Source organism: Nycticebus coucang, chromosome X, assembly GCF_027406575.1.
Source record: "Nycticebus coucang isolate mNycCou1 chromosome X, mNycCou1.pri, whole genome shotgun sequence".
Lineage (NCBI taxonomy): Eukaryota > Metazoa > Chordata > Mammalia > Primates > Lorisidae > Nycticebus > Nycticebus coucang.
In genome coordinates, this window is record NC_069804.1 from 43868318 (window position 1) to 43940406 (window position 72089).

Here is a 72089-nt window from a genome sequence, read left to right on the forward strand (position 1 = left end):
GCCTGTAGTCCCAGCTACTTGGGAGGCAGAGGCAGGAAAATCTCTTGAGCCCAGGAGTTGGAGGTTGCTGTGAGCTGTGATGCCACGGCACTCTACCCAGGGTGACAGCTTGAGGCTCTGTCTCAAAAAAAAAAAAAACAAAAAGAAAGAAAGAAAAAGAAATTTGGACTTTGAATCAGAGAGAGAGCACAGGAGAAGTGCTGGCCCTGGGTTATTGATGACCACAGCTTTCCCCACTTTTCCTAGATAAGGCATTATCTTTAATTAAGTACAAAGACCTTTCCAACAGTCACCTAGAAATCATTTCACTCAACCCTCTGTCTGGCCACCAGTCTCTTGTCTCTCTCTTCAGCAATGGAGAGGCAGATACTTTTTCCTTGGGGAAGAGAAATTCTTGCTTTGTTACCTTTGCCAATTACAAAAATGTTGTAGATCCAGGTGGCAAAACTGTTGCCCCTGGCATCTTTCACATGAACCACCTTGAAGGGGCCAAGACGTTCCCTCTGATGATCACACCATTTCTTCCCAGGTTAGCATCCTACACCAATGTTTTTCAACCTTTCTTATCTCACGGCATACTTGAACCTATAGTTAAACTTTCACGGCACATTTATGTTGATCAAAAAAGAGAGAGAGAGTAAAAAAAAGAATATACTTCCCGTGCTTTGAACTTCTTTTTAAAATAATTTAATTAATAATCTTTACAAATTTTTGCAGCACACCTAAGATCCTCTCACAGCACACTAGTGAAAATCACTGGCCTGCACTATCAGAAGCACTTTTCTAATAACATACTATGAAATGATCCCCGAAAGTATAGTAGTCCCCCATTATCTATAATTTCTCTTTCCATGGTTTCAGTTATCGAAGGTCAACTGCAGTCCTAAAATAGGTGAGCAGAGTATAGTAAGATATTTAGAAAGAGAGAGCCCACATTTACTTAACTTTTACTCTAGTATATTGTTAAAATTGTCTTATTATTATTGTTAGTCTCTTATAATAGGTGTGTATATATAGGAAAAAACATGTTCTATGTATGGTTCAATTCTATCTTTGGTTTCAGTCATCTGCTAGGGATCTTGGAGTGTATCCTCTGTGGCTAAGGGAGAGACTACCATTTAGTATTTAACTACAGCTCTTTAGGGGGAAATTCAATGAATGCCTTTTCCCGAGGGTCATAAAACTGCCCTAGACCAACCTCTTCGGGTCAGCTAACATTTTCTTTGACTCTTTGTGAGATAGGTTAAGAATTTTTCTACTAAAATTCTACCTTTTTTGGTGGTTGTTCATTTTGTCAAAGTTGGTCTCAGCTGCTTAAAAGTAAGAACACTTTAATTAATAGAGACCTTCACAAAGTAAAGCATTCGATGGAGGCTGGACTGGCTTGTGTGAAGGGAACTTTGGTTCCAGATTTCTCTCTGTCCGACTCATTTGGTGTGACTGTGAATAAGGCACAGGAATTTTCTGAATCTTGATTTCCTGCCGCGCCCACGGCACCACAGCCGTAGTGAGGCGGCGCTGTCCGCGTTCTAGAACGACGGGAAGGTGGATTGTGCTCCACGGAGCTTAGCCCCCAGCGCCCCCAGTATGCACAGCATCAGAAATGTTGCCTAGCATGCTCAGTTACCCGCTTAAGTTTAAAGATTGTGGCATCTATTCATGTGTTTGTCATTCTGTACCAGAAGTCTGTTTGTTCTGATAAACTATCAATATGTACTTTCTTAAGAATGAACACAATACACTGTTGATCCAAATATAACACCACCTCATGAGCTTGCTAGACTCAGTGGCACTACTAATGAACACACAAAGAGGTTTTTCCCACCATAAATATCAGTGGGGACAGAAAAAACAGAATGAATGCATAAGCAGAACTTTTACAAGACATGACCTCCCACAATAAGGATTTGTTCAAACATCTTGCTTCACTAATTTTCATATGTAATACAAATCAATAGAGTAGTTTAATGTTTAACAAACAATCAATTATGAATCAAAGTATAGTTACTAATAAGAGTAAAAATATATAGAAAATATATATAAAAATAGTCAAGCATTATACATAAAAGAATATGTCCAGCTGTTTTAAAAATAAGATCATAAGAAACTGAAAAGAGTTACAGGACTGAGAAGAGTTGTAAGCCTTGATATTCCTAAAGAGGGAGTAAGCAGGTGTTACTGATAAACCACCTCCCTCCGGAGAGCAAAACCTTGAAAACATGTAATGCATGATAAGCCGCATATGCAGACACAAAGATAATTTACAAGCATAAGCAGAATGAAGATTGCATTGTTTGAACCTTGGAAAGAAAATGTATAAATACCAACATATACTCTCAATAAAATTTGCAGCTGCATACTTTAACCCGTAGTGTGCCAGACTGTCATTCCTGCGCCGACCTCTCAACTTTCCTCGTTCCTTCTTCCTGCTTTCCCTCGGACTGGAGCCCACCGACAGGGTGGTCCGCGGCAATTTCCTGTAGAGCAATGGACACCAAGCTTGCAAAGCACAATTGCTGGTTCTTATCATATTAAAAAGAAAGGTTGAGAACAGGACAGTCTCCTGGCAAGCCTAGAGACATTTTGTGACTTAGGGGCAATCCCCCAAGTAACTCAGTGTTCTGGAATGAGATAAGATCAGTCACGTGTTAGTAAGCATGTGTTAAACGTTGATGCTTGGTACTTCATGGGAGTTGTGGGGAAAGAACACGTGAGGAAAGAACACATGAGGAAATAGCATGTGGCAGTTCTTATGCATGCAGCCCTCATAGGTAATTACCTTAAATCTCCACATCTGTTGTGTATGTCATTACCTTAACTCTCCACACTTGTGTATAACCTTAATAAATAGCCTTTGCAGAGGGGGCTCTGGGTTACCCTGCACTTAAGGTTATCCCACTTCCCGAAAGCTTAGACTTCTAAACCACGCCTGGTTCCTTCGTGCAGTGACCGAAGGACAATTTCCTATACTGGGTTGTTGCTGACACTTCCTATCATAATAAAAGCAAGTGGACCAGAAAAGCTTTATGGTGAGGTAGTTTTAGCAAGTGGCTCCAAAACTCTTTGACATCCTTCCATTGAGAGCTGTGGCTTTGCTTCCTCTTCTTGGATCTGGGTAGGCTTGTGACTGCTTTGATCAATAGGGGATGCCATCAAAGCAGTCACAAGCCTACTCTGAATTGATCTGAATTCAGATCAAGATTCAGAAAATTCTATTGATCAAAGCAGTCACAAGCCTACTCTGTGACTTCTGAGCCTAAGTCCCATTAGGCAATGCAGCTTCTGCCTTGTTTTCTGGGCCTCTTGTGCTGGAGCTCTAAATCACTTATGTGAGAAGTTTGGCTACACTATGGTGCCCTTAATATGATGAAGCCCAAGCTATATCCAAGGGCCACATGTAGGTGTTAGAGTTGAGTCTCAGCTGAGCTCCTTGCCAATGGCCAGTATCAACTGTCAACTATGTGAAAGGGTCCCTTGGATGTCTGTCCCAGCCTAACCTTCGGATGAGTGCAACTCCAGCTAACATCTGCCTAAAACCACATGACAGACTGCAAAGTGAGAAGTGTCCAGACAAGCCTTTCCAAAATTCTTGACCTGAATGCTCCTTCTATATTCCTGTGAACCTAACAAAGTTATTTTATGCCAATAAATTTGGGGATTGTTTCCTACACAGTCAGAATAATGGAAACTGTTACCCTCTGATCTTGACAATCCTTCACACCTCCCTCCATTCTTCTGTCTGTCCTTTCAGCCAGCATTTTTATTTATTTTTTTTTTTGGAGACAGAGTCTGTCTCTTGCCCTGGACTAGAGTGTAGTGACTTCATCATATCTCATTGTAATCTCAAACTCCTGATCTCAAGCAATCCCCTCACCTGGGCCTGTCTTAGTGCTAGGATTATAGGTGTGAACAACCGCACCTGTCCCCTCAGCCAGCATTTTTAAAGGTCTGACTCTATATGGCATGGGAGCCTTAAAGATGAACCAATTAGAGCAGGACCTGTGGCTCAAAAGGGCAGGGCACCGGCCCCATATGCCAGAGGTGGCAGGTTCAAACGCAGCCCAGGCCAAAAACTGCAAAAAAAAAAAAAAAAAAAAAAGAACCAATCACTGTTCATGGTCTTTCAGAGTTTCTAGAACATTTGGGGAGGGGAGAATCAGCACGAATAAAACCAGATCAAACCACAGGGTATATTACAAAAGAGTGGCAAGAAGGCATGGGCAGCAAGCTTTGGAAACTCTGCATTAAAAATGGTTAAATCTGACTGGTAAGCAAGATTCCTAAGGTCCTGGATCTCACGAGGGGATATCCTAATGGAGGAGACAAGCAATAAGGGAATAAATGACTAAACAAGGGCAATGAGGAGTATGAAATGGGGCAAGTGAGGCTGGAGCATGGGAGACCAATTATGAGACTGAGGGAAAGTTCAGGCAAAAGGAGAAGAGATAAGGACAGGGTGAGGGAAATGGAAGGAAGGCTGTCAGGAGAGCCATACAGCAATAGGCACTAGTCTACTAGGGGCAATTAATTAAAGTAGCTGGTCTGGGTTGGCTACCTCACATCAAGTCTAGGCTCTTCCACTCTCTTGGTTGGAGGGCCTTGAACTCTCCTCACAAACTCCTCACAAGTCCTTGTCAAAACTTGCCTTTGGGAAAGATTCTGACAACTTCATTCACGTGAAGGTGTCAATGACCGATGATATGGTATCTTTTCCTGTGACATTAGTAGTCTAACATGTTAAACTAAAAGAACGATGTCCTAAGTATAAGAATATCTGGAATTGACAAGAGGAGAGTTGGATGTAATTCAAGTCAGCCTAAGTCAGAAGGAGGTGAACACAGCAGGGCTACATAAGTCACATCCAAATCCCTTCCCCTTTCTCCTCTGACTTTTTGTTTCTTCTCTCTTATTCTCTCTGTGACCACACTGTTCTGTCTTACTGATTGAATAGGGTTTTCAGCCTCTCTGAATACATGGGCCAAACATGGCAGCCCTAAATGGTATCCTCATCCCAAGTCTGCATTGCCTAACAAGTCTATCACCTTTAGTTAACTACTGACTTCAGTGAATCCCACTTCCAAATTTTGGGCAAAAGACAATAGGCCAACTTAGATCCAAGTCTTTCCTAGTACACTGAACTATAGGAAGGCTTTGGGGACTCTCTTGCCAATCAGGAAGAGAGTGTGTGGTAGATTCTTTCTGAGCTGAGCCTTTTATGAGGAGACAATGGTCACCTCTGCTGTACTAGAAGGAATTTGGGGGTGGAGAGCACTGCAGGATGCAGATTCTATCTGATATCTGATTACTCATAAGGCATAATCTCTCCTCAGTAACCGTTCTGGAAACTACTGGCAGCTATTGCTAGAAACATCCTCTCCTTAGCTACTCTGTTCAGAAAAGACATGAAAAAGATCAGTGACAGCTGAGGGATTGTTTTAATTCTTTTAAGTCTCAGATGACTGTTAATTAGCCTCCTGGAAAACCCTCCTTTACTTTGTTTCCTGTGATGGAATAATGGGGGTTTAAACCTAGACATAGTGGCAGCTTCACAGCAATTTTGCTTGCCCTGTTTTCCCCCAAAGTTAAGGTGGATGCATCCCCTGTAGACTCAGTTACTACAATAATGAAGAGTGTTGGAAAAGATGGCTGACTGAAGTCAGCTTTCCACAGAGGCTCCTGTTGAGAAGGAGAGTTAAAGGACAGAAATTTAGCAAGTAACCTGGTGGATTAGAGCTGCACCAAGACAGAAGGTTGAAGAACGCACATCAATGCCACTGAGGCAAGCTGGGACCCCAAGGATACAAACAAAAGGTACAAAATCCATCACCAAGCAGACAGGAGTCCCCACCCCCATGAGAACGGCTCAGAGTGCCCCACAAACAAACGAGCAGAGTTCAAAGGTCCTCCCACTATACTCCACGAAACACACCCTCTAAAAACTGGACCTACCTCCCCTACTAGGGGGCCATGTCGCTCTCCTGCCAGGCACAAAACTGTATATATTCTCTACCTGCAATTCTGAGCTCCCAGCACTGCCCTCCACTCTCACTCTGAGGTCTGGAGGTCTGTCGCCCAGGAGTCCAGATTCCTGGGTGATTTCTCAAGTGTGTGGACAGGGCCTGGACTGCAGCTGGTCAGTGCTGATTCTGCAGCATGAGAGTGAGGAGAGGATGGTCAGTTGAGAGGGAACCATGCCAGAGCAGTGGTGCCCCGAGGCACAGAGCAGCAGCCGTTTTTGGCAACAATAGGGCTCACCCCCAGATATTCTGAAGTCACAGCCTCTGTCTCTCTGGGCGACCAGAGAAGGTCAGGCATCTTCTCAGGTGGCAACCACCATGGAACAGATCTGGGATGGAAATGCAGGCCCTGTGAGTAAAGGGTTTGCCTGAGGCGGTACCAGCCTGGGTGGAGCGCAGGGACTAGAAAATGCACGCACAAAGCCAGGAGATTCACAGGGTGGGGCTGACACAGAAGACCGCTTTACTGAGCTTAAGATGCACCCGGCCCCCAGGGGACCATCAGCTTAAGCAAAAGAGGGCAGGCAGAGGCTGGATCTGACAGGTAACTGTGCTGCAAATACAAACAGCGGAGACCGTACAGCAGCACAAACAGAGACTGAGGCACAGGTTCTGAGAACTCAAAACAGCTTCTCTTCTGCAGGGGAATTTAGCAGGGACAAAAACAAATTCCCGCAAAGTTGTTCTGTTCTGTCAGTAACATCAGTCAGGGGCGGGGCTAGAACAGAGTGAACACCCTCCAGCCTCCATCAAGCTCCCAAGGCTGTAAGGCCTCACCTCCCCCTGCTGCATAGAGGCAGAGCGCAGTGGCCTGGCTGAGCAGACATAGATTTCCTTGTGATTCAGGCAGGTGCAAACCCCTGGAGTATCTGTTCACTAGAGGCAACTGGGTCACAGCCTTGCGGGGTTATCAGTGACTGGGTGTGACAGAGGTGCAAGGTGGGGATTGAGGCATCAACTTTCCCAGACTATTCTATTTGCTGGGTGGATCCTCCTGACTTCACGAAGCACCGGAGCAAGTCATATTTGAGTTGTCAGCAGACTCCTGTGATCTAGTTGTCAGAGACCTTTTAAACTCTCCCACCTGAGACAGGTGCTGACTGAGACAATTGATTTGGACCTTTTGAACCGAGCCAATCGCCCGAGGACTATTCAAGTGGTGCCCTGGGTGTGTGGTTGTATGAAGGTTTAATTTTCCTTTTCCAATTGTTACCTGTGGGGGTCGAGGTGAATATTGCTGGTATTTCTCCACAGCTGAGACTTCAACCCAGAGTAACTGTTTTACTAGGGTCAGACAGAGACCAACTGAAAATAACACAGAACCACTTAGCCCGACCACACCAAACAAGTCCCCAGTTTCTCAGGCCGTAGCACTGTACGGGTCCTCAACAAACCTCCAGGGGAAAAGCAAACAGTGTAAAATAATCATAGGGTGGAATCAGTGGAAAAACTCTGGTAACATGAATAACCAGAATAGATCTACCCCCCCCCAAGTAAAGATATTTCAGATGTAACTGAAGATCCCATTCATAAACAGCTGGCCGAGATGTCAGAAATCAAGTTCAGAATTTGGATATAGCAAATAAGATTAATGGAATGGAGGAAAATTTGGAATTAGAAATTCAAGGAGCAATTCAAAAGTTGTCTCAAGAATTCAACAAATTTAAAGACAAAACCACCAAAGATTTTGACATACTGAAGCAAGAATTTGTAGCCTTCAAAGATCTGAAAAATACAGTAGAATCCCTCAGTAACAGAGTGGAGCAAGGAGAAGAAAGGATTTCTGACATTGAAGACAAAGCTTTTGAATGTTCTCAAACTCTCAAAGAGGAAGAGAAATGGAGAGCAAAAAGGAATCATTCTCTCAGAGAGATGTGGGATAATTTGAAGAAGGCTAATATCCACCTCATTAGAATCCCTGAAAGTGACGAAGTGGCCTTTGCAAGGCACAGAGGCCCTTCTCCATGAAATTATGAAAGACAATTTTTCCAGACATGCCAGGAGATTCTGAAATTCAGATAGCAGACTGTTTTAGAACCCCAGCACAACTAAACCCAAATAAGACACCCCCCAGGCACATCATAATTAACTTCACTAAAGTTAATATGAAGGAGAAATTTCTGAAAGCAGCCAGAAGTAAGAAATCCATTACCTACAAAAGGAAAAATATTAGAATGACTGCAGATCTCTCTGTTGAAACTTTTCAAGCCAGAAGAGGGTGGTCATCGACTTTTTTTTTTTGCAGTTTTTGGCCGGGGCTGGGTTTGAACCCACCACCTCCGGCATATGGGGCCAGTGCCCTACTCCTTTGAGCCACAGGTGCTGCCCTGGTCATCAACTTTTAATCTCCTAAAACAAAATAACATTCAACCCCAAATCATGTATCCAGCTAAACTGAGTTTCATTTCTGATGGCGAAATTCAATACTTTAAGGACATTCACTTGTTAAAGAAATTTGCCATAAACAAAACAGCTCTTCAGGATATTCTCAGACCTATCCTCCACAACAACCAGCCCAATCCGCCACTACAGAAGTAAACTCACTCACAAACTTTTGATCAAACTCCAACTTCCAGAGTGGCAAAAGGATTAAAAAAGTCCACTGGATATTTGAAAAACTTGATACTCAAAATTTTACCAGACTTATCAATATTCTCCATTAAAGTGAACGGCTTAAACTGTCCTCTAAAGAGGCACGGGTTAGCTGAATGGATACAAAAACACAGGCCAGATATTTGCTGCATACAAGAATCACACTGTACCTTCAAAGATAAATATAGACTCAAGGTGAAAGGATGGTCGTCCATATTTCAGGTAAATGGTAATCAGAAAAAAGCAGGTGTTGCAATTCTATTTGCAGACACAATAGGCTTTAAACCAAGAAAAGTAAGGAAGGCTAAGAATGGCCACTTCATATTTGTTAAGGGTAATACTCAATATGATGAGATTTCAATTATGAATATTTATGCACCCAACCAGAATGCACCTCAATTTATAAGAGAAACTATAATAGACATGAGCAACTTGATTTCCTCTAGCTCCACAAGTGTCGGAGATTTCGACACTCCTTTGGCAGTGTTGGATAGATCCTCCAATAAGAAGCTGAGCAAAGAAATTTTAGATTTAAACCTAATCATCCAACATTTGGATTTAGCAGACATCTACAGAACATTTCATCCCAACAAAACTGAATACACATACTTCTCATCAGCCCACGGAACATACTCCAAAATCAATCACATCTTAGGTCACAAGTCTAACCTCAGTAAATTTAAAGGAATAGAAATTATTCCTTGCTTCTTCTCGGACCACCATGGAATAAAACTTGAACTCAGTAACAACAGGAATCTGCATACTCATACAAAAACATGGAAGTTAAATAACCTTATGCTGAATGATACCTGGGTCAGAGATGAGATTAAGAAGGAAATTGCCAAATTTTTGGAACAGAACGACAATGAAGACACGAATTATCAGAACCTCTGTGATACCACAAAGGCAGTTCTAAGAGGGAAATTTATAGCACTACAAGCCTTCCTCAAGAGAACGGAAAGAGAGGAAGTTAACAACTTAATGGGACATCTCAAGCAACTGGAAAAGGCAGAACATTCCAACCCCAAACCCAGTAGAAGAAAAGAAATAACCAAAATTAGAGCAGAATTAAATGAAATTGAAAACAAAAAAATAATACAACAGATCAATAAATCAAAAAGTTGGTTTTTTGAAAAGGTTGATAAAATAGATAAACCTTTGGCTAACCTAACCAGGAAAAAAAGAGTAAAATCTGCAATCTCATCAATCAGAAATGACAAAGACAAAATAACAACAGACTCATCAGAAATCCAAAAAATCCTTAATGAATATTACAAGAAATTTTATTCTCAGAAATATGAACATCTGAAGGAAATTGACCAATACTTGGAAGCATGTCACCTTCCAAGACTTAGCCAAAATCAAGTGTAAATGTTGGCCCATATCAAGTTCAGAAATAGCATCAACCATACAAAACCTCCCTAAAAGGAAAAGCACAGGACCAGATGGCTTCACGTCAGAATTCTACCAAACCTTTAAAGAAGAATTAGTACCTATATTACTCAACCTGTTCCAAAATGTAGAAAAAGAAGGAAGACTACCTAACACGTTCTATGAAGCAAACGTCACCCTGATCCCCAAACCAGGAAAAGACCCAACAAGAAAACAAAATTATAGACCAATATCACTAATGAATATAGATGCAAAAATATTCAACAAGATCCTAACAAACAGAATCCAGCAACACATCGAACAAATTGTACATCATGACCAAGTCAGTTTTATCCCAGGGTCTCAAGGCTGGTTCAATATCCATAAATCTATAAGTATAATTCAGCACATAAACAAATTAAAAAATAAAGACCATAGGATTCTCTCAATTGATGCAGAAAAAAGCTTTTGATAATATCCAGCATCCCTTCATGATCAGAACACTTAATAAAATTGGTATAGAAGGGACATTTCTTAAACTGATAGAGGCCATCTACAGCAAACCCATAGCCAATATCATATTGAATGGAGTTAAATCGAAATCATTTCCACTCAGATCAGGAACCAGGCAAGGCTGCCCATTGTCTCCACTGCTCTTTAAGATTGTAATGGAAGTTTTAGCCATCGCAATTAGGGAAGAAAAGGCAATCAAGGGTATCCATATAGGGTCAGAAGAGATCAAACTTTCGCTCTTCGTAGATGATATGATTGTATATCTGGACAACACCAGGGATTCTACTACAAAACTCTTAGAAGTGATCAAGGAATACAGTAGCATCTCAGGTTACAAAATCAACATTCATAAATCAGTAGGCTTTATATATACCAACAGCAGTCAAGTTGAAAAAACAGTTAAGGACTCTATCCCATTCACAGTAGTGCCAAAGAAGATGAAATATTTGGGAGTTTATCTAACAAAGGATGTGAAAAATCTCTATAAAGAGAACTATGAAACTCTAAGAAAACAAATAGCTGAAAATGTTAACAAATGGAAATACATATCAAGCTCATGGCTGGGAAGAATTGACATTGTTAAAATGTCCATACTACCCAAAGCAATATACAATTTTAATGCAATCCCTATTAAAGCTCCACTGTCATACTTTAAAGATCTTGAAAAAATACTTCGTTTTATATGGAATCAGAAAAAACCTCGAATAGCCAAGACATTACTCAGAAATAAAAACAAACAGGAGGAATCACGCTACCGGACCTCAGACTATACTATAAGTTGATTTTGATCAAAACAGCATGGTACTGGCACAAAAAAGTAGATGTCTGGAACAGAATAGAGAACCAAGAGATGAACCTGCTACTTACCGTTATTTGATCTTTGACAAGCCAATTAAAAACATTCAGTGGGGAAAAGATTTCCTATTTAACAAATGGTCCTGGGTGAACTGGCTGGCAACCTGTAGAAGACTGAAACTGGACCCACACCTTTCACCATTAACGAAGATAGACTCTCACTGGATTAAAGATTTAAACGTAAGACAGGAAACTATAAAAATACTAGAAGAGAGTGCAGGGAAAACCCTTGAAGAAATCAGTTTGGGTGAGTATTTTATGAGGAGGACCCCCCGGGCAATTGAAGCAGCTTCAAAAATACACTACTGGGATCTGATCAAACTAAAAAGCTTCTGCACAGCCAAGAACACAGTAAGTAAAGCAAGCTAATGGCCCTCAGAATGGAAGAAGATATTTGCAGGTTATGTCTCCAATAAAGGTTTAATAACTAGAATGCACAGAGAACACAACGTATAAGCAAGAAAAGAACAAGTGATCCCGTTGCAGGCTGGGCAAGGGACTTGAAGAGAACCTTCTATGAAGAAGATAGGCACATGGCCTACAGACATATGAAAAAATGTTCATCATCCTTAATATCAGAGAAATGCAAATCAAAACTACTTTGAGATATCATCTAACTCTAGTAAGGTTAATCCATATCACAAAATCCCAAGACCAGAGATGTTGGCATGGATGTGGAGGAAAGGGAACACTTCTACACTGCTGGTGAGAATGCAAATTAATACATTCCTTTTGGAATGATATTTGGAGAACACTTAGAGATCTAAAAATAGATCTGCCATTCAATCCTAAAATTCCTCTACTAGGTATATACCCAGAAGACCAAAAATCACATTATAACAGAGATGTTTGTACCAGAATGTTTATTGCAGCCCAATTCATAATTTCTAAGTCATGGAAAAAGCCCATGTGCCCATCGATCCAAGAATGGATTAATAAATTGTGGTATTTGTACACCATGGAATATTATGCAGCCTTAAAGAAAGATGGAGACTTTACCTCTTTCATGTTTACATGGATGGAGCTGGAACATATTCTTAGTAAAGTATCTCAAGAATAGAAGAAAATGTATCCAATGTACTCAGCCCTACTATGAAACTAATTTATGGCTTTTATATGAAAGCTATAACCCAGTTACAACCTAAGAATATGGGGAATGGGAAGAGGGAGAGGAGGGAGGGAGGATGTGGATGGAGGGAGGGTGATTGGTGGGACTACACCTGCGGTGCATCTTACAAGGGTACATGTGAAACTTAGTAAATGTAGAATATAAATGTCTTAACACAATAACTAAGAAAATGCCAGGAAGGCTATGTTAACCCGTGTGATGAAAATGTGTTAAACAGTCTATAAAACCAGTGTATGGTGCCCCATGATCGCATTAATGTACACCGCTATGATTTAATTAAAAAATAATAATAATAATGAAGTGTGTCTGATGATTCTGAGAAAATCCTGCCCACTCATACCTTAGGGGACAATAGGGCAGGACACTAGCAGCCGTTGAATTCTTACAATGTGCCGGGCACTATGCCAAGAACACTCCCCTCAAACTCTTCCATTGATCTCATAGCAAAGATATTGGTACTCAGCTAATAGAAGTCCCATGTGATGGGTGATTTGTAAGCACATAGCTTCTTATGTAGATATTTCCTTTTTGTCTATACAGGGAAATCATTATGGTTGTCCTTATTTCTTGGAATAAGATGTGAAATTACAGGATTATTTGATAGCTTATTTATAATAACACAGCAGAACTTTATTAGAAAAGAATCCCTCGAATCTCTTGGTACTTCTAAGCAGAAATGGTGTGTTTGTCTGGGGAATTTACTATGGGGGGTGTCTTTTTATGAACATAAGAGAGCCACCAAAGAGGAACCTCAAATGGAAGGTCTAAAATTCCTTCATTTGAACTTAGTTTTTCTTCTAACAAAGCTTTAACTTTTTATTAATAGAATCTTGCCTCCTAGAATGGAAGAATTCATTTAGTAGACTTCAAACAACAAATTGCATAGTAGTGTGCACCTCCTCAGGTTGACCAAAATTGTTTAGTGGCTATAATGGGATTTCTGGCCACTTTAGATCCTTCCATTATTCATCCCCAATTTCCTACACTGGGGAGACTTTCAGGAGAAAGGAGAGCAGGTAGTTCCAATGTTGGTATTTAACTCAAAAGCTGTAAATTCTGTAGCCATAATAATAGATTGCTGAAATCTTTTAAACACATCAATCACACAAGGCACCTTATATTTTTCACAGTTATCCTAATGGTAAGCCATATTATTCTAGTTTCAGAAAGAATGGAACTCTAGGTTCAGAAGTTAAGTGACTTGCTCTGGAAGAAGCATAAGAAGGCAGAGCTTAAGAGACATAGATTCAAATCCTGGCTTATCATTTGTTGAGTGTGGGTTCTTAGCCTCAGTTTTCTCATCTGTAAAATAGTCATGACCAAAGTTACCTATTTCATAGGATTTGGATGAGGATGAAATAAGATCTCGTATGCTTGGCTCCTGCTCTGACTACTCCACAAGTCCATGCAGTTCATAAGAGGCCAGCTTTGAACTTGAACCCAGGTCTGTAGGATTTATACTGCCTTCCTTGGGGAGATTTTGATTCCAAAATAAAGACAGACTAAGTTAAGGAAAAAGTCTGGGGCTCAGTCAGCTCTTAAATTTAACTGATGAATGACAGCCCCTCTTTCCTATACATACACACACATATTTATCTTTAGGAACATGTATGTGTGTGTGAGTTTAAGGAGAATCCTATAAGGATAGAGAAGAGAAATTATACCATGATGTACAGACCCATTTTATATTTGATAAGTGTTGACAAATGTATTCGTTTGTGAAACTGAGTGATGAAGGAATTTCATCATCCCAGAAAGTTCTCTCATGCCTCTTTGTAGTCAATCTGCCCACCCCAGTCCCCAGGTTACCACTAATCTTTCTATCACCCCAATTCTATCTGCCTGAATTCCACAGAAATGAAATCATACAGGATGTATGCTTTTGTTTCTGGTTTCTTTAACTTAGCATAATGTCTGAGATTCATCCATGCTCTTTTGTTCATCAGTAGTTTATCCCTTTTTATTTCTCTGTAGAATTTCATTGTATGGATATACACAGTGTTAATGCATCATTCCGACTGGCATTCATTCAGCAAGGGTTAGGGCCAATGGCACCTCGGACCCAACAACTGGGACTCCTTCCTGGGCCCTGTGTGTCAGATGACCTCACTCTGGCCCTCTTCCAGACATGTCCTTCCCCACAAGGTGAGATGTCTGTGGGGCCAAGAGAACATAACCACTTCAAACCCTTACCTGAGTACTCAGTACTGGAGAATCCCCTGTTCAAATCCCTGAGCCTGCTGCCAGGGACCCTCAGGTCTTTCTGGATCAGTCCTCTTGAAGGTACACAGCAATATATTCCCCAAGCTTGAGGGATGTGGTCGGCTGAGGGGAGGGGAAGTATGAGGGGCTGGTGATATAGGGCAAGTACACAGACCTTGGACATGCAACTTGAGCTGCCCCTGTTTATGCATGCAAGGCTCCTCATGGGAAGAGAAGAGGGACCTTTTACAGGCTTGGGCCTTTATATTTATATTCATTCCCCAGCCCACAAGTGGTCAGGCATATTGCCATAAGAGTAGGAATAGAAGGTAGGAAGAAACTCCTAGAAAGAAAATTATAAAGAGATAGAAAAGCAATTTTAGAGGTCACAGAACAGAGGGTTTTAAAATTGGAAGTGACTTTAAATTTCATGTTTTTTCATACTTTAATTTCACAGATGAGAAAGCTGAGGTGCAGAGAGGTTAAGTGACTTCTCTAAGGTCACACAGCTACTCAGTGGCAGAACTAAGATAAGAAGTGAGATTTTCTTTTTTTTTTTAAGAAGTGAGATTTTCTAATCCTAAATCAGAAGTTCTTTAAAGATACACAGGAGTGGTAGTCTTCAAACTTTGTGTGTGCATATCCCCTAAAATATTTTGTCATACTTCCAAATACGTGAATCCCCTTCACGTATTTTGAAGTTAACTTCTAAAATAGTTTTAACTATAAAGTTCAATAGTTGCAAAAGGTTTAATTTCCAGCATATTTCAAATTTGTCATTTTAAAATAAAACTGTTATGTCACCCCCAGAAATAGAATCTAAACACCATCCGGGGTAGGGAACCTGTGGTCTTCTGATTTCAAGATCATTCTTTTTTAAGCACCAGAGGAAGCAAGAGAAGCTTCATCTTTCTCTGCTCTATTCCTTTTAATAAAAGGATTGATTGTGTAAAATTTAGATTCAGTGGAAAGACCCACAGTTAAGAACTGAGAAGGCCACAAGTTTCCTTAAGGCCCTAGGTTCCCCAACCCTTCTGGAAGCTCTTTTGTAATATATACAAATTTTATATCATCCTTTTTCCTCTTTGAGCATGAATATTTTTCTATTTTCTCCAAGAAACTGTCCTAACATACTTTATGCTTGAAAGAGTTTTTTTCATCATCCTGTTACAATTTCCTACATATATCTGTGTTTTTCCATCAATCTACACACACTCCTTCATGCACACATTAATAATATATAAATATATACATGCATACATATATACATGTAATTGAAATTATATATATATTGATATTTTCTGTGGCCTTTCATTTGTTTACTAAACAAATATATATATATATATTTTTTTTTTTTTTTTTTGAGACAGAGCCTCAAGCTGTCACCCTGGGTAGAGTGCCGTAGCATCACAGTTCATAGCAACCTCAAACTCCTAGGCTCAAGTGATTTTCTTGCCTCCGCCTCTCAAGTAGCTGGGATTACAGGCGCCCACCACAACACCCGGCTATTTTTTGGTTGCAGCTGTCATTGTTGTTTGGCAGGCCTAGGCTGGATTCAAACCTACCAGCTCTGGTTTATGTGGCTGGTGCCTTAGCTGCTTGAGCCACAGGCGCAGAGCCAACTACTAAAAAAATATTTATTGAATGCTTATTACGTGCCAGACGTTGTTCTGGTAAACAAAACAGACACAAATCCTGCCCATTGTGAAACTAACTTTATATTGTGGGTGACAGTCAATATTCACAACAAATGAGTAAAATATCAAGGGTGCCAAAAAAATGTATATGCAAGTTAAGTGATGTCATCTATCTAGTAGTCTTTGTTTGCTGTATCAGAAATGTCCAGAGGCTAATGGTAACCACTTTGAGCACCTCTTATAATTGCAGAAGCCAAACATGACTTGTATTCATCTTTCGTTAACTGTATATATTGAGTATTACAATTTTAATACATTTTTTCCCTTCTTAAAATGTGTATACATTTTTTGGCACCTTCTGTACATGTAATTTTAGAACAGGGCTAATAAGACAGATAAAGCAGAGAATGGAGATACATAATGACAGGTAGCCAGTGGTGTTGATATTTTAGATGAGGTGGCCTCCCTAAAAAGGTAACTTTTGTATAAAGATTTGAAGGAAGTAAAGGACCCAGTTATGTGCATATGAGGGAAGAGCCTATCAGATAAAGGGAATAGCCGGTACAAACGCATCAATGCTGGGGCATGTCTGTCGTGTTTGGAGAAGGGCAAAGAGGCCAGCCTGTCTGGAGTCAGAGGAGAGTGGAGGCCCTGGAGAGGAGCTCAGAGGTCAAGGATAGCCAGATTATATAGGGCCTTGGAGGATATTTTAAGGATTTTGAGCTTATACTTTGAGTGATTGTGGAAGGTTTTGAGCAAAGGAGTTATGTTGTCTGACTTAAGCTTTAACAGGATCTTTTTGGCTGCTGTATTGAAAATAGACTATAATAGGGTATGGGCTAAAGCAGGGAGAACTTTAGTGTGATGATTAATTTTATGTGTTGTCTCGATCGGGATAAGGGATGTCCAGATAGCTGGTAAAAGATTATTTCTGGGTGTGTCTGTGAGAGTGTTTCCAGCAGAGATTAGCATTTACATCAGTTGACTGAGTAAAGAAGATTCACCTTCACCATGGTGGGTAGGCATTATCCATTCTGCTGAGGGCCCCCGGATAGAACAAAAAGGCAAAGGAAACATTAATTCATTCTCTCAGCTTGAACATGGACATCCATTTTCTCCTGCTCTTGGACATTGGTGCTCTAGCTTCTCAGGCCATGGACTCAAACAGAATTATACCACTAGATTGTGGGATGCCTGAGCTTCCATAATTGCATGAGCAAATTCATATATTATACACACACATTTTATGTATGTGTATAATACATAAAATGTATTATACACATTTTATGAGAGAGAGAGAGTGTGTATCCTATTAGCTTAGTTTCTTTAGAGAACCCTAATTCAGGCAGGCTACTAAATGTCTTTCACTTGCTTTTCAGATCTACTCCCTACCTTTTCCCACCCTACTCTGTACTCTGCAAGGCTGACCTACATGGACTACATCAGTGCACTGCTTGCCCTCTGGCTTCTGGTGGGTTCAACCAATGGGGGATCAGTAGGAGATGAGAAGGAGAGAAGAGAATGATCAGGGCATTGATTCCATTTATTCCTCTGGCTGTCTCCCTGCCTAGAGTCACTGCAGGTTTGCTGTGTCCCTCTACCTAAGGCCACATCTCCTGTCAGGTGGTCCTCCCTCATAGATACCTCTTCTGTTGCTCCTTTAGGCCTAGAGGGGGACATGGCCTCCCTCTGATACAACTTCCTGGTGCTTCATCATCCCTTGTCAGTTTCTGTAACACTAGCCATATCTTTGTAAACATAGCCCCTTAATTAAACTCTCTTCAATTACTTCCTTGTTCAGTTACTTCTTCAGCATGCCATCTGTTTCCTGTTGGGACCCTGACTCTTTTGGTTATTTATTTATCACCGTATAAAAACCCCAAAACTTAATGGCTTAAAACAGGCGTGATCGTTTACTTACTTGTGATTTTGCAATTTAGGTAAGGCTTGGCAGGGACAGCTTACCTTTGCCCCATGTGCCCCATGCCCCATGTGGCATTAGCTAGGGTAGCTGGGGCTAGAGGATTTGTTTCCATGATGGCTCACTCACATGACTGGCAAGTTGGTGCTGGTTGTCCTCTGGGAGCTCAGCTGGGGCTGCTGGCCAGGGGCTTTGATTCTCCTCCAAGTGGGCTATTAGTACTTCCACACAGCATAAAGGCTGGACTCCAAGAAGCAGGAAGCAGAAGCTGCCAGGCCTCTTAAAGCCTAGGTGTAGAGCTGGCACAGCATCACTTCTATATGAAATTGGCTAAAGCAGTGAGAGGCCAAGCCCAGATTCAAGGGGGTAGACAGAAGCACAATGAATTTATGGCCATCTTTAATGCACCACACTGGCTGCCATGATCCAGGTGAGAAATAATAACAGCTTAAACCAGGATGATGAGAGTGAGAAATAGTTGGATCCTGATTGTATAGTTAATCCTAGAACAATGTGGAGGTTAGGAACACTGACCTCCTGCACAGTTGAAAATCTGCATATAACTTTTCACTCCCCCAAAGCTTAACCACTAATAGCCTACTGTTGACTGAGAGTCTCACCAATAATATAAATAGCTGATTAACATACGTTTGTTATATGTATTATATACTGTATTCTTGCAATAACGAGTAAGCTAAAGAGAAGAAAATGATATTAAGAAAATCCTAAGGAAGAAAAAATATATTTACTATTTATTGAGTGCAAATGGATCATCATAAGAGTCTTTATCCTCACTGTCTTCATGGTCAACAGGCTGAGGAGGAGGAAATAGAGGGGAATTGGTTTTGCTGTTTCAGGGATCATAAAGGTAGAAGAATATCCATCTATAAGTGGATCCGTGCAGTTCAGACCCATATTGTTGAAGAGTCAACTATATTTTGAAGAGAGCTGATGGGGCTTGATGATTGGGTGTGAGGTGTGAAAGAGAAAGAGGAGTCACATTAATCTGTGTCAGCTGAGAAGCAGATGCCCAAGATAGAATTAAACATGTAAGCATTTTATTATTATTGTTTCCTGCATGAAAAGGAAATAGAGAAGGAGCCAGGGAAAGCTAAGAAAGCCATCAGACCATGATAAAAGTCTTCAAGGGGAGATGGAAAGAAGGTTGGGTGGAAGAGTCCAAGATCACCATGTGGTCAAAGAAAAGTTTTGCAATGCTTTTGGAGAATCCGAGCCAAAGTTGGCCAACAAAGGGATCCTATATCTCCCAAGAGGAGTCTGTCTTAGTATCCCCACCATAATCAATTATTGGTGGGGAGCAGCCCATGGAAGAGATGGCCTCAAAAATGAATGTGGTGATGGTCTTCAAGTGTAGCATCTGGGGCTTTTGGTCAATTGCACTCCCTGAGAAGAATGTGAGGCACATTCTCAAGGCTGCCTGTAGAGTCAAGAGCAACTTTAAGGTTTTGCCTTTTTTTTTTTTTTTCTTAAGACAGAGTCTCATTCTGTTGCCCAGGCTAGAATGTCGTGGCATCACCCTAGCTTACTACAACCTCTAACTCCTGGGTTGAGGTGATCTTCCTGCCTCAGCCTCCTGAGTAGCTGGAACTATAGGCACTCGCCACGATGCCTGGCTATGACTTTAAGGTTTTTTTCTGAGCAGCTAGAAGGATGAGTGCCTTAACTGAGCTGGGGAAGCCTATAGGAAGAGCTGGTTTGAGAAGGCATATCAGAAGTATAATTCTGAACATGTTAAATTCGAGGCATCTATTAGGCATCCCAGTAGAAGTATCACATAGACAACCAGATAAGCATGCCCAGATTTCAGGGAAGATGTCCATGTTGTGGATAATAAATCAGGGATAGTAAGACTCTAAGTGTTAAAAAAAAAATCCCTTTCTTGATGAAGTTATCATTACTATATTATCTGTACCTATGGAATGCATAAGCAGGTTTAATGTCCCTCCGCTTTGGGTTATCCCTGCTCTGCTGAAGCAACCAGGCAGGCAGCACTGGGAGGGCTGGCAGGTAGCAAGTTCACAGTCTGAGTATCCTTACGTCTACTGCAGGCCTTTAAGAGGAAAGGGGTGAGCCCCACTCTCTGTGGAAGCCTCAATGTAGTAGATGCACAAACAGAGAGCCACACCTGAGAGCCCCAGCTCAAACTGTCCCTTGTGGCACCTGTGTTGACTCATTTGGAAATTGCCATGGCTTCATCAGCAGCTGTGTGGGGGGAAGGGGAGGAGGAGAAGAATCTGAATGGAGGAGAGCTGGCACTCTGATTCCCTTTTGTTTCAAGGGGCTCCCATGGCTTGCTGCACTCTCCTCTCTCCTGAAGGCAGTTTGCCCTAACTGTCTAAGCTCTGAGATCCCACAGTTCCCCTGGGACAAGTTTGCTCCCCTGTGGCCACTGCAGTCTGGGTAGGAGTTGGGAAATATTTGTGTCAGGACTAGTGACAAGAAAACTGAAGAGGACAAAGGCACACTGTGGCTGGAGAAGCAGCCTGGCATCCACTCCCTGGCTTGGGTCTGCAGGGAGGGGCAGGCAGCCAGTTAGGGCTGATCTCTGCGGAAATCTTGCTCCTTCTTGTTGTGTTCTGAAATTTCCCCCCATGTCATCTCTGGTGGGTTCTGACACTTTCCCCTCTGAATTAAATGGGGGCTAATTTTTTTTAATCTAAAATTTTTCCTTCTTACATTTTTACAAATTTCTTTAATTATTTTCTGAATGTAAATGTCTAATACTGAGATGAATGCATCAAAAACCCCCTTTTAGACCTTTGAATTCATACTACTTACCCTATTACCCTCTAAAAAGGTTGTGTCCTAGGTCCTATATGAGGGTGCTGGCTTAACCATGCTCTTTCCCTGAACCTACAATGCCTTTTTTTTTTTTTTTTTTTGTTTTGAGACAGGGTCTCTCTCTGTGGCCTAGGATAGAAGACAGTGGCATCATCATAGCTCACTGTAACCTTAAACTCCTGGGCTCAAGTGATTCTCCTGCTTCAGCCTCCTAATTAGCTGGGACTGTAGGTACATGCCACTGAGCCTGGCTAATTTTTCTATTTTTTGTAGAAATGGGGTCATGTTCAGGCAAGACCTGCTTGGGCTGGTCTTGAACTCCTGACCTCAAGTGATCCTCCTCCCTTGGCCACCCAGAGTGCTAGAATTACAGGTGTGAGCCAATGGGACCAGAATCTACAATGACTTTTTCTGCCAACAGAATAAGAATTTCTGATGTTACTGTTTGATCCCTGATCTATGGTTTGACCCCAAACTTCCTTTTCGATCTTGTTTCCATCTCAGGGACTGCTTGGGATTGATTAATCTCTTCCTTCAGAAATGAGCTGAGAATTCCTACAAAGATGACTGAGCCCCTCCCTGTCTCAGTTCCTTATCTCTGGGGAAAGCAGTTCTATTAAAAATTATTTAATAGAATAATGAGGGGGGGCTCCCTCATTATTAGATTTTGAATTTTCTTATGATGATTATGTTATGTGTGTTATTTTTAAAAAATCTTAAAAAATGAGGTGGTTTGTCATTAGGACAATGAATTTGACAGGGAGTTGGGAGGGTGGGGAGGCTGGCAGAGCAGCTTGGAGAGAGGTGCTCAGGGGTGGATGGGGAGATTGTGAGGGCTAAGATGCTGGTGGTGACAATGAGAAGCATAAGAGAGCCTTGTATCTGAGAGGGCTCTCAAAGGGTGACTTCAAGGGGCCTGATGACAGCTAGGCTGCATGTGTGTGTCCTGAGATTTTGAGGCTTGCTGCCCACTGTCCTTCCCAAGTCTGGGGAATGCTGTAGTTCTTTTTCACTCCATCTGTGGGGAAAATATTGGGCTGTGTTCAGCATGCTAGGGAGAGCTGACTTTTATTGCTAGCTCACTGCACCACTGGTTTTATCCCAGCTTTGAAAATGTCCTTTTAATGGCAAATGCCATTTGGATGAGACTCTTTCTTCTCCCCCTCTGCTCTTCCCTTGCTCATCTTTACTCCTTCATTACTATTTCTCTGCATGTAGACACAGGTAAGCACCATGGCAGGTGCCATGGGGGACCTGTAAAAGAGACAACATGATTCCTACTCTGCAAGGAATATAGAAGGGCACCTCTAATCCATCATTGCTTTTTTCCCTAGAAGACTTCAGAAATCACAGCCATGACAAAGGATGGAAGAAAGGGGAGCATTAGTTACTGCATCCCTACTGCTACATTCCAGATAGCACACTAGATCCTGTGCATATAATTCCATGTTTAATTCTCTCAGTGACTATAGTGATATTATTATTTCATTTTGTAGATGAGGAAACTGTGGCTTGGAGAGTTTTGGAAACTTGTGCAGGGCCAAACGACCAGAGATTGAAAGACAGTTCTGTTTGGTTGACATCTGAACTCAATCCGGCCTTTACTATCTTTACATGTGTTGACCAAAGGACTGGGAAACCCACATTCATCTTTTTCTTGCTGTTCAGAGGGCCTCACTTATAATTATTCTCAGAAGAAACTGAGGATTACGGAAGTGAAGTCATGAGCAGAGTTTCCCCACAGGTTCTGGTAAGCTGTTGCCTCTGAAAGGAGGTATTCATATTTGCCTATGCTGTGGAGGTTAGTGATTTCTTTGGACTGTCAGAAGTTCTGGAAGCTCTAAGAGTGGTGAACTTTCTCAGGTGATGTCTTCTCTCAGGTGCCTTTGGTTCATGCTGGTAATTTTGTTGGGTTACCTATGGCATGAGGAAAGCCAGACTTGATTCATCAGGAAGCCTAGCATCCTAGTTTTCCATGGAAAGCCCTGGAAGCCACATTGCTCCTGCAGCTGAAGTTTCTGACTCAGGGTTTTGGTGATTGATTATGAGAAAAGGGCTGACTGCAGGATATCCTGGCAGAAGGGAAGTTAGCAAGCAGCTGGGTTCTGGGCCAGCTTGGTTTTACTCATGATATGGCTTCTTTCAGATTTCCATTGATTAGCCCTCTTGAGAATAGTGGCAGCTTGGCTACTCCGTGGCAGCCTGAGGCATCTCCCAGGACAGCCCAGGAGGCACTGGTTGCTAGGCACCTTTAGACAGTGGCTGCCATGAGAACTGCAGCAGTCCTGGCGTGTTGCACTCAGCACTCTGGGGCGTCAAGAGAGCCTCATCTGACCACCTGATACACAAGGAAGGTGTGTTTCTTGTTGAGGGAAAGGAGGACATTCCCCTGGCTCTCAGCTCCCTTGGGGCTGAAAGAGACTTTTAAGGCCACCCATCTATTGAGTTCCTCCCAATAGGGAGCTCCAGGAAGCTCTCCTGGCAGGCTGGGTAGAAGGCTTCCCCCTGAGAGTCTATAACATCACATCCATGCCTTTATCCCTGCATTTATCTCATTAAGTTGAAATGATCTACCTGTGAGGTTAAGGACAGACCATTAGAGGAACCATTAGAGGACCATCCATGCTACAACAGTAAAAAGGAAAAAATGGAGAAAAAGAAAATGACAGCCTTTTGTTGGGTAAGCTAGGCTTTCCAAGAAATCCCTGGAAGATCAGTGTTATACAGCTATCTCTAAGCACCAAGGGAATTTGGGAAGGTACATATTTTGACCTGGGTTTTTTGCTCTCTTAAAGAAAATCAGAGTTCTAGCCAGTATGAGACTTTGTTAGACTTCCGGCGCTGCCATAACAAAGTACCACAAACTTAAATGACAGAAATGGATTGTCTCACAGTGCTAGAGACTAGAAATCTGAAATTAAGAGTTAATTCCTTCTGAGGACTTTTAGAGAGATTCTGTCCCCTGCCCTCTCCTGGCTTCTGGTGGTTTGCTGGCACTTTTTGGCATCCCTTGACTTGTAGATACATCCCCCTGATCACTGCCTTCATCTTCAGATGACATTCTCCCTCAGAATGTATCTGTCTCCATGTTCAAATTTCCCCTTTTTATATTAGACTGGGGTCTATCCTAATGACCTCATTTTAACTTGACTGTTTATTTCCAAATAAAGTACATTCCGAAGTACTGGGGGTTAGGATTTCAACATTTTCTCAGAGGACATAATTCAATTTTAAAATATGTTCTCCAAAATCTTTGACACTCCTTTCATCAAAAGGTGATGTCTAGCTGTTCCCACTGAATCTGATTGCTTGTGATTATGTCAACTAACACGGTAGGAGAGAGCAAGATGGCAGCCAAGTAACAGCTTCCTTGCATCTGGGCACCATGAGTCTGGGGAGATAGGACTCCAGGCATCTCTGGCTGGTGGGATCTGCCTATAATCATCCCTGTGAGGATACAGGGAGTCAGCGAGAGACTTCTGGACCCCAAGAAGAGGACTAAAAAGGTGGAAAACCGGCAAGTGGTCGCGTGTGTTCAATGGGTCTAAACCCGCCGGCAACTGTAAGTACAGTAACAGCGAGACTGCAAACCAGAAAGGCCTTACCTGTGAACTGTTTTGGTGTGTTTGGACTTGGCATTCAGTTGAACTGCCTTGGGGAGAGCCTGAGCGGGAGTGTAGAGAACTTTGGCTGTTGTCTAGGGCCCCAGTTTGAGCCGCTGAGCCAGACAGAGCTAATAGTATTTGGCTGTGGGCCAAAGGGAGCCATTATGAGTGATCTGCCCCGGCAAGCTCTGCCCTCAGGGTTGCAAAGCAAGAATCAGGCAGGAGCTGGTAACCTAGCGACTGAGTAGCCTAAGGGCTGGGTCTGAGCCGCCTTACAGCCCTAACCCTCAGCGGGCAGAGTGAGACCAGGTTTGGCACACTGGGTAAGTGGATAGCCACTTCAGCAGTGATTCCAGCGACAAGCACTTTCCGGGGAAAGCGTCTGCTCAGCAAGTTTACAAGTTCAAAGTGCCTTTTAAGAGGGCTGAAGAGAGATTTAGGGTGTATACCTGCTAGGATTTGAGAAATCAGCAGCCCCCAGTCGTATCAGCACTGTGATTAACATCTCATACCCCAGAAGACCACGTGTTCCCCAGACAATATTCAACAACATATACATACTGCTTTGTTTTTGGTTATGTGGTTTTTTTTGTTGTTGTTGTTTGGGTTTTTTTTGTTTATTTTGATGTTGTTGATGTTTTGTTTTTTAATTTCAAACTTTTCCATACAGATTTTTTCTTTCTCAATTTTTCTAGTTTAATTATAATTTCCCATTACTGCCTTTTTCAATAACTAGAATTTCATTTTTCCTAGTGTATCTACCGCTATTATTTGTTTTTTCACCCAATTTTATCCCATAAAGTTTTCTGTTTGCTTGTTTTGGTTTGATTTATAGCATTTTTGTCTTTCCTCTCTACTTGGTTAATGTGGGGTACTGTGTCTGATCAGGTTAGCAAAGAGCTGCTGACCTCAAGGGAACCACCCAACTGGGCACCTCCAGAAGGTGGGGGTTTTTTAAGGTGGTGTCAAAGTACCCTACTGTACACCTATATTGCTCTGTCTCCCTCTTTCTGTGCCTCTCTTCTTTTGTCAATATTCCTTTTACCCACCCCTCTCCTTTCTCTATTTTTTTTTCTTTTCACTTGTTCCTCCTTTCTTTCATCCTTTTCTTGCTCTTCAACCTTCTCATCCTTCTGGTCCTGTACCAAAAGGACTCATCAAAACCTTAGTCCACAGGCACGAGAACTTAAAGAGCAAGAGGAAGTGAAAAGAAAATTAGGGCAAGGAAACAGATAAAAGAAATCACTCATGAGGAAGAATCAGCAGAAAACTCCAGGAACCATGACGAACCAGTCCAGAAAAACCCCGCCAAGGGACCATGAGGTAGCTACTACAGAGGATTCCACCTATAAAGAAATGTTAGGAATGACAGAAAGGGAATTTAGAATACACATGATGAAAACAATAAAAGAAATGATGGAAACAATGAAGGAAACTGCTAATAAAGTGAAAAATAACCAAAAGGAAATCCAAAAACAGAATCAAATAAGAGATGAACGATATGAAGAATAGAAATGATATAGCAAAGCTGAAGGAACTGAAACAGTCAATTAGGGAACTTAAAGATGCAATGGAAAGTATCAGCAACAGGTTAGACCTTGCAGAAGAAAGAATTTTAGAGGTAGAAGAAAAAGTTCTTGAGATAACTCAGATAGTAAAAGAGGCAGAAAAGAAGAGAGAGAAAGCAGAAAGTTCACTGTCAGAATTATGGGACTTTATGAAGTGTTCCAACATACGAGTTATAGGAATCCCAGAAGGGGAAGAAGAATGCCCCAGAGGAAAGGAAGCCATACTAGAGAATATTATAAAAGAAAATGTCCCAAATATCACCAAAGATTCTGACACATGGCTTTCAGAGGGATATCGGACCTGAGGTTGCCTCAACTCTAACTCAGCTTCTCCAAGACACATTGTGATGAACCAGTCCAAAGTCAAGACAAAAGAAAAGATTCTGCAAGCTGCCAGGAGTAAGCGCCAGTTGACCTACAGGTGGAAATCCATCAGAGTGACCGCAGACTTCTCTAATGAAACTTTCCAAGCAAGAAGACAATGGTCATCTACATTTAATCTACTTAAACAGAACAATCTCCAGCCCAGAATTCTGTACCCTGCAGAGCTAAGCTTTAAAATTGACGGAGAAATCAAATTATTTACAGATACACAAACATTGAGGAAATTCGCGATAACAAGACCAGCTTTACAGGAAATACTTCAACCTGTTCTGCACACTGACCATCACAATGGATCAGCAGCAAAGTGAGAACTCAGAAATTAAAGGACAGAACCTAACTTCCATACTGATGCAAAAGATGAAACTAAGCAATGGACTCTCGCAAAATAAGACAAATAGAATACTACCACATTTATCAATTATCTCAATAAAAGTTAATGGCTTGAAATCCCCACTGAAGAGACATAGATTGGCTGACTGGATTAAAAAACACAAGCCATCCATTTGCTGTCTACAGGAAACACACCTGGCTTCAAAAGACAAATTAAAACTCTGAGTCAAGGGTTGGAAGACAATTTTTCAGGCAAATGGAATTCAGAAGAAAAGAGGAGTTGCAATCTTATCTTAAGATACTTGTGGATTTAAAGCAACTAAAGTCAAAAAAGACAAAGACAGTCACTTTATATTGGTCAAGGGAAAAATACAACAAGAAGACGTTTCAATTCTAAGTATTTATGCACACAATTTAAATACTCCCAGATTTTTGAAACAGACCTTACTCAGTCTGAGCAATATGATATCTGATAATACCATAATAACAGGGGACTTTAACACTCCTCTTACAGAGCTGGACAGATCCTCTAAACAGAAATTAAACAAAGATACAAGAGATTTAAATTAGACACCAGAACAACTGTGCTTGATAGACGCATATAGCACACTCCATCCCAAAGATAAAGAATATACATTCTTCTCATCACCCCATGGAATATTCTCCAAAATTGATCATATCCTGGGAAACAAAATAAATATCAACAGACTCAAAAGAATTGAAATTTTACCTTGTATCTTCTCAGAACATAAGGCACTAAAGGTGGAACTCAACTCTAACAAAAACACTCGACCCGGGGGAGAGACAAGATGGCGGACTGAAGCCAGCTTTCAACAGAAGCTCCCGTCCAGAAGGAGAGTTAAGGGACAGGAATTTAGTAATTATCCTGATGGATTTGAGCTGCACCAAGAGAGAAGGTTGAAGAATGCACACCAACACCGCTGAGGCAAGCTGTGATAACAAGGACTCAAACAAAAGCAAAATGGCTCACTTCTAGATATTCTGAAGGCACACTCCCTGTCTCCCTGGGCAACCAGAGGAGGCCACCAGTGAGCAAAGGATTTGCCTGATGCTGCTCACAAACCCGGGAAGCTTCCAGGGCAGGGTCGACTCAGAGAGGTAATTGGACACAAACCTCCAGCAGCAAAGACGTTTGAACTCAGAACAGCCCATATTCTGTAGGCGATTTTAGCAGAAACAGAGACAGAACCCCGCAAAGTTTTCTGTTCTGTTCTGTTCTGTTAGCAACATCAATCAGAAACAGGGCTAAGCCTGAGTGAACACCTCCCTCCCACCACCTGCATCAAACACTCAAAGATGTCAGGCCCCATCTCCTCCTGCTAGATAGCAGCAGACTGCAGGGGCCTGGCAGACTTCCTTGCAATTCAGGCAGGTGCAAACCCCTGGAGTATCTGTTCACTACAGGCAACTGGGTTAGCCATCTGCAGAGATACCAGTGACTGGGTCCGACAGAGGGGCAAAGTGGGGAAGGAGACATCAGTCTTCCCAGACTGAACTTTTGCTAGCTGGACCCTCCTGACTCCACGCAGCCCTGGAGTAAGCCATATCAGAGGAGTCACCAGACCCCTGTGATCCAGTTCCCAGAGACCTCTTGAACTCTCCCACCCAAGACAGGTGCCGATTGAGACAATCGATTTAGACCTTTTGAACTGAACTAATAGACTGAGGACTTTTCAGGTGGTGCCCTGGGTATGCGGTTGTAGGAAGGTTTGATTTTCCTTTTCCTTTTCAAATTGGTGCAAGAGGTGGGTGGGTGGGGTGACTTAATTGCTGGTTTTTCCACACAGCTGACACTTCAAGCCAGAGTAAATGTTACAATAGGATCAAACAGAAACCAACTGAAAACAAGACAGTACCACCTCGCCCCACCACACAAGACAGGGCCCCAGTTTCTCAGGCCACAACACTGTACGGGCCCTCGATAAAGCCCCAGCGGAAAAATCAAAGGGAGTAAAACAGCCATGGGGCGGAATCAGTGGAAAAACTCTGGTAACATGAATAAACAGAATAGATCAACCCCCCCAAGAAAAGATACGGCAGATGTGATTGAAGATCCCATTCAGAAACAACTGAGTGAGATGTCAGAAATCGAATTCAGAATTTGGATTTCAGACAAGATTAATAAAATGGAATTAGGAATTTGAGGAGAAATTCAAAAGTTGTCTCAAGAATTTAATGAATTTAAAGACAAAACCACCAAAGACTTAGACACACTAAAGCAAGAATTTACAGCCCTCAAAGATATGAAAAACACAGTAGAATCCCTCAGCAACAGAATGAAGCAAGCAGAAGAAAGGATTTCTGACATTGAAGATAAAGTCTTCGAATGCTCCCAATCTCTCAAAGAGGAAGAGAAATGGAGAGCAAAAATGGATCATTTACTCAGAGAACTCTCTGATAATTCGAAGAAAAGCAATATACAAATAATGGGGATTTCAGAGAATGATGAAGTGGCCTCGAAGGGCACAGAGGCCCTTCTGCATGAAATTATGAAAGAAAATTTTCCAGACATGCCTAGAGAACCTGAAATTCAGATAGCAGACAGCTTCAGAACCCCAGCACGATTCAACCCCAATAAGTCATCCCCCAGGCATATCATAATTAGCTTCAATAAAGTTAATATGAAAGAGAAGATTCTCAAAGCAGCCAGGCGAAAGAAAACCATTACGTACAAAGGAAAGAATATGAGAATAACTGCAGATCTCTCTGCTGAAACCTTTCAAGCCAGAAGAGGGTGGTCATTGACTTTTAATCTCCTAAAGCAAAATAACTTTCAACCCAGGATCTTGTATCCAGCTAAACTGAGTTTCATTTATGATGGAGAAATTAAATACTTCAATGACATTCATATGTTGAAAAAATTTGCCATAAGTAAACCAGCTCCTCAAGATATTCTCAGACCTATCCTCCACAATGACCAACCCAATCCTATACCACAAAAGTAAACTCACTCAGAAACTTCAGATCAAACTCCAACTTCCATACTGGCGAAAGGATTAAAGATGTCCACTGGACCTTTGAAAAACTCAATACCCAAAATTCCACCACACTTATCAATACTCTCCATTAATGTGAATGCCTTAAACTGTCCTCTAAAGAGGCATAGGTTAGCTGACTGGATACAAAAACTCAAGCCAGATATTTGTTGCATACAAGAGTCACATCTCAACTTAAAAGACAAATACAGACTCAGGGTGAAAGGATGGTCATCTATATTTCAGGCAAATGGTAATCAGAAAAAAGCCGGTGTTGCAATTGTATTTGTAGATACAGTAGGCTTTAAACCATCAAAAGTAAGGAAGGATAAGAATGGTCACTTCATATTTGTTAAGGGTAATACTCAATATGATGAGATCACAATTATTAATATTTATGCACCCAACCAGAATGCACCTCAATTTATAAGAGAAACTCTAACAGACATGAGTAACTTGATTTCCTCCAGCTCCATAATCGTCGGAGATTTCAACACTCCTTTGGCAGTGTTGGATCGATCCTCCAGCAAGAAGCTGAGCAAAGAAATCTTAGATTTAAACCTAACCATCCAATATTTAGATTTAGCAGATCTACAGAACATTTCATCCCAACAAAACTGAATACACATACTTCTCATCAGCCCACGGAACTTACTCCAAAATTGACCACATTTTAGGTTACAAGTCTAACCTCAGTAAATTTAAAGGAATAGAAATTATTCCTTGCATCTTCTTGGACCAGAACTTGTATGTAAAGTAGAAAAAGGTCCCAGTAAGAAGATAATTACAGGTTGTTAATGTTCTTTCCATCACTTAGTAGCTGTGACACGTGCAAATTTCTGCTCCCCAGGCACAATGTGAGCTACCAGCTTCATTTAGGGAAAATGTTTTTCTTCTGGAAGATTTACATGAGATAATCTATTCAGTCTTTTTCTCAGACTTCTTCATCTTTTCATAATAGGCATGAAACTGAGAATCTGTTCCAAAAATTCTGTCCCACCAGGTGAATGTTGATGCATAGTTCCCGAGGAAGTTCATGTGGTGGAAATTGTGGTGCCGAGAGCCGGAACAGAAGGGGATGAGATTCAAAGGGTTGAGAGGAATATCATAACCACTATGGACATCAATGGTCTCTAACAAATGAATGGTCACCCAGGCCCAGAGAAGAATCACGTGATCACACAAAAGCACAATTCCAATGAAAAATCCAGTTCCAAGAATCAGGCTTTCCAAAGGATGTGCATATTCAGCTTCCATTACAAATGGAGCCTGAAACTCATGATGAACTTTATGAATATACTTGTATATTCTTTTGTGGTGCAAGAGTCTGTGTAGGAAATAGTGCCAAGTATCCTCAATGACAGCACAGACAAAGCATCTTGCCAAAAGCATACACCATCTTGGCATTCTTTCCCAATCATAAGGAATATCGAAATACTCTGTAAAATAATAGGTTCCACAAATCAAAGGCAGCTGGATACAAAAGTGATTAAAAAGAAGTACTTTAAAGCACTTCCACTGGCTTTCCAATGTTTCTGGTTTATGCTTCTGAATTTTATACTTCTTCATGTAAGGAATAAATTGAAATAAAAATCCAGGTACACAGAACAAGAAATAAAGGACTTCATGAACTATGAGAGATCCCCATGTTGCAATCTGGAACTTTGTGTAATTATCCAGCATATAGTTCCAAGCATTTTTAAAAGGCTCTTGCAAGGGGTTGTCAGGTAAAAGGAAATCTACATACTCCACCGCCAAGGAAGCCGAGCTAAAGATGCTGACACTTTCATTTGCTGCCATTTTTCAGATCTCTGCAAACAGCATTGTAATTCAGTCACTGGATGCTCCCTTCACCTGGCCAGTCACAAGCTGACTGCAAGCCCCAGTCACCCGCATTTGGCCAGGTACTGCGACCCTGCAACCTCAGCAATATATAATTTCAACACACTCCCTACTAAAGCTCCACTGTCATATTTTAAAAATCTTGAAAAAACAATACTCAAACGCATCAGCAAGAAAAGAAACAAGGGATCCCATCGCAGGCTGGGCAAGGGATTTGAAGAGAAACTTCTCTGAAGAAGACAGGCGCACGGCCTTCAGACATATGAAAAAATGCTCATCATCTTTAATCATCAGAGAAATGCAAATCAAAACTACTTTGAGATATCATCTAACTCCACTGAGACTAGCCTATATCACAAAATCTCAAGACCAGAGATGTTGGCGTGGATGTGGAGAAAAGGGAACACTTCTGCACTGCTGGTGGGAATGCAAATTAATACATTCCTTTTGGAAAGATATATGGAGAACACTCAGAGATCTAAAAATAGATCTGCCATTCAATCCTGCAATTCCTCTGCTGGGCATGTACCCAGAAGACCAAAAATCACAACATAACAGAAATATTTGTACCAGAATGTTTATTGCAGCCCAATTCATAATTGCTAAGTCATGGAAAAAGCCCAAGTGCCCATCGATCCACGAATGGATTAATAAATTGTGGTATATGGAGGGGAGACAAGATGGCAGACTGAAGCCAGCTTTCAACAGAGGCTCCCGTCCAGAAGGAGAGTTAAGGGACAGGAATTTAGTAAGTATCCTGGTGGACTTGAGCCTCACCAAGAGAGAAGGTTGAAGAACGCACATCAACACCGCTGAGGCAAGCTGTGATCACAAGGACGCAAACAAAAGGTACAAAATCCACCACCAAGCGCACAGGAGTAGCCCTCCCCCATGAGACCGGCTCAAGAGACCCACAATTAAACAAACGGGCAGAAATTAAAGGCCCTCCCACTACACTCCATGGGAGAGACCTTCTAAAAACTGGACCTACCTCCCATACTGGGGTGCCGTGGTGTTCTCCTGCAGGGCATAAAACTGAATAAAACTTTAAAAATCCTTTGCCGGCAACCCTGAATCCACAACACTCCCCTCCCGCCCACTGAGGTCTGGAGGCCTGTCCCCCAGGAGTTAGGATTCTTGAGTGATTTCTCAAGGGGAGTGGACAGTCCACGAGTTGCGACTGGTCAGCATTGACTCTGAGGCACGCGAGTGAGGAGAGGGCACCGGGCTGAGGGGGAGTCACGCCTCAGCGGCACTTCCCTGTGGTGCGGTGCAATAGCCCTCCCCGTGCATCAATACGGCCAGGCATAAAACTGAATGAAACTCTAGCTTCCCCCCCATTCTCACTCGGGGTCTGGGGGCCTGTCCCCCAGGAGTTCGGATCCTTGGGTGATTTCTCGAGAGGAGCGCACAGTGCCCGAGCCGCGACTGGTCAGCGCTGACTCTGAGACACGCGAGCAAGGAGAGGGCACCAGGCTGCGGGGGAGTCACGCATCAGCAGCACTTCCCTGCAGTGCGGTGCAGCAGCCCTCCCCGGGCAACATTAAAACTGAATAAAACTCCAGCTTCCCCGCTGAGCGCCCCTACTCTCACTCGGGGTCTGGAGGCCTATCCCCCAGGAGTGCGGATCCTTGGGTGATTTCTCAAGGGGAGTGCACAGTGCCCGAGCTGCATCAGGTCAGCGCTGACTCTGAGACACATGAGCGAGGAGAGGGCACTCTGCTGAGGGGAAATCAAGCCTTGGTGGCAGTTCCCTGTGGGGCGGTGCAGCAGCCCTCCCCGGGCGGGCAACAGTACGGCCGGGCATAAAACTGAATGAAACACTAGCTTCCCCCCCACTCCCACTCGGGGTCTGGGGGCCTGTCCCCCAAGAGTTCGGATTCTTGGGGGATCTCTAGAGGGGTGTGGACCCGGCATAAACTGCGGCTGCTCAGTGCTGACTCTGGGGCGCGAGACAGAGGAGAAAAGGGTCGGCTGAGTGCCCACACCAGAGTGGCAGTTCCCTGGAGGCAGAGCAACAGCCGTTTTTTCTTTAACGGCAGAACGGCTCACTTCTGGATATTCTGAGGCCACACCCCCTGTCTCCCTGGGCAAACAGAGGAGGCCACCGGTGAGCGGGGGATTTCCTGACACTGCTCACAAACCCAGGAAGCTTCCAGGGCGGGGCCGACCCAGAGAGCTGATCGGACGCAAGCCTTCAGCAGCAAAGAGGACACAAACCTCCAGCAGCAAAGACGTTTGAACTCAGAACAGCCCATCTTCTGTAGGCGATTCCGGCAGGAACAGAGACAGAACCCCACAAAGCTGTCTGCTCTGTTCTGTTCTGTTAACAGCACCCATCAGGAACGGGGCTAAGCCTGAGTGAACACCTCCTTCCCATCACCTGCATCAAGCACTCAAAGATGTCAGGACCCATCTCCTCCTGCTAGATAGTGGCAGTCTACGGGGGCCTGGCAGACTTCCTTGTGATTCAGACAGGTGCAAACGCCTGGAGGGTCTGTTCACTGCAGGCAACTGGGTTAGCCATCTGCAGAGATACCAGTGACTGGGTCCGACGGAGGGGCAAAGTGGGGAAGGAGACGTCAACCTTCCCAGACTGCTCTGTTTGCTGGGTGGCTACTCCTGACTCCACGCTGCACTGGGATGAGCCATGTCAGAGGAGTCCCCAGGCCCCTGTGATCCAGTTCCCAGAGACCTCTTGAACTCTCCCACCCAAGACAGGTGCCGATTGAGACAGTTGATTTGGACCTTTTGAACTGGGCTAATAGACTGAGGACTTTTCAGGTGGTGCCCTGGGTGTGTGGTTGTAGGAAGGTTTGATTCTCCTTTTCCAACTGGGGCCAGAGGTGGGCAGGCGGGGTGACTTAATTGCTGATTTTTCCACACAGCTGAGACTTCAAGCCAGAGTAGAAGTTGCAATAGGATTGAACAGAAACCAGCTGAAAACAAGACAGAACCACGTAGCTCCACCACACAAGACAGGGCCCCAGTTTCCCAGGCAACAACACTGTATGGGCCCTTGATAAAGCCCGAGGGGAAAAATCGAAGGGAGTAAAATAACCATGGGGTGGAATCAGCGGAAAAACTCTGGTAACATGAATAACCAGAATAGATCAACCCCCCCAAGAAAAGATACGGCAGATGTGATTGAAGATTCCATTCATAAACAACTGGCTGAGATGTCAGAAATCGAATTCAGAATTTGGATTGCAGACAAGATTAATAAAATGGAATTAGGATTCGAGGAGAAATTCAAAAGTTGTCTCAAGAATTTAATGAATTTAAAGACAAAACCACCAAAGACTTAGACACACTGAAGCAAGAATTTAAAGCCCTCAAAGATATGAAAAATACAGTAGAATCCCTCAGCAACAGAATGGAGCAAGGAGAAGAAAGGATTTCTTACATTGAAGATAAAGTCTTCGAATGCTCCCAATCTCTCAAAGAGGAAGAGAAATGGAGAGCAAAAACGGATCAATCACTCAGAGAGCTCTCAGATAATTTGAAAAAAAGCAATTTACAAATTATTGGGATTTCTGAGAATGATGAAGTGGCCTCGAAGGGCACAGAGGCCTTTCTGCATGTAATTATGAAAGAAAATTTTCCAGACATGCCTAGAGAATCTGAAATTCAGATAGCAGACAGCTTCAGAAACCCAGCACGATTCAACCCCAATAAGTCATCCCCCAGACATATCATAATTAGCTTCACTAAAGTTAACATGAAAGAGAAGATTCTCAAAGCAGCCCAGCGAAAGAAAACTATTACGTACAAAGGAAAGAATATGAGAATAACTGCAGATCTCTCTGCTGAAACTTTTCAAGCCAGAAGAGAGTGGTCATCAACTTTCAATCTCCTAAAGCAAAATAACTTTCAACCCAGGATCTTGTATCCTGCTAAATTGAGTTTCATCTATGATGGAGAAATTAAATACTTCAATGACATTCATATGTTGAAAAAATTTGCCATAAGTAAACCAGCTCCTCAGGATATTCTCAGACCTATCCTCCACAATGACCAACCCAATCCTACACCACAAAAGTAAACTCACTCAGAAACTTTGGATCAAACTCCAACTTCCACACTGGCAAAAGGATTAAAGAAGTCCACTGGACCTTTGAAAAACTCAATACCCAAAATTCCACCACACTTATCAATACTCTCCATCAATGTGAATGGCTTAAACTGTCCTCTAAAGAGGCATAGGTTAGCTAACTGGATACAAAAACTCAAGCCAGATATTTGTTGCATACAAGAGTCACATCCTAACTTAAAAGACAAATACAAACTCAGGGTGAATGGATGGTCATCTATATTTCAGGCAAATGGTAATCAGAAAAAAGCAGGTGTTGCAATTGTATTTGCAGATACAATAGGCTTTAAACCATCAAAAGTAAGGAAGGACAAGAATGGTCACTTCATATTTGTTAAGGGTAATACTCAACATGATGAGATCTCAATTATTAATATCTATGCACCCAACCAGAATGCACCTCAATTTATAAGAGAAATTCTAACAGACATGAGTAACTTGATTTCCTCCAGCTCCATAATCATCGGAGATTTTAACACTCCTTTGGCAGTGTTGGATCGATCCTCCAGCAAGAAGCTGAGCAAAGAAATCTTAGATTTAAACCTAATCATCCAATATTTAGATTTAGCAGATGTACAGAACATTTCATCGCAACAAAACTGAATACACATACTTCTCATCAGCCCACGGAACTTACTCCAAAATTGACCACATCTTAGGTCACACGTCTAACCTCAGTAAATTTAAAGGAATAGAAATTATTCCTTGCATCTTCTTGGACCATCATGGAATAAAACTTGAATTGAGTAACAACAGGAATCTGCATAATCATACAAAAACATGGAAGTTAAATAACCTTATGCTGAATGATAGCTGGGTGAGAGATGAGATTAAGAAAGAAATCGCCAAATTTTTGGAACAAAACGACAATGAAGACACAAACTATCAGAACCTCTGGGACACCGCAAAGGCAGTTCCAGGAGGGAAATTTATAGCACTGCAAGCCGTCCAAAGAGAACGGAAAGAGAGGAAGTTAACAACTTAATGGGACATCTCAAGCAACTGGAAAAGGAAGAACATTCCAACCCCAAAACCAAGTAGAAGAAAAGAAATAACCAAAATTAGAGCAGAATTAAATGAAATTGAAAACAAAAGAATAATACAACAGATCAATAAATCAAAAAGCTGGTTTTTTGAAAAGGTCAATAAAATAGATAAACCTCTGGCGAACCTAATCAGAAAAAAAAGAGTAAAATCTCTAATATCATCAATCAGAAACAACAAAGACGAAATAACAACAGACTCATCAGAAATCCAAAAAATCTTTAATGAATATTACAAGAAACTTTATTCTCAGAAATATGAAAATCTGAAGGAAATTGACCGATACTTGGAAGCACGCCACCTTCCAAGACTTAACCAGAATCAAGTGGAAATGTTGAACAGACCCATATCAAGTTCAGAAATAGCATCAACTATACAAAACCTCCCTAAAAAGAAAAGCCCGGGACCAGAAGTTTTCATGTCAGAATTCTACCAAACCTTTAAAGAGGAATTAGTACCTATATTACTCAACCTGTTCCAAAATGTAGAAAAAGAAGGAAGACTACCCAACACGTTCTATGAAGCAAACATCACCCTGATCCCCAAACCAGGAAAAGACCCAACAAGAAAAGAAAAGTATAGACCAATATCACTAATGAATATAGATGCAAAAATATTCAACAAGATCCTAACAAACAGAATCCAGCAACACATCAAACAAATTATACATCATGACCAAGTTGGTTTTATCCCAGGGTGTCAAGGCTGGTTCAATATACGTAAATCTATAAATGTAATTCAGCACATAAACAAATTAGAAACAAAGACTTTATGATTCTCTCAATTGATGCAGCAAAAGCTTTTGATAATATCCAGCATCCTTCATGATCAGAACACTCAAGAAAATTGGTCTAGAAGGGACTTTTCTTAAACTGATAGAGGCTATCTATAGCAAACCCACAGCCAATATCATATTGAATGGAGTTAAATTGGAATCATTTCCACTCAGATCAGGAACCAGACAAGGCTGCCCATTGTCTCCATTGCTTTTCAACATTGTAATGGAAGTTTTAGCCACCGCAATTAGGGAAGAAAAGGCAATCAAGGGTATCCAAATAGTGTCAGAAGAGATCAGACTTTTGCTCTTCGCAGATGATATGATTGTGTATCTGGAAAACACTAGGGACTCAACTACAAAACTCCCAGAAATGATCAAGGAATACAGCAGCGTCTCAGGTTACAAAATCAACATCCATAAATCGGTAGCCTTTATATACACCAACAACAGTCAAGTTGAAAAAGCAGTTAAGGACTCTATCCCATTCACAGTAGTGCCAAAGAAGATGAAATATTTGGGAATTTACCTAACAAAAGACGTGAAAGATCTCTATAAAGAGAACTATGAAACTCTAAGAAAAAAATAGCTGAAAAGGCTAACAAATAGAAAAACATACAATGCTCATGGCTGGGAAGAATCAACATTGTTAAAATGTCCATACTACCCAAAGCAATATATAATTTCAATGCACTCCCTATTAAAGTTCCATTGTCATATTTTAAAGATCTTGAAAAAACAATACTTCGTTTTATATGGAATCAGAAAAAACCTCGAATAGCCAAGACATTACTCAGAAATAAAAGCAAAACAGGAGGAATAACACTACCAGACCTCAGACTTTACTACAAATCGATATTGATCAAAACAGCATGGTATTGGCACAAAAACAGAGAAGTAGATATCTGGAATACAATAGAGAACCAAGAGATGAATCCAGCTACTTACCGCTATTTGATTTTTGACAAGCCAATTGAAAACATTCAGTGGGGAAAAGATTCCCTATTTAACAAATGGTGCTGGGTGAACTGGCTGGCAACCTGCAGAAGACTGAAATTGGACCCACACCTTTCACCATTAACTAAGATAGACTCTCATTGGATTAAAGATTTAAACTTAAGACATGAAACTATAAAAATACTAGAGGAGAATGCAGGGAAAACCCTTGAAGAAATTGGTCTGGGTGAGTATTTCATGAGGAGAACCCCCCGGGCAATTGAAGCAGCTTCAAAAATACACTACTGGGACTTGATCAAACTAAAAAGCTTCTGCACAGCTAAGAACACTGTAAGTAAAGCAAGCAAACAGCCCTCAGAATGGGAGAAGATATTTGCTGGGTATATCTCTGACAAAGGTTTAGTAACCAGAATCCACAGAGAACTCAAACGCATCAGCAAGAAAAAAAGAAGGGATCCCATCGCAGGCTGGGCAAGGGATTTGAAGAGAAACTTCTCTGAAGAAGACAGGCGCATGGCCTTCAGACATATGAAAAAATGCTCATCATCTTTAATCATCAGAGAAATGCAAATCAAAACTACTTTGAGATATCATCTAACTCCACAGAGACTAGCCTATATCACAAAATCTCAAGACCAGAGATGTTGGCGTGGATGCAGAGAAAAGGGAACACTTCTGCACTGCTGGTGGGAATGCAAATTAATGCATTCCTTTTGGAAAGAGATATGGAGAACACTCAGAGATCTAAAAATAGATCTGCCATTCAATCCTGTAATCCCTCTGCTGTGCATATACCCAGAAGACCAAAAATCACAACGTAACAAAGATATTTGTACCAGAATGTTTATTGCAGCCCAATTCATAATTGCTAAGTCATGGAAAAAGCCCAAGTGCCCATCAATCCACGAATGGATTGATAAATTGTGGTATATGTACACCATGGAATACTATGCAGCCTTAAAGAAAGATGGAGAGTTTACCTCTTTCATGTTTACATGGATGGAGCTGGAACATATTCTTCGTAGTAAAGTATCTCAAGAATGGAAAAAAAGTACTCAATGTACTCAGCCCTACTATGAAACTAATTTGGGGCTCTCACATGAAAGCTATAACCCAGTTACAACCTAACAATAGGGGGAAGGGGGAAAGGGGGGTTTGGTAGATGGAGGGGGATCGGTGGGATCACACCTGTGGTGCATCTTACAGGGGTATTTGCAAAACTTGGTAAATGTAGAAGGTAAATGTTTTGGCACAGTAACTGAGATAACGCCGGAAAGGCTATGTTAACCATTGTGATAAAAATGTGTCAAATGATCTATGAAGCGAGTGTATGATGCCCAATGATCATATCAATGTATACAGTTATGATTTAATAAAAAAAGATAAAAAAAATAAAAAATAAATAAATAAAAGATAAAAAGGAAAAATAAATAAATAAATAAATTGTTGTATATGTACACCATGGAATATTATACAGCCTTAAAGAAAGATGGAGACTTTACCTCTTTCATGTTTACATGGATGGAGCTGGAACATATTCTTCTTAGTAAAGTATCTCAAGAATGGAAGAAAATCTACCCAATGTACTCAGCCCAACTATGAAACTAATTTGGGGCTCTCACATGAAAGCTATGACCCAGTTACAACCTAACAATATGGGGAAGTGGGAAAGGGAGGGGAGGGAGGGGGGTGCTGGGTAGAGGGAGGAGGATCGGTGGGATCATACCTGTGGGCATCTTACAGGGGTATTTGCGAAAATTGGTAAATGTAGAATGTAAATGTTTTGGCACAGTAACTGAGATAATGCCAGGAAGGCTATGTTAACCATTGTGATGAAAATGTGTCAAATGGACTATGAATCGAGTGTATGATGCCCCATGATCATATTAATGTATACAGTTATGATTTAATAAAAAAATAAATAAAAACAAAACACAAAAAACAAAAACGCTCGACCCCACACAAAGGCATGGAAATTAAACAATCTTCTGTTGAATAATACATGGGTGCAGGAAGAAATAAAACAGGAAATCATTAACTTCCTTGGGCATAACAACAATGAAGACACAAGCTACCAAAACCTGTGGGATATTGCAAAAGCAGTTTTGAGAGGAAAATTCATCGCTTTAGATGCATACATTCGAAAAACAGAAAGAGAGCGCAGCAACAATCTCACAAGCCATCTTATGGAATAGGAAAAAGAACAATCTAAGCCTAAACTCAGTAGAAGAAAAGAAATATCCAAAATCAAATCAGAGATCAATGAAATTGAAAACAAAAGAATCATTCAGAAAATTAATGAAACAAGGAGTTGGTTTTTTGAAAAAATAAATAAAATAGATAAACCATTGGCCAGACTAACGAGAAATAGAAAAGTAAAATCTCTAGTAACCTCAATCAGAAATGATAAAGGGGAAATAACAACTGATCCCACAGAGATACAAGAAATCATCTCTGAATACTACCAGAAACTCTATGCCCAGAAATTAGACAATGTGAAGAAAATGCATCAAATTTTGGAATCACACCCTCTCCCTAGACTTAGCCAGGAAGAAATAGAGCTTCTGAACAGACCAATTTCAAGCACTGAGATTAAAGAAACAATAAAAAAAGCTTCCAACCAAAAAATGCCCTGGTCCAGATGGCTTCACACCAGACTTCTATCAAACCTTCAAGGAAGAGCTTATTCCCGTACTGCAGAAATTATTTCAAAAAATTGAGGAAGAGGGAATCTTCCCCAACACATTCTATGAAGCAAACATCACCCTGATACCAAAACCAGGAAAAAGACCCAAACAAAAAGGAGAATTTCAGACCAATCTCACTCATGAATATAGATGCAAAAATTCTCAACAAAATCCTAGCCAAGAGATTACAGCTTATCATCAAAAAAGTCATTCATCATGATCAAGTAGGTTTCATCCCAGGGATGCAAGGCTGGTTTAACATACGCAAGTCCATAAACGTTATCCACCATACTAACAGAGGCAAAAATAAAGATCATGTGATACTCTCAATAGATGCAGAAAAAGTATTTGTTAAAATCCAGCATCCTTTTCTAATTAGAACACTGAAGAGTATAGGCAAAGGTGGCACATTACTTTTTTTTTTTTATTAAATCATGGCTCATTGATATAATCATGGGGCATCATTCACTAGCTTCACAGACTGTATACCACGTTTCACATATACCCTTGTAATATGCACCGCTGATGTAATCCCACCAAACTCCTTCCCTCTACCCACCTCATCTCTCCCTCCCCTCCCTTTCCCCCTTCCCCCTATTCTTAGGTTATAACTCGGTTATAGCTTTCATATGAAAATCCTAAATTAGTTTCATAGTAGGGCTGAGTACATTGGGTACTTTTTCTTCCATTCTTGAGATACTTTACTAAGAAGAATATGTTTAAGCTCCATCCACGTAAACATGAAAGAGGTAAAGTCTCCATCTTTCTTTAAGGCTGCATAATATTCCATGGTGTACCTATACCACAATTTATTAATTCATTTGTGGATCGATGGGCACTTGGGCTTTTTCCATGACTTAGCAATTGGGCTGCAATAAACATTCTGGTACAAATATCTTTGTTATAATGTGATTTTTGGTGTTCTGCGTATATGCCCACTAGAGGGATTACAGGATTGAATGACAAATCTTTATTTAGATCTCTAAGTGTTCTCCATATCTCTTTCCAAAAGGAATGTATTAATTTGCATTCCCACCAGCAGTGCAAATTGTTCCCTTTTCTCCACATCCGTGCCAATATCTCTGGTCTTGGGATTTTGTGATATAGGCTAGTCTCACTGGAGTTAGATGATATCTCAAAGTAGTTTTGATTTGCATTTCTCTGATGATTAAAGATGATGAGCATTTTTTCATATGTCTGAAGGACACGCACCTATCTTCTTCAGAGAAGTTTCTCTTCAAATCCCTTGCCCAGCCTGCGATGGGATCCCTTGTTCTATACTTGCTAATGCGTTTGAGTTCTCTGTGGATTCTGGTTACTAAACCTTTGTCAGAGACATAACCGGCAAATATCTTCTCCCACTCTGAGAGCTGTTTGCGTGCTTTAGTTACTGTGTTCTTGGCTGTGCAGAAGCTTTTTAGTTTGATCAAGTCCCAGTAGTGTAATTTTGAAGCTGCTTCAATTGCCCGGGGGGTCCTCCTCATAAAATCCTCGCCCAGACCGATTTCTTCAAGGGTTTTCCCTGCACTCTGCTCTAGTATTTTTATAGTTTCATGTCTTAAGTTTAAATCTTTGATCCAGTGAGTGTCTATCTTAGTTAATGGTGAAAGGTGTGGGTCCAATTTCAGTCTTCTGCAGGTTGCCAGCCAGTTCACCCAGCACTATTTGTTAAATAGGGAATCTTTTCCCCACTGAATGTTTTCAATTGGCTTGTCAAAGATTAAATAATGGTAAGTAGCTGGATTCATCTCTTGGTTCTGTATTGTGTTCCAGACATCTACTTGTCTGTTTTTGTGCCAGTACCATGTTGTTTTGATGACTATCGATTTGTAGTATAGTCTGAGGTTTGGTAGCATGATTCCTCCTGCTTTGTTTTTATTTCTGAGTAATGTCTTGGCTATTCTAGGTATTTTCTGATTCCATATAAGACGAAGTATTGTTTTTTCAAGATCTTTAAAGTATGACACTGGAGCTTTAATAGGGATTGCATTGAAATTATATATTGCTTTGGGTAGTATGGACATTTACCAATGTTGATTCTTCCCAGCTATGAGCATGGTATGTTTTTCCATTTTTTAACATTGTCAGCTATTTCTTTTCTTAGAGTTTCATAGTTCTCTTTATAGAGATCTTTCACGTTTTTTGTTAGATAAATTCCCAAATATTTCATCTTCTTTGGCACTACTGTGAATGGGATAGACTCCTTAACCGTTTTCTCTACTTGAGAATTGTTGGTATATATAAAGGCTACTGATTTATGAGTGTTGATTTTGTAACCTGAGACGCTGTTGTATTCCTAGATCACTTTTAAGAGTTTTGTAGTAGAGTCCCTAGTGTTTTCCAGATATACAATCATATCATTTGCAAAGAACGCAAGTTTGATCTCTTCTGACCCTATATGGATACCCTTGATCGCCTTTTTTTCCATAATTGCGGTGGCTAAAACTTCCATTACAATGTTAAAAAGCAATGGAGACAATGGGCAGCCTTGTCTGGTTCCTGATCTGAGTGGAAATGATTCCAATTTAACTACAGTCAGTATGATATTGGCTGTGGGTTTGCCGTAGATGGTCTCTATCAGCTTAAGAAATGTCCCTTCTATACTGATTTTCTTACGTGTTCTGATCATGAGGGGATGCTGGATATTATCAAAAGCTTTTTCTGCATCAACTGAGAGAATCATATGGTCTTTATTTTTTAATTTGTTTATGTGCTGGATTACATTTATAGATTTATGTATATTGAACCAGCCTTGAAACCCTGGGATAAAACTGACTTGGTCATGATGTATAATTTGTTTGATGTGTTGCTGGATTCTGTTTGTTAGGATCTTGTTGAGTATTTTTGCATCTATATTCATTAGTGATATCAGTCTATAATTTTCTTTCCTTGTTGGGTCTTTTCCTGGTTTGGGGTGTCAGGGTGATGTTTGCTTCATAGAACGTGTTAGGTAATCTTCCTTCTTTTTCTACCTTTTGGAACAGGTTGTACTAATTCCTCTTTAAAAGTTTGGTAGAATTCTGACATGAAACCATCTGGTCCCAGGCTTTTCTTTTTAGGGAGGTTTTGTATGGTTGATATTATTTGTGAAGTTGATATGGGTCTGTTCAACATTTCCACTTGATTCTGGCAAAGTCTTGGAAGGTGGCATGCTTCCAAGTATTGGTCAATTTCCTTCAGATTTTCATATTTCTGAGAATAAAGTTTCTTGTAATATTCATTAAGGATTTTTTTGATTTCTGAGGAGTCTGTTGTTATTTCATCTTTGTTGTTTCTGATTGATGAGATTAGAGATTTTACTCTTTTTTCCTGATTATGTTGGCCAAAGGTTTGTCTATTTTATTGACGTTTTCGAAAAACCAGCTTTTTGATGTATTGATCTGTTGTATTACTCTTTTGTTTTCAATTTCATTTTATTCTGCTCTAATTTTGGTTATTTCCTTTCTTCTACTGGGTTTGGCGTTGGAATGTTCTGCCTTTTCCAGTTGCTTGAGATGTCCCATTAAGTTGTTAACTTCCTCTCTTTCTGTTCTCCTGAGGATTGCTTGCAGTGCTATGAATTTCCCTGTTTGAACTTCCTTTGCGGTGTCCCAGAGGTTCTGATAGTTCGTGTCTTCATTGTCATTTTGTTCCAAAAAATTGGCACTTTCTTAATCTCATCTCTGACCCAGCTATCATTCAGCATAAGGTTATTTAACTTCCGTGTTTTCGTATGAGTATGCAGATTCCTGCTCAAGTTTTATTCCATGGCGGTCCGAGAAGATGCATGGAATAATGTCTATTCCTTCAAATTTACTGAGGTTAGACTTGTGACCTAAGATGTGATTTGTTTTTGACTAGGTCCAACGGCTGATGATATGTATGTGTATTCAGTTTTGTTGGGATGAAATGTTCTGTAGATGTCTGCTAAATCCAAATGTTTGATGGTTAGCTTTAAATCTTAGATTTCTTTGCTTAGCTTCTTATTGGAGGATCGATCCAGCACTGCCAAAGGAGTGTTGAAATCTCCGACTATTATGGAGCTGGAGGAAATCAAGTTGCTCATGTCTGTCAGAGTTTCTCTTATAAATTGAGGTGCATTTTGGTTGAGTGCACAGATAGTGATAATTGAAATCTCATCATATTGAGTATTACGTTTAACAAATATGAAGTGACCATTCATATCCTTCCTTACTTTTGTTGGTTTAAAGCCTATTGTATCTGCAAATAAAATTGGACACCTGCTTTTTTCTGATTACCATTTGCCTGAAATATGGATAGCCATCCTTTCACCCTAAGTCTGTATTTGTCTTTCAAGTTAAAATGTGACTCTTGTATGCAACAAGTATCTGGCCTGAGTTTTTATATCCAGTCAGCTAATCTATGCCTCTTTAGAGGACAGTTTAAGCCATTCACATTAATGGAGAATACTGATAAGTCTGGTGAAGTTTTGGGCATCGAGTTTTTCAAAAGTCCAGTGGGCATTTTTAATCCTTTCACCAGTATGGAAATTGGAGTTTGATCTGAAGTTTCTGAGTGAGTTTACTTTTGTGGTATTGGAAGGTGGCACATTTCTAAAACGGATTGAAGCTATCTGTGACAAACCCACAGCTAATATTTTACTGAATGGAGTAAAACTGAAAGCTCTTCCTCTTAGAACTGTAACCAGTCAAGGCTGTCCTCTGTCACCTTTATATTCAACATAGTGCTGGAAGTTCTAGCCAATACAATTAAGCAAGACAAGGAAATAAAGGGAATCCAAATCAGAGCAGAGGAGGTCAAACTCTCCTTCTTTGCTGATGCAATGATCTTATACTTAGAGAACCCCAAAGACTCAACCACAAGACTCCTAGAAGTCATCAAAAAATACAGTAATGTTTCAGGATATAAAATCAATGTCCACAAGTCAGTAGCCTTTGTATACACCAATAACAGTCAAGATGAGAAGCTAATTAAGGACACAACTCCCTTCACCATAGTTTCAAAGAAAATGAAATACCTAGGAATATACCTAACAAAGGAGGTGAAGGACCTCTATAAAGAAAACTATGAAATCCTCAGAAAGGAAATAGCAGAGGATATTAACAAGTGGAAGAACATACCATGCTCATGGATGGGAAGAATCAACATTGTTAAAATGTCTATACTTCCCAAAGCAATCTACCTATTCAATGCCAATCCTATCAAAATACCAACATCGTACTTTCAAGATTTGGAAAAAATGATTCTGCTTTTTGTATGGAACTGGAAAAAACCCCGTATAGCTAAGGCAGTTCTCTGTAACAAAAATAAAGCTGGGGGCATCAGCATACCAGATTTTACTCTGTACTACAAAGCCATAGTGCTCAAGACAGCATGGTACTGGCACAAAAATAGAGACATAGACACTTGGAATCTAATTGAAAACCAAGAAATGAAACTAACATCTTACAACCACCTAATCTTCGATAAAAAAAACAAGAACATACCTTGGGGGAAAGACTCCCTATTCAGTAAATGGTGTTCAGAGAACTGGATGTCTACATGTAAAAGACTGAAACTGGACCCACACCTTTCCCCACTCACAAAAATTGATTCAAGATGGATAAAGGACTTAAATTTAAGGCATGAAACAATAAAAATCCTCAAAGAAAGCATAGGAAAAACACTGGAAGATATTGGCCTGGGGAAAGACTTCATGAAGAAGACTGCCATGGCAATTGCAACAACAACAAAAATAAACAAATGGGACTTCATTAAACTGAAAAGCTTCTGTACAGCTAAGGAGACAACAACCAAAGCAAAGAGACAACCTACACAATGGGAAAGGATATTTGCATATTTTCAATCAGAAAAAAGCTTGATAACTAGGATCTATAGAGAACTCAAATTAATCCACATGAAAAAAGCCAACAATCCCATATATCAGTGGGCAAGAGACATGAATAGAACTTTCTCTAAAGATGACAGACGAATGGCTAACAAACACATGAAAAAATGTTCATCATCTCTATATATTAGAGAAATGCAAATCAAAACAACCCTGAGAGATCATCTAACCCCAGTGAAAATGGCCCACATCACAAAATCTCAAAACTGCAGATGCTGGCGTGGATGTGGAGAGAAGGGAGCACTTTTACACTGCTGGTGGGACTGCAAACTAGTACAACCATTCTGGAAGGAAGTATGGAGAAACCTCAAAGCACTCAAGCTAGACCTCCCATTTGATCCTGCAGTCCCATTACTGGGGATCGACCCACAAGGAAAAAAATCCTTTTATCATAAGGACACTTGTACTAGACTGTGTATTGCAGCTCAATTTACAATCGCCAAAATGTGGAAACAGCCTAAATGCCCACCAACACAGGAATGGATTAACAAGCTGTGGTATGTGTATACCATGGAATACTATTCAGCCATTAAAAAAAATGGAGACTTTACATCCTTCGTATTAACCTGGATGGAAGTGGAAGACATTATTCTTAGTAAAGCATCACAAGAATGGAGAAGCATGAATCCTATGTACTCAATTTTGATATGAGGACAATTAATGACAATTAAGGTTATGGGGGGGAAGCAGAAAGAGGGATGGAGGGAGGGGTTGGGGCCTTGGTGTGTGTCACACTTTATGGGGGCAAGACATGATTGTAAGAGGGACTTTACCTAACAATTGCAATCAGTGTAACCTGGCTTATTGTACCCTCAATGAATCCCCAACAATAAAAAAAAAAGTCTATACTACCCAAAGCAATATATAATTTCAATGCAATCCCTGTTAAATCTCCACTGTCATACTTTAAAGATCTTGAAAAAACAATACTTCGTTTTATATGGAATCAGAAAAAACCTCGAATAGCCAAGACATTACTCAGAAATAAAAACAAAGCAGGAGGAATAACCCTACCAGACTTCAGACTATACTACAAATCAATAGTGATCAAAACAGCATGGTATTGCCACAAAGACAGAGAAGTAGATGTCTGGAACAGAATAGGGAACCAAAAGATGAATCCAGCTACTTACCGTTATTTAATCTTTGACAAGCCAATTAAAAACATTCAATGGGGGGGCGGCACCTGTGGCTCAAAGGGCTAGGGCGCTGGCCCCATATGCCAGAGGTGGTAGGTTCAAACCCAGCCCTGGCCAGAAACTGCAAAAAAAAAAAAAAACATTCAATGGGGAAAAGATTCCCTATTTAACAAATGGTGCTGGGTGAACTGACTGGCAACCTGTAGAAGACTGAAACTGGACCCACACCTTTCACCATTAACTAAGATAGACTCTCACTGGATCAAAGATTTAAACTTAAGACATGAAACTATAAAAATACTAGAGGAGAGTGCAGGGAAAACCCTTGAAGAAATCAGTCTGGGTGAGTATTTTATGAGGAGGACCCCCCGGGCAATTGAAGCAGCTTCAAAAATACAGTACTGGGACTTGATCAAACTAAAAAGCTTCTGCACAGCCAAGAACACAGTAAGTAAAGCAAGCAAACAGCCCTCAGAATGGGAGAAGATATTTTCAGGTTATGTCTCCGACGAAGATTTAATTAACAGAATCCACAGAGAACTCAAACGCTTTAGCAAGAATAGAACAAGGGATCCCATCACAGGCTGGGCAAGGGATTTGAAGAGAAACTTCTCTGAAGAAGACAGGCGCGCGGCCTTCAGACATATGAAAAAGTGCTCATCATCTTTAATCATCAGAGAAATGCAAATCAAAACTACTTTGAGATATCGTCTAACTCCAGTGAGACTAGCCTATATCACAAAATCCCAAGATCAGAGATGTTGGTGCGGATGTGGAGAAAAGGGAACACTATTGCACTGCTGGTGGGAATGCAAATTAATACATTCCTTTTGGAAAGAGATATGGAGAACACTTAGAGTTCTAAAAATAGATCTGCCATTCAATCCTGTAATCCCTCTACTGGGCATATACCCAGAAGACCAAAAAGCTCATCATAACAAAGATATTTGTACCAGAATGTTTATTGCAGCCCTATTCATAATTGCTAAGTCATGGAAGAAGCTCAAGTGCCCATCGATCCACAAATGGATTAATAAATGTGGTATATGTACACCATGGAATATTATGCAGCCTTAAAGAAAGATGGAGACTTTACCTCTTTCATGTTTACATGGATGGAGCTGGAAGATATTCTTCTTAGTAAAGTATCTCAAGAATGGAAGAAAAAGTACCCAATGTACTCAGCCCTACTATGAAACTAATTTAGGGTTTTCACATGAAAGCTATAACCCAGTTACAACCTAAGAATAGGGGGAAGGGGGAAAGGGAGGGGTGGGAGGGGCGTGGTGGGTAGAGGGAAGGGGATTGTTGGGATTACACCAGCGGTGCATCTTACAAGGGTATATGTGAATCTTGGTAAACGGTCTGTGAAGGTAGTGAATGATGCCCCATGATCATATCAATGTACACAGCTATGATATAATAAAAAAAAAACAAGAAATCATTTTCACTCAGATCAGGAACCAGACAAGGCTGCCCATTGTCTCCATTGTTCTTTGACATTTTAATGGAAATTTTAGCCACCGCAATTAGGGAAGAAAAGGCGATCAAGGGTATCCATTTTGGGTCAGAAGAGATCAAACTTTTGCTCTTCGCAGACGATATGATTGTATATTTGGAAAACACTAGGGATTCTACTACAAACCTCTTAGAACTGATCAAGGAATAGAGCAATGTCTCAGATTACAAAATCAACATTCATAAATCAGTAGCCTTTATATATACTAACAATAGTCAAGTTGAAAAAGCAGTTAAGGACTCTATCCCATTCACAGTAGTGCCAAAGGATGAAATATTAGGGAATTTATCTAACAAGGGATGTGAGAGATCTCTATAAAGAGAACTATGAAACTCTGAGAAAAGAAATAGCTGAAAATGGTAACAAATGGAAAAATATACCATGCTCATGGCTGGAAAGAATCAACATTGTTAAAATGTCCATACTACCCAAAGCAATATATAATGTCAACGCAATCCCTATTAAAGCTCCACTGTCATACTTTAAAGATCTTGAGAAAACAATACTTCGTTTTATATGGAATCAGAAAAAAACACGAATAGCCAAGACATTACTCAGAAATAAAAACAAAGCAGGAGGAATCATGGTACCAATAGTGATCAAAACAGTATGGTACTGGCACAAAAACAGAGAAGTAGATGTCTGGAACAGAGTAGAGAACCAAGAGATGAATTCAGCTACTTACCATTATTTGATCTTTGACAAGCCGATTAAAAACATTCAGTGGGTTAAAGATTCCCTATTTAACAAATGGTGCTTGGTGAACTGGCTGGCAATCTGTAGAAGAGTGAAACTGGACCCACACCTTTCACCATTAACTAAGATAGACTGTCACTGGATTAAAGATTTAAACTTAAGTCGTGAAACTATAAAAATACTAGAAGAGAGTTCAGGGAAAACCCTTGAAGAAATCGGTCTGGGCAAATATTTTATGAGGCGGACCCCCCCGGGCAATTGAAGCAGCTTCAAAAATACACTACTGGGACCTGATCAAACTAAAAAGCTTCTGCACAGCCAAGAACACAGTAAGTAAAGCAAACAAACAGCCCTCAGAATGGGGGAAGATATTTGCAGGTTATGTCTGCAACAATGGTTTAATAACAAGAATCCACAGAGAACTCAAACGTATAAGAAAAAAAAGAACAAGTGATCCCATCACAGGCTGGGCAAGGGATTTGAGGAGAAACTTCTCTGAAGAAGACAGTCACGCGGCCTACAGACATATGAAAAAATGCTCATCATCTTTAATCAGCAGAGAAATGTGAATCAAAACTACTTTGAGATATCATCTAACTCTAGTAAGATTAGCCTGTATCACAAAATCCCAAGTCCAGAGATGTTGGTGTGGATGTGGAGAAAAGGGAACACTTCTACACTGCTGGTGGGAGTGCAAATTAATACATTCCTTTTGAAAAGATGTATGGAGAACACTTAGAGATCTAAAAATATATCTGCCATTCAATCCTATAATTCCTCTACTAGGCATATACCCAGAAGACCAAAAATCACACCATAACAAAGATACTTGTACCAGAATGTTTATTGCAGCCCTATTCATAATTGCTAAATCATGGAAAAAACCCAAGTGCCCATCGATCCACAAATGGATTAATAAATTGTGGTATATGTACACCATGGAAGATTATGCAGCCTTAAAGAAAGATGAAGACTTTACCTCTTTCATGTTTATGTGGATGGAGCTGAAACATATTCTTCTTAGTAAAGTATCTCAAGAATGGAAGAAAAAGTATCCAATGTACTCAGCCCTACTATGAAACTAATTTGGGGCTTTCACATGAAAGCTATAACCCAGTTACAACCTAAGAATAGGGGTAAGGGGGAAAGGGAGGGGAGGGAGGTGGAAGGTGGGCAGAGGGAGGAGGATTGGTGTGATTACACCTGTGGTGTATCTTACAAGGGTATATGTGAACCTTAGTAAATGTGGAATGTGAATGTCTTAGCACAATAACTAAGAAAATGCCAGGAAAGCTATGTTGACCAGAGTGATGAAAATGTGCCAAACGGTCTATGAAACTAGTGTATGGTGCCCCATGATCACATTAGTGTACACAGCTATGATTTAATAATAATAAAAAAAAGAAATAGGAAAAATAAATAAATAATAATTTCTCATTCTGTGCTGAAAGGCTCACCTGTGGTTGTCTGTGCTACTTCCGGTGTCCAACTCCTACTGCTTTTTTGTCTATGTGGCTCTGTTCTTCTGTGTGCTTTGCCAGGTCTCATCATTTCCCTTTTATCCCTTCTTCATACAATGCCTAAATGAAACTCTCGTTTTGTTCAGTCTTTATGCCATTTGTCTTGATTTCTTCATATTCACCTTTATGCTTTGAGCAATCTCCCCAAAAGCAGCCACCAAGCAATTTTTATTTTTTTATAGGTCCCTCCTAAAATTGTATCTGTATCATCAAGTCCTTTTCTCACCCATGCTGCTGCCTTCTAGTTTTTGTTTGCCTTGTGTTGAAACTATAAATTATAAATCAAAGGGATGCTACATGGAGAAGGATTCAGAGGCTTTGGAGTCAGAGAGATCTGGGTTGAAATTTTGACTCAACTACATATTAGCTGTATGATATTAAGCAAGTTAGCTAACTTTCCAGGCCTCAGTTTCCTCATCTATAAAATGAGTATATCAAATTATATCTTCCCAAAATGACCACAGTGGTTTCTCCTATCCCACATGTTCTTCTAGAACCTCATCTAGAGGTGGGGTTTATGTCCTCTTCCTTTGAATCTGGCCAGGGCCATGACTTGCTTGTAACAAATTGAATGCAGTGGAAGTAATGTCAGATTAGAAAAAGTGATGCAGCTTCTGCCTTCCTGGCTAAAACTTGCACATCAGCTAGATCCCTGAGCAGTCATGTAGGTTATCTGGCTGTTCAGACCTCACCAGACTATGAGGAGACTTAAGTAAATGTATGTAAGAAGCTATACAGAAAAACTCTGAAAGTGCACTTGATCCTCACTATCTGTGGATTCTGTATTTGCACATCTGCCCATTCACTAACATTTATTTGTAACCCCAAATCAATATTTGCTGCACTTTCGAGATCATTTGTAAACATGTGCAGAGGGGTGAATAATTTGAGTCACCTAATGTGCATACTCTGAGTTGAGGTCAAACAAGGTGACACTCTGCCTTCTTATTTCAGCTCTTATAAACAAGTGACCTTTTTGAGTCTATTCAGTGCATTTTTTTTTTTTTTTTTTGCATTTTGTGCTCTCCTTGGGTGATTTTGCTGTTTAAAATGGCCCCTAAGCAACAGAGCCTCCCTCTGAGGCCTGGACTGGGGTGACACAGAATTGGCCTGGCTCAAGGAGACCTTGATTCCCTGGTCTAGGGGGTCCCCCTAGCTTTGGCCTTTGGAAAGCTGCTATTGGTAGGTCCCCACTGCAACATACTGCTGGGGTTTTTTCTTCTCTGTTTGCTGAAGGTGGAGTCTTGTTTTTGTTTAGGCTGGTAAGGAGCTCCTAACCTTAAGGGAACCACCCATCCCAGCCCCCAAAGGCCACAAATTGTGGGTGTGGGTCAAAGCAATCTGTTGAACACCACTATTACTCCTGTCTCTCTCTTTCTGTTCTTCACTTCTTTTTGTCATTATTTCCTTTTACCCACTTTTCTTTTACTTTTCTCTTTTTCTATCTTTTCTCCCTCCTTGCTCTTCTGACTTCTCTTCCTTTTGGTCCTATATGAAAAGGACACTTCAACACCTAAGCACAAAGATAAGATAATTTAAAGAGAAGGAGAAGATGAAAGGAAAAAGTAGAGGAAGGAAGCAGGGAGAAGAAAACACTCATGAGGAGGAACTAATAGAAAAATCCTGGCAACATGAAAAAGCAAAACAGAGCAGCCCCCCAAGGAATTATGAGGTAGCTACTGCAGAGGATTCCACCTATAAAGAAATGATAAAAATGACAAAAAGTGAATTTAAAGCATGGACAGTAAAAACAATGAAGGAAATTGCTGAGAAAGTGTAAAATAACAAAAATGAAATCCAAAAACAGAACCAAATAAGAGATGAAAGATATAAAGAATATAAAAGGGCATACAGGACCTTAAGGAATTGACGAAGTCAAACAGGGAACTTTAAAGTGTAATAGAAAGTATTAATAATAGATTAGACAATGGAGAAGAAAGAATCTCTGAGCTAGAGGATAAAGCTCTTGAGCTAACACAGGCAATTAAAAAAGCAGAAAAGAAGAGAGATAAAGCAGAATGTACCCTCAGAGAATTATGGGACTTCACAAAGTGTTCAAATATATGAATTATGGGTATCCCAGAAGGGGAAGAAGAACACCCCAGAGCCCTACTGGAGGATATCATAACTGAAAATTTCTCAATTATCACCAAAGATTCTGACACACTCCTTTCAAAGAGATATCAAATCCCAGATCATCTCAACTCAAACAGAGCTTCTCCAAGACACATTGTCACGAACCTGTCCAAAGTCAAGAACAAAGAGAAAATTCTACAAGCTGCCAGGAATAAGTACCAATTGACCTATGGGGCAGGGGCAGACCCATCAGGTGACAGCAGACATCTCAAATGAAACTTTCCAAGCCTTTAACCTTTTCAAATAAAACAATATTCAGCACAGAATTTGATATACTGCTAAACTAAGCTTTAAAATTGGTGGAGAAATAAGATCTTTTACTGATATGCAAACACTGAGGAAATTAGCCACAACACACACTGACCATCACAATGGACCACCAGCAAACTAAACACCCAGAAACTAAAAGACAAAACCTAGCTTCCACAATGGCAAAGGATAAAACTAAGCGAGGCGGACAGGACAGATGTGTAGCCCACCTCTCCCAAGCCACCAGGTGAGAGGAAAGGCCGTCTGGACCTTCCCTGTGTGTGGATTATTGGAGTGGACAGACAGCTGGAGACACCCAGCGAACTGGCGGTTTGCTATATATGAGGGGTAATTTAAAATCACAGACTCTGTTGTAGAGATTCTTCCCTGCTTGGCCGTGACGGCCAGCAGACCCGTCCCCTACAGAGGTCAGCAGCTTGTAAATGCTGACAAAATCCAATTGACAAATAATTAATCCTTAACTGAGGGAGGCTTCTGAAAGGAGAGCCACTCGAAACCACGGGTAGCTGGGCAAACTGTTGGACAATTGAAGGGAAGTGATCCTGCCCGGGAAACAGACATTTTGAACTACCCAAAAGGGCGGGCACCTTTCCCCCAGGCGTTGGAGGGGGCTGGCGGTTCAGGCTGCACTGCGAACTGGCAGGCGCCCATCCAAAAGGGAAACTCTGATCCATAAAACTCAGAATAAGTCCCCCGAGCGCTCCAACCACAGGAACCGGCTTGAAGCCTAGGACCTGGCTTTGGCTTCTGGAGCCGCGAAGCTACTGAAGCCGCGGACTGGCTTTGGCTGCTGAAACCGTGGGAACCAGCTACAGGAGATAGAGCCGGGAGCACACCAACTAAAGCGCTAACTCAGCACCGCTCCCCTTATGGCTGATTGCAGTTGCCAGTTTGCAGGGGAACCTGGGAACAGAGTGGAGGGACTTAGGAAGCGTGGACACCTGCACTGAGTGGGAAAGTCAGTCACAAGTGCTGTCTGGAAAAGAACAGCCGAGGTTGCACAATTCTTAGGCAACAATCTTTTATGGAAACTCCAAAATGATGATCGGCCTAGGAAGGTGGTTACCATGGTAACGGTATAAACTGTAAATCAGGTATAAGTCTCGGAACCACTCACAGCGCCACATGGTGTCCAGAAAGTATATCGCAGTATGAATATATTCCTATGAAAGTTGATCCCTACAGCAGACATATAGATATATATAGGTATATTCCTACACACAAGAATATTTTTGCAGTTGGTGCCTTTTGTTTTGTTTTGTTTTGGTTTTGGTTTTTGTGGGGGGTTTTTTGTTTTGTTTTGTTTTTGTCTGTTTTTTCCTCACCATTTTCTTAGAGGAGAGTTCAATAATTTTTTATTATTACTTTTTATATAGATATATCTTTATTTCTATGTCTTCTAATTTTAATTTCTTCTTTCTTCTCATTTAACATTCCTTCTAACACCACTTTTTTCTCTCTTTTTTTCCTTTCGTTCAATTATTTTACGATTATCACTATTTTTATTGCAGTTGTTCTGATATTGCTGCTGTCGTGGCTGTTGCCTGTATGTCTATGTGTCTCCGTCTGTCTCTGTATCTATGGGCACATGTGTCTGGTAACCTTTGTATCTGTTTATTTGTTCATTTGGTCTCAATGAGCTTGGTGTTACGACCTGCAACTCTGAGCTCCTAACACTCCCCTCCACTCTCACTCTGTGATCTGGAGACCTGCCCCCCCAAGAGTCCAGATTCTTGGGTGAACTCTCAAAAGGTGTAGACAGGACCTGGACTGCAGCTGGCCAGTGCTGACTCTGTAGCAAAGGAGCAAGAAGACGACAGTTGGCTGAGAGGGAATTACCCTGGAGCGGTGGTGCCCTAAGGTGCAGAGCAACAGCCGTCTTCAGCAATAACAAGGCCCACCCCCAGATAACCCATAGCCTCTCCTCCTGTCTTCCTGGGCAACCAGATGAGGCCGAGCATCTTCTCAGATGGCAACCACCATGGAACAGACCTGGGACTGAAACACAGGCCCCGTGAGTAAAGGGTTTTCCTGAGATGGTACCGACCTGGGTGGAACACGGGGACTAGAAAACACACCCGCAGAGCCAGGAAATTCCCAGGGTGGGGCTGATCCAGAGGACCACTCTACTGAGCCTAAGACGCACCTGGCCCTTAGGGGATCACCAGCCTATAGACAAAGGAGGCCAAGAGGCTACAACCAACAACTGATTGTGCTACGAATACAAAACCGCAGGACTAAAGACAGGGCCTGAGGCACAGGGTCTGGGAACTCAAATCAGCCTCTCCTCTGCAGAGGAATATGGCAAGGTCAGAAACAAACTCCCACAGGGTTGTTCCCTTCACCCAGTAACATAAACTAAGGGTGGGGCTGGAACTGAGTGAACACCTCCAGCCTCCATAAAGTACCCGAGGTTGACAGGCCACATCACCCCCTGCTAGATAAAGACAGAGAATAGCGGCCTAGTCGAGCAGACACAGACTACCCTGTGACTTAGGCAGGTGCAAACCCCTGGAGTATCTGCTTACTGCAGACAACTGACTGGGTCACAGCCCTGTGCGGCTAGCAGAGACTGGGTGTGACAGAGCTGCAAGGTGGGGAAGGAGGCACCAATCTTCCCAGACTGATCTATTTACTGGTGACTCTTCCTGACTCCACACAGCACTAGACCAAACCATTTTAGAGCAGTCACCAGAACCCTGTGATCTAGTTCCCAGGGACCTCTTGAACTCTCCCACCCGAGGCAGCTGCTGACTGAGACAATGGACTTGGACCTTTTGAACTGAGTCACTCACCTGGGGACTATCCAGGTGGTGCCCTGGATGTGTGGATGTAGGAAGGTTTGATTTTCCTTTTCCATTTTTTGCCTGTGGTGGGTGGGGTGACTTAATTGCTGGTATTTCTCCACAGCTGAGACTTCAACCCAGAGTAACTGTTTCACTAGGGTCACATAGAAACAAGCTGAAAACAAGTCAGAACCACTTAGCCCCTCTACACCAAACAGGACCCCAGTTTCTCAGGCCACAGCACTGTACGGGTCCTCTATAAAACACCAGAGGAAAATCAAAGGGAATAAAACAATCATAGGGCGGAATCAGCGGAAAAACTCTGGTAACATGAATAACCAGAATAGATCAACACCCCCAAGGAAAGATACGGCAGATGTAATTGAAGATCCCATTCACAAACAACTGGCTGAGATGTCAGAAATCGAATTCAGAATTTGGATGGCAAACAAGATTAACAAAATGGAATTAGGAATTCGTGGAGAAATTCAAAAGCTGTCTCAAGAATTTAATGAATTTAAAGACAAAACCACCAAAGATTTAGACACACTGAAACAAGAATTTGCAGTCCTCAAAGATATGAAAAATACAGTAGAATCCCTTAGCAACAGAATGGACCAAGCAGAAGGAAGGATCTCCAACATCGAAGATAAAGCCTTTGAACGCTCCCAAACTCTCAAAGAAGAACAGAAATGGAGACCAAAAATGGATCACTCACTCAGAGAGCTCTGGGATAACTCGAAGAAGGCAAATATCCGTCTCATAGGAATTCCTGAAACAGATGAAGTGGCCTCACTGGGCACAGAGGCCCTTCTCATGAAATTATGAAAGAGAATTTTCCAGACATGCCTAGAGAACCTGAAATTCAGATATCAGATAGCTTCAGAACCCCAGCATGACTCAACCCCAATAAGACATCCCCCAGGCATATCATAATTAACTTCACTAAAGTTAATATGAAGGAGAAAATTCTCAAAGCAGCCAGGTGAAAGAAATCTTCAAAGGGAAGAACATTACAATGACTGCAGATCTCTCTGCTGAAACTTTTCAAGCCAGAAGAGGGTGGTCATCAACGTTTAATCTCCTCAAGCAAAATAACTTGCAACCCCGGATCTTCTACCCAGCTAAACTGACTTTCGTTTATGACGGAGAAATTAAATACTTTAATGACATACATATGCTAAAGAAATTTGCCATAACCAAACCAGCTCTTCAGGATTTTCTCAGACCTATCCTCCATAATAACCAACCCAATCCTCTACTACAAAAGTAAACTCACTCAGGAACTTCTGATCAAACTCCAACTTCCACAATGGCAAAAGGATTAAAAATGCCCACTAGACTTTCAAAAAATTCAATACCCAAAATTTCACCAAACTTATCAATACTCTCCATTAATGTGAATGGCTTAAACTGCCCTCTAAAGAGACATAGCTTAGCTGATTGGATACAAAAACTCAGGCCAGACATTTGTTGCATACAAGAGTCACATCTTAACTTAAAAGACAAATACAGACTCAGGGTGAAAGGATGGTCATCCATATTTTAGGCAAATGGTAACCAGAAAAAAGCAGGAGTTGCAATTTTATTTGCGGATACAATAGGCTTTAAAGCAACAAAAGTAAGGAAGGACAAAAATGGTCACTACATATTTGTTAAGGGTAAGACTCAATATGATGAGATTTCAATTATTAATATCTATGCACCCAACAAGAAAATGCACCTCAATTTATAAGAGAAACTCTAATGGACAAGAGCAACTTGATTTCCTCCAACTCTATAATAGTCAGAGATTTTAACACTCCTTTGGCAGTAATGGATCGATCCTCCAACAAAAAGCTCAGTAAAGAAATTCTAGATTTAAATCTAACCATCCAGCATTTAGATTTAGCAGACATCTACAGAACATTTCATCCCAACAAAACTGAATACACATACTTCTCATCAGCCCACGGAACTTACTCCAGAATCGATCACATCTTAGGTCACAAGTGTAACCTCAGTAAATTTAAAGGAATAGAAATTATTCCATGCATCTTCTCGGACCATCATGGAATAAAACTTGAGATGAGAAACAACAGGAATCTGCATACACATACAAAAACATGGAAGTTAAATAACCTTATGTTGACAGATAGCTGGGTCAGAGATGAGATCAAGAAGGAAATTGCCAAATTTCTGGAACAAAACGACAATGAAGACATGAACTATCAGAACCTCTGGGAGACCGCAAAGGCAGTTCTAAGAGGGCAATTTATAGCACTGCAAGCCTTCCTCAGGTGAACGGAAAGAGAGGAACTAAGCAACTTAATGGGACATCTCAGGAGACTGGAAATGGAAGAACACTCTAACCACAAATCCAGTAGAAAAAAAGAAATAACCAAAATCAGAGCAGAACTAAATGAAATTGAAAACAAAAGAATAATACAACAGGTCAATAAATCAAAAAGCTGGTTTTTTGAAAAGGTCAACAAAATAGATAAAACTTTGGCCAACCTAATCATGAAAAAAAGGGTAAAATCTCTAATCTCATCAATCAGAAATAACAAAGACGAAATAACAAAAGACTCCTCAGAAATCCAAAAAAACCTTAATGAATATTACAGGAAACTTTACTCTCAGAAATACAAAAATGTGAAGGAAATTGACTGTTACTTGGAAGCACGCCACCTTCCAAGACTTAACCAAAATCAAGTGGAAATGTTGAACAGGCCCATATCAAGTTCGGAAATAACATCAACCATACAAAATCTCCCCAAAAGGAAAAGTCCAAACCAGATGGTTTTACGTCAGAATTCTACCAAACCTTTAGGAGGAATTAGTACCTATATTACTCATCCTGTTCCAAAAGGTAGAAAAAAAAGGAAGACTACCCAACACGTTCTATGAAGCAAACATCACCCTGCTCCCCAAACCAGGAAAAGACCCAACAAGAAAACAAAATTATAGACCAATATCACTAATGAATATAGATGCAAAAATATTCAACAAGATTCTAACAAACAGAATCCAGCAACATGTCAAACAAATCATACATCATGACCATTCGGTTTTATCCCAGGGTCTCAAGGCTGGTTCAATATACATAAATCTATAAATGTAATTCAGCACATAAACAAATTAAAAAACAAAGACCATATGATTCTTTCAATTGATGCAGAAAAAGCTTTTGATAAAATCCAACATCCCTTCATGATCAGAACACTTAAGAAAATTGGGAAAGAAGGGACATTTCTTAAACTGCTAGAGACCATCTACAGCAAACCCACAGCCAATATCATACTGAATGGAGTTAAATTGGAATTATTTCCACTCAGATCAGGAACCAGACAAGGCTGCCCATTGTCTCCATTGCTCTTTAACATTGTAATGGAAGTTTTAGCCACCACAATTAGGGAAGAAAAGGCGATCAAGGGTATCCACATAGGGTCAGAAGAGATCAAACTTTCGCTGTTCTCAGATGATATTATTGTATATCTGGAAAATACTAGGGACTCTACTACAAAACTCTTAGAAGTGATCAAGGACTACAGCAGCATCTCAGGTTACAAAATCAATGTTCATAAATTCGTAGCCTTTATATATACAAAGAATAATCAAGTTGAAAAAACAAGGACTCTATCCCATTCACAGTAGTGCCAAAGAAGATGAACTACTTGGGAGTTAATCTAACAAAAGACGTAAAAGATCTATATAAAGAGAACTATGAAACTCTAAGAAAAGAGATAGTTGAGAATGTTAACAAATGGAAAAATATACCATGCTCATGGTTGGAAAGAATCAACATTATTAAAATGTCCATACTACCCAAAGCAATATACAATTTCAACACAATCCCCATTAAAGCTCCACTGTCATACTTTAAAAATCTTGAAAAAACAATACTTCGTTTTATATGGAATCAGAAAAAACCTCAAATAGCCAAGACATTACTCAAAAATAAAAACAAAGCAGGAGGAATCACGCTAAAAGACCTCGAACTATACTACAAATCGATAGTGATCAAAACAGCATGGTACTGGCAGAAAAACAGAGAAGTAGATGTCTGGAACAGAATAGAGAACCAAGAGATGAATCCAGCTAATTACCATTATTTAATGTTTGACAAGCCAATTAAAAACATTCAGTGGGGAAAAGATTCCCTATTTAACAAATGGTGCTGGGTGAACTGGCTGGCAACCTGTAGAAGACTGAAACTGGACCCACACCTCTCACCATTAACTAAGATAGACTCTCACTGGATTAAAGATTTAAACCTAAGAAATGAAACTATAAAAATACTAGAAGAGAGTGCTGGGAAAACCCTTGAAGAAATTGGGTTGGGCGAGTTTTTTATGAGAAGGACCCCCCAGGCAATTGAAGCTGCTTCAAAAATACACTATTGGGACTTGATCAAACTAAAAAGCTTCTGCACAGCCAAGAACACAGTAAGTAAAGCAAGCAAACAGCCCTCAGAATGGGAGAAGATATTTGCAGGTTATGTCTCCGACAAAGGTTTAATAACAAGAATCCACAGAGAACTCAAACGCATTGGCAAGAAAAGAACAAGGGATCCCATCGCAGGCTGGGCAAGGGGCTTGAAGAGAAACTTCTCTGAAGAAGATAGGTGCACGGCCTTCAGACATATGAAAAAATGCTCATCATCTTCAATCATCAGAGAAATGCAAATCAAAACTACTTTGAGATACCATTTAACTCCAGCGAGACTAGCCTATATCACAAAATCTCAAGACCAGAGATGTTGGCGAGGATGTGGAGAAAAGGGAACACTTTTGCACTGCTGGTGGGAATGCAAATTAATACATTCCTTTTGGAAAGAGATATGGAGAACACTTACAGATCTAAAAATAGATCTGCCATTCAATCCTGCAATCCCTCTACTGGGTATATATCCAGAAGACCAAAAATCACACCATAACAAAGATATTTGTAGCAGAATGTTTATTGCAGCCCAATTCATAATTGCTAAGTCATGGAAAAAGCCCAAGTGCCCATAGATCCACGAATGGATTAATAAATTGTGGTATATGTACACCATGGAATACTATGCAGCCATAAAAAAAGATGGAGACTTTACCTCTTTCATGTTTACATGGATGGAGCTGGAACATATTCTTCTTAGTAAAGTGTCTCAGGAATGGAAGAAAAAGTACCCAGTGTACTCACCCTTAGTATGAAACTAATTTAGGACCTTCACATGAAAGCTATAACCCAGTTACAACCTAAGAATAGGGAGAAGGGGTAAACGGACGGGAGGGAGAGGGGAGGTAGGTGGAGGGAGGGGGATTAATGGGATTACACCTACGGTGCATCTTACAAGTGAATATGTGAATCCTAGTAAATGTGGAATGTAAAGGTCTTAGCAAAATAACTAAGAAAATGCTATGAAAGCTATGTTAACCAGTGTGATGAAAATGTGTCAAACGATCTATAAATCAAGTGTATGGTGCCCCATGATCATATTAATGTACACAGCTATGATTTAATAAAAGTTTAAAAAAAGGATAAAACTAAGCAATGCACTTTCACAAAATAAGATGAACAGAACTCCATCACACTTATCAAGTCTCGCACTAGTTGTTAATGGTTTGAATTCCTCACTAAAGAGGCATAGGCTGGCTGATTAGATAAAAAAGCACAAGTCACCCATATGTTGTCTCCAGGAAACACATGTAGCCTCAAAGGATAAACAAGACTTAGGGTGAAGTGTTGGAAAACAATATTTCAGTCCAATAGAAATCAGAAGATGGGGAGGAGAGCATGATGGCGGCCAAAAACCAGCTTCCTTGCATCTGGGCACCGTGAGTCTAGGGAGCTAGGACTCCAGGCACCTCTGGCTGGTTGTATCTGCCTATTATCAACCCTGTGAGGATACAGGGAGTCAGCGAGAGACTTCTGGACCCCAAGAAGAGGACTAAAACAGTGGAAAACCCGCAAGTGGTCGTGTGTGTTCAATCGATCTAAACCCGCCCGCAACTGCAAGTTCAGTAGCAGCGAGCCTGCAAACCGGAAAGGCCTTACCTGTGAACTGTTTTGGTGTCTTTGGACTTGGCACTCAGTTAAACTGCCTTGGGGAGAGCCTGAGCGGAAGTGTGGAGAACTTTGGCCATTGTCTAAGGCCCCAGTCTGAGCCACTGAGCCAGATGAAGCTAATACTGTTTGGCTGTGGGCCACAGGGAGACATTGTGAGTGATCTGCCCTGGCAAGCTCCGCCCTCAGGGTCGCAGAGCTAGAATTGGATGGGAGCTGGTAACCTAGCGACTGAGTAGCCTAAGGGTGTGGTCTGAGCTGCTTTGCAGCCCTAACCCTCACGAGCAGAGTGAGACCGGTTTTGGTACACTGGGTAAGTGGATAGCCACTTCAGCAGTGATTCCAGCAACAAGCACTTTCCTGGGAAAGCTTCTGCTCAGCAAGTTTACAAGTTCAAAGTGCCTTTTAAGTGGGCTGAAGAGAGATTTAGGGTGTCTACCTGCTGGGATTTGAGAAATCAGCAACTTCCAGTTGTATCAGAACTGTGATTAACATCTCATATCCCAGAAGAGCACGTGTTGCCAAGACAATATTCAACAAAATATACGTACTGCTTTGTTTTTGGTTGTGTTTTTTTGTTTGTTTGTTTGTTTGTTTGCTTTTTGTTCATTTTGATGTTGTTGATGTTGTTTTCTTTTTTAATTTCAACCTTTTCTGTACAGATCTTTTTTCTTTCTCAATTTTTCTAGTTTAATTATAATTTCCCATTGCTGCCTTTTTCAATAACTAGAACTTCATTTTTGCTAGTGTTTCTACTGCTCTTATTTGCTTTTTCACCCAATTTTATCCCGTAAAGTTTTCTGTTTGCTTGTTTTCGTTTGATTTTTAGCATTTTTGTCTTTCCTCTCTACATGGTGGATGTGGGGTATTGTGTCTGATCAGGTTAGCAAAGAGCTGCTGACCTCAAGGGAACCACCCAACTGGGCACCTCCAGAAGGTGGGTTTTTTTTAATGTTGTGTCAAAGTACCCTACTGTACACCTATAATGCTCTGTCTCCCTCTTTCTGTGCCTCTCTTCTTTATGTCAATATTCCTTTTACCCAACCCGTCTCCTTTCTCTATTTTTTTTTCTTTTCACTCGGTCCTCCTTTCTTTCATCCGTTTCTTGCTCTTCAACCTTCTCACTCTTCTGGTCTTGTACCAAAAGGACTCATCGAACCCTTAGTCCATAGGCACGAGAACTTAAAGAGCAAGAGGAAGTGACAGGAAAATTAGGGCAAGGAAACGGATTAAAGAAATCACTCATGAGGAAGAATCAGCAGAAAACTCCAGGAAACATGAAGAACCAGTCCAGAACAGCCCCACCAAGGGACCAGGAGGTAGCTACTGCAGAGGATTCCACCTATAAAGAAGTGTTAGGAATGACAGAAAGGGAATTTAGAATACACATGATGAAAACAATGAAAGTAATAGCCGGGCGTTGTGGCGGGCACCAGTAGTCCCAGCTGCTAGGGAGGCTGAGGCAGGAGACTCGCATAAGCCCAAAATTAGAGGTTGCTGTGAGCCATGAGACGCCACAGCACTCTACCCGAGGGCGGTACAGTGAGACGCTGTCTCTACAAAAAAAAAAAAGAAAACAATGAAAGAAATGATGGAAACAATGAAGGAAACTGCTAATAAAGTGAAAAATAACCAAAAGGAAATCCAAAAACAGAATCAAATAAGAGATGAACGATATGAAGAATATAGAAATGATATACCAGAGCTGAAGGAACTGAAACAGTCAATTAGGGAACTTAAAGATGCAATGGAAAGTATCAGCAACAGGTTAGACCATGCAGAAGAAAGAATTTCAGAGGTAGAAGACAAAGTTCTTGAGATAACTCAGATAGTAAAAGAGGCAGAAAGAAGAGAGAGAAAGCAGAACGTTCACTGTCAGAATTATGGGATTTTATGAAGCGTTCCAACATACGAGTTATAGGAATTCCAGAATGAGAACAAAAATGCCCCAGAAGAATGGAAGCCATACTAGAGAATATTATGAAAGAAAATTTCCATAATATCAACAAATATTCTGACACACTGCTTTCAGTGGGACACCAGACCCCAGGTCTCCTCAACTCTAACTGAGCTTCTCCAAGACACATTGTGATGAACCAGTCCAAAGTCAAGACAAAAGAAAAGATTCTGCAAGCTACCAGGAGTAAGCGCCAGTTGACCTACAGGGGCAAATCCATCAGAGTGACCGCAGACTTCTCTAATGAAACTTTCCAAGCAAGAAGACAATGGTCATCTACCTTTAATCTACTTAAACGGAACAATCTCCAGCCCAGAATTCTGTACCCTGCTGAGCTAAGCTTTAAAATTGACAGAGAAATCAAATTATTTACGGATATACAAACATTGAGGAAATTCTCCACAACAAGACCAGCTCTACAGGAAATATTTTAACCTGTTCTAAACACTGACCATCACAATGGATCAGCAGCAAAGTGAAAACGCAGAAATTAAAGGACAGAACCTAACTTCCACACAGATGCAAAACAGAAAACTAAGCAATAGATTCTCAGAAAATAAGATGAATAGAACACTAGCACACTTATCAATTATCTCAATAAATGTTAATGGCTTGAATTCCCCACTGAAAAGGCATAGATTGGCTGACTGGATTAAAAAACACAAGCCATCCATTTGCTGTCTGCAGGAAACACACCTGGCTTCAAAAGACAAATTAAAACTCTGAGTCAAGGGTTGGAAGACAATTTTTCAGGCAAATGGAATTAAGAAGAAAAGAGGAGTTGCAATCTTATTTTCAGATACATGTGGATTTAAAGCAACTGAAGTCAAAAAAGACAAAGATGGTCACTTTATATTGGTCAAGGGAAAAATACAACAGGAAGATGTTTCAATTCTAAATATTTATGCACCCAATTTAAAGCTCCCAGATTCTTGAAACAGACTTTATTCAGTCTGAGCAATATGATATCTGATAATACCATAATAACAGGGGACTTTAACACTATTCTTACAGAGCTGGACAGATCCTCTAAACAGAAATTAAACAAAGATATAAGAGATTTAAATGAGACCCTAAAACAACTGTGCTTGATAGACGCATATAGAACACTCCATCCCAAAGATAAAGAATATACATTGTTCTCATCACCCCATGGAACATTCTCCAAAATTGATCATATCCTGGGACACAAAACAAATATCAAAAGACTCAAAAGAATTGAAATTTTACCTTGTATCTTCTCAGACCATAAGGCACTAAAGGTGGAACTTAACTCTAACAAAAATGCTGAACCCCACACAAAGGCATGGAAATTAACATGGGTGCAGGAAGAAATAAAATAACAGATGGGTGCAGGAAGAAATAAAACAGGAAATCATGAGCTTCCTTGAGCATAACAACAATGAAGACACAAGCTACGAAAACCTGTGGGATACTGCAAAAGCAGTTTTGAGAGGAAAATTCATCGCTTTAGATGCCTACATTCGAAAAACAGAAAGAGAGCACATCAACAATCTCACAAGAGATCTTACGGAATTGGAAAAAGAAGAACAATCTAAGCCTAAACTCAGTAGAAGAAAAGAAATATCCAAAATCAAATCAGAGATCAATGAAATTGAAAACAAAAGAATCATTCAGAAAATTAATGAAAAAAGGACTTGGTTTTTTTAAAAAATAAATAAAATAGATAAACCATTGGCCAGCCTAACGAGAACTAGAAAAGTAAAATCTCTAGTAACCTCAATCAGAAATGATAAAGGGGAAATAACAACTGATCACACAGACATACAAGAGATCATTTCTGAATACTACCAGAAACTCTATGCCCAGAAATTTGACAATGTGAAGGAAATGGATCAATATTTGGAATCACACCCACTCCCTAGACTTACCCAGGAAGAAATAGACCTCCTCAACAGACCAATTTCAAGCACTGAGATCAAAGAAACAATAAAAAATCTTCCAACCAAAAAATGCCCTGGTCCAGATGGCTTCACTCCAGAATTCTATCAAACCTTCAAGGAAGAGCTTATTCCTGTACTGCAGAAATTATTCCAAAAAATTGAGGGAGAAGGAATCTTCACTAACATATTCTATGAAGCAAACATCACCCTGATACCAAAACCAGGAAAAGACCCAAACAAAAAGGAGAATTTCAGACCAATCTCACTCATGAATATAGATGGAAAAATTCTCAACAAAATCCTAGCCAAGAGATTACAGGTTCGCATCAAAAAAGTCATTCATCATAATCAAGTAGGTTTCATCCCAGTTATGCAAGGCTGGTTTAACATACGCAAGTCCATAAATGTTATCCACCATATTAACAGAGGCAAAAATAAAGATCACACGATCCTCTCAATAGATGCAGAAAAAGCATTTGATAAAATCCAGCATCCTTTTCTAATTAGAACACTGAGGAGTATAGGCATAGGTGGCACATTTCTAAAACTGATTGAAGCTATCTATGACAAACCCACAGCTAATATTTTACTGAATGAAGTAAAACTGAAAGCTTTTCCTCTTAGAACTGGAACCAGACAAGGTTGTCCTCTGTCACCTTTACTATTCAACATAGTGCTGGAAGTTCTAACCAATACAATTAGGCAAGACAAGGAAATAAAGGGAATCCAAATGGGAGCAGAGGAGGTCAAACTCTCCCTCTTTGCTGACGCCATGATCTTATACTTAGAGAACCCCAAAGACTCAACCACAAGACTCCTAGAAGTCATCAAAAAATACAGTAATGTTTCAGGATATAAAATCAATGTCCACAAGTCAGTAGCCTTTGTGTACACCAATAACAGTCAAGATGAGAAGCTAATTAAGGACACAACTCCCTTCACCATAGTTTCAAAGAAAACGAAATACCTAGGAATATACCTAACGAAGGAGGTGAAGGACCTCTATAAAGAAAATTATGAAATCCTCAGAAAGGAAATAGCAGAGGATATTAACAAATGGAAGAACATACCATGCTCATGGATGGGAAGAATCAACATTGTTAAAGTATCTATACTTCCCAAAGCAATCTACCTATTCAATGCCATTCTTATCAAAATACCAACATCGTACTTTCAAGATTTGGAGAACATGATTCTGTGTTTTGTATGGAACCGGAAGAAAACCCGTATAGCTAAGGCATTTCTTAGTAATAAAAATAAAGCTGGGATCATCAGCATACCAGATTTTAGTCTATACTACAAAGCCATAGTGGTCAAGACAGCATGGTACTGGCACAAAAATAGAGACATAGACACTTGGAATCGAATTGAAAACCAAGAAATGAAACTAACATCTTACAACCACCTAATCTTCGATAAACCAAATGAAAACATACCTTGAGGGAAAGACTCCCTATTCAATAAATGGTGTTGGGAGAACTGGATGTCTACATGTAAAAGACTGAAACTGGACCCACACCTTTCCCCACTCACAAAAATTGATTCAAGATGGATAAAGGACTTAAATTTAAGGCATGAAACAATAAATATCCTCAAAGAAAGCATAGGAAAAACACTGGAAGATATTGGCCTGGGGAAAGACTTCATGAAGAAGACTGCCATGGCAATTGCAACAACAACAAAAATAAACAAATGGGACTTCATTAAACTGAAAAGCTTCTGTACAGCTAAGGAGACAACAACCAAAGCAAAGAGACAACCTATACAATGGGAAAGGATATTTGCATATTTTCAATCAGACAAAAGCTTGATGACTAGGATTTATAGAGAACTCAAATCAATCCACATGAAAAAAGCCAACAATCCCCTATATCATTGGGCAAGAGACATGAATAGAACTTTCTCTAAAGATGACAGATGAATGACTAACAAACACATGAAAAAATGTTCATCATCTCTATATATTAAAGAAATGCAAATCAAAACAACCCTGAGATATCATCTAACCCCAGTGAGAATGGCCCACATCACAAAATCTCAAATCTGCAGATACTGGCGTGGATGTGGAGAGAAGGGAACACTTTTACACTGCTGGTGGGACTGCAAACTAGTACAAGCTTTCTGGAAGGAAGTATGGAGAAACCTCAAAGCACTCAAGCTAGACCTCCTATTTGATCCTGCAATCCCATTACTGGGCATCTACCCAGAAGGAAAAAAATCCTTTTATCATAAGGACACTTGTACTAGACTGTTTATTGCAGCTCAATTTACAATCGCCAAAATTAGCCGGGCGTTGTGGCGGGCGCCTGTAGTCCCAGCTACTTGGGAGGCTGAGGCAAGAGAATCACTTAAGCCCCAGGAGTTGGAGGTTGCTGTGAGCTGTGTGAGGCCACGGCACTCTACCGAGGGCCATAAAGTGAGACTCTGTCTCTACAAAAAACAAACAGATACAATCGCCAAAATGTGGAAACAGCCTAAATGCCCACCAACACAGGAATGGATTAACAAGCTGTGGTATATGTATACCATGGAATACTATTCAGCTATTAAAAATAATGGAGACTTTACATCCTTCGTATTAACCTGGATGGAAGTGGAAGACATTATTCTTAGTAAAGCATCACAAGAATGGAGAAGCATGAATCCTATGTACTCAATTTTGATATGAGGACAATTAATGACAATTCAGTTTATCTGGGGGAGGAGAAAGCAGAAAGAGGGACAGAGGGATGGGGTGGGGTCTTGGTGTGTGTCACTATGGGGGCAAGACATGATTGCAAGAAGTACTTTGCCTAACAATTGCAATCAATGTAACCTGGCTTATTGTACCCTCAATGAATCCCCAACAATAAAAAAAAAAAAAAGAAATCCGAAGAAAATGTCTTGGTGCCTATAGCTCAGTGGCAAGGGCGCCACCCACATACACGGGAGCTGGTGGGTTCAAACCATCCTAAGCCTGCCAAAGAACAATGAAAGCCACAACCAAAAAAATAGCTGGGCGCGGTTCCAGGCACCTGTAGTCCCAGCTATTTGGGTGACTGAAGCAAGACAATTGCTTAAGCCCAAGAGTTTGAGGTTGCTGTGAACCATGATGCCACAGCACTCTACCAAAATTGACATAGTAAGACTCTGTCTCAAAAAATAAGGAAAGAAAGAAGGAAGGAAGGAAGGAAGGAAGGAAGGAAGGAAGGAAGGAAGGAAGGAAGGAAGGAAGGAAGGAAGGAAGGAAGGAAGGAAGGAAGGAAGGAAGGAAGGAAGGAAGGAAGAAAGAAAGAAAGAAAGAAAGAAAGAAAGAAAGAAAGAAAGAAAGAAAGAAAGAAAGAAAGAAAGAAAGAAAGAAAGAAGGAAATCAGAAGAAAGGAGGGGTTGGAATCTTATTTTCAGATACAAGTGGATTTAAAGCAACTAAAGTAAAAAAAGGCAAAGATGGATACTTTATACTAGTCAAGGGAATAATACAAGAGGACATTTCAATTCTAAATATTTATGCATCCAACTTAAATGCTCCCAGATTTATGAAACAGACTTTAATGGTCTGAGCAATTTGATATTCTATAACACCATAATAGTGGGGGACTTTAACACCTCTCTTACAGAGCTGGACAGAGCCTCTAAATAGAAACTAAAGATGGAGCTGGAACATATTCTTCTCAGTAAAGTGTCTCAAGAATGGAAGAAAAAATATCCAATGTATTCACCCCTACTATGAAACTAACTTAGGACCTTCACATGAAAGCTATAACCAAGTTACAGCCTAAGAACAGGGGGAAGGGGGGAAAGCATGGGGAGGGAGGGGGATTGAAAGGATCACACCTGTGGTGCATCTTACAAGGGTACATGTGACCCTTGGCAAATGTGGAATGTAAATGTCTTGGCAAAGTAACTAAGAAAGTGCCAGGAGGGCTATGTCAACTAATGAGATGAAAATGTGTCAAATATTCTATGAAACAAGTGTATGGTGCCCCATGATCATATTGATGTACACACCTATGATTTAATAAAAATAAAAAATAAAAACACACACTTAGGATGCATGTAAAATAAATAAATAAATAAATAGAAACTAAACAAAGACACGAGGGATTTAAATGTGACCCTAGAACAATTGTGCTTAATAGACATATACAGAACACACTATCCCAAAGCTAAGGAATGCACGTTCTTCTTGTCAGCCCATGGAACATTCTCCAAAATAGATCATAACCTATGACAAAAATCAAACCTCAACAAAATTAAAAGAATTGAGATTATACCTTGTATCTTCTCAGACTACAAGGCAATAAAGGTGAAACTCTACTCCAAGAAAAATTTTCATCCCCACACAAAGGCATGGAAACTAAACAACATTATGCCAAATAATAGGTGGGTCAAGGAAGAGATACAGGAAAAAATCATTAACTTCCTTGAACATAACAACAATGAGGACACAAGCTACCAAAATCTGTGGGAAACAGCAAAAGCAGTCCTCAGAGGGAAATGTATCACATTAGATGCCTACATCTGAAAAACAGAAAGAGAGCACATCAAGAACCTAATTAATCATCTTAAAGAAATGGAAAAGGAAGAGCAATCCAATCCCAAACCTAGCAGAAGAAAAGAAATAAGAAAATTAAATCAGAAATACATGAAATTGAAAAAAAAATTATACATCACAATCAAATAGGCTCCATCCCAGGGATGCAAGTTTGGTTTAACATATGCAAATCCATAACTGTAATTCACCATATCAATAGAAGCAAAAACAAAGACCATATGATCTTCTCAATAGATGCAGAAAAAGCCTTTGATAAAATTCAGCATCCTTTTCTAACAAGAACACTTAAGAAAATAGGCATAGGTGGCACATTTCTTAAGCTGATTGAAGCCATGTATAACAAACCCACAGTTAACATCATACTGAATGGAGTAAAATTGAAAGCTTTTCCACTTATAATTGAAACCAGACAAGGATGCCCACTATTGCC

The 72089-nt window shown here is 40.6% G+C and overlaps 1 protein-coding gene across 1 annotated transcript; it reads right to left on the reverse strand.

The window, feature by feature from the left end:
• Positions 1 to 30668: 30668 nt before the first annotated feature.
• Positions 30669 to 31805, reverse strand: LOC128578203 (methylsterol monooxygenase 1-like). The gene has a single exon (XM_053580728.1). The coding sequence runs from the start codon at positions 31720 to 31722 to the stop codon at positions 30841 to 30843; it is 882 nt and encodes a 293-aa protein (XP_053436703.1). The 5' UTR covers positions 31723 to 31805; the 3' UTR covers positions 30669 to 30840.
• Between the last annotated feature and the right edge of the window lie 40284 nt (positions 31806 to 72089).

What these genes read in the sequence shown, in the direction of transcription:
- LOC128578203 (XM_053580728.1), bottom strand. Translation starts at nt 31,722, where the DNA reads ATGGCAGCAAATGAAAGTGTCAGCATCTTTAGCTCGGCTTCCTTGGCG.